Source organism: Elaeis guineensis, chromosome 9 (assembly GCF_000442705.2).
Source record: "Elaeis guineensis isolate ETL-2024a chromosome 9, EG11, whole genome shotgun sequence".
In the NCBI taxonomy this organism is placed as follows: Eukaryota; Viridiplantae; Streptophyta; class Magnoliopsida; order Arecales; family Arecaceae; genus Elaeis; species Elaeis guineensis.
In genome coordinates, this window is record NC_026001.2 from 86560386 (window position 1) to 86631910 (window position 71525).

Here is a 71525-nt window from a genome sequence, read left to right on the forward strand (position 1 = left end):
CACTTTACACAATAAGGAAGAAGCTTTTCTAATTTTTCTCAGGATTGTTGAAGACTTGAATGAGCTCTTGAGGGGTTGGTGAACTTGAAATGAAAGCTTCTTTTGCTTGAAGAAGGCTTTTTCTTTAGGACTGAAATGAATGCTTGAAAAACCTTGCTTTTTCTCTCCTTTAAGTGCCTTTATATCTTCAATAGATGGTGAAGAGTAATCTGGATAGGATTAGAGCCATTGGAGTGTATTAAATGAATATTAAATATGATCAAAATGAGTTGAAAAACTAGTCATTACAGAGATTTTTCGTCACAGGGGTCGACTCATAGGGTCGACTTCTGTGGCGTAGAACAGAAAGTCACTGTTCTGTATCTTTGACTTGTACAATAATAGAAGTCGACTCATAGGGTCATCCCCTTTGGATGTGTCAGCCAAAAATAACATGCCATTTAGCCCTTTTGACAGGGATCGACCCTAGGGGTCGATTTTTTTCTTTAAATTTGATTTTTTCTCAAAATACACATCCAAAAAATATGAAATTGTATCCAATAGATCATAAATCTTCTATTCTTGTTCTTGAGGCTTTCGAATCAGAACTTGATAAAATTATGATTTTTGCTCCTGAAATACAATAAATCTTTTTCCAAGCCAAAATCATTAGTAACCCCCTCAAATAATCATTAAAATCAATTCAAGGAGCAACACTTACATCTCATCTATATGCTATACTAATGTCTCCACACTCCTTGATTATGAGGACAACTAACCTATATGGTATACAACGACCTACACTTGATAGACGTCATAGTCTCTTAAAACTTTTTTAGTAGATTGCTCCTCCATTAAGGGTAAACACATAACCTGACATGCTCTTGCTGTTCATCATGATCTGACTGAAGATTGAAATCAGTATATCCTACAAGTTTTAAGTCAGTATCTCTATAGATAAGCTATTGGTCCTTAGTATTTTTTAAATACTTAAAGATTGTCTTTACAACCTTCCAATGATTCTCTCTCGGATCAGACTGGTACCTTTTACTATCCCTAGTGAGTGTGCTACATCTGACTCATATATGTTATGACGTACATGATAGATCCACTATCAAAATATATGAGATTCTACTAAAATGCTCTCTCTCTTGTGGAGTTGTCGGATAATCATTCTTAAAAAAATAATTCCATGACCTATCAAAAGATAGTCTTTTTTAAAATTCTCCATACTGAACAGTTTCAGCATGGTATCGATGTACGTGGATTGAGACAATCCAAGCAGTCTCTTAGATCTATCTATATAGATCTTCATCTCTAGGATAAGGATGCTTCTCTCAAATCTTTCATAACGAACTGTGAAGATAGACAAAGCTTTACACTTTATAAAGTAGGAACGTCATTCTCTATTAACATATGTCATCTACATATAGTATAAGGAAGATGACTACAGAACATTAGTCTATTTATAAATATATGATTCTTCTCCATTCCTAACGAAGCCATACGTTTTGATCATTTATCAAAATGCATATTCCAACTTCGAGATGTCAGCTTCAATTCATAAATGGATTTCTAAGTTTGTACACCTTTGATTCATCTATGGATGTGAACACTTCAGGTTGTATCATATATACCTCTTCTTCTAGCTCTTCATTAAGAAAACTAATTTTGACATCTATTTGTCAATTTCATAATCAAAGTGTGCCGCTATCATAAGCATAATCCGAATAGACTTCAGCATTACCACAGGAGAAAATATCTCATCATAGTCAATACCATAACATGGATGATATCTCTTGATAATCAAACAGACTTTATAGGTCTCCACCTTCCTATCCGTGCCTCTTTTTCTTTTGAATATTTATTTACACCTTATGGATTTAATTCCTTCAGATGGATCAACAAGTGTCCATACACTATTGATCTCTATGGACTCCAACTCGAATTTCATGGTCTCAAACCATTTTTCAGAGCCGGACTTTGCATGGCATCCATATAGGTGATCGGATCTTCGTCGTTCTCATCGAGTTCAACAGGATCATTATTTCAGATCAAAAAATCATAGTATCTATCCGACTGATGCAGTACTGTACCAAATCTCCTTAAAGATGCCTTAACAATGGGCTCTGGATTTGATTTAATCAAATCCGATTTTATATTTTATTTGTTTGTGTTGGTTCTTCTATCGATTGAACTTCATCAAGTTCAATCTTAAAGGCATTAGTTCCTTCACTAAGAATTTTTTTTAAAAAAGATTGTCTTATTGCTGACCAATAACTTTTATTCCTCAGCAAGATAAAAATAATATCCTTTATTTCTTTTAGATATCCCATAAAATAATACTTATCGGACCTAGATCTGAGCTTGTCGGTCTGTAAACATTTTGTATAAGTTGGACAACTCCAAACCCTAAGGTGAGAGAGTGTCGACCTATGTTCAGTCCATATCATATGGAGTTTTTGTGATCGATTTGCTCGAAATATTGTTAAGAATATAGCACACAGTCTCAAGTGTATAACCTCAAAAAGAGATCGAAGATTTACAAATCTCATCATAGACAAACCATATCTAATAGAGTTTGATTCTCCTTTCTGACACCCTATTATGCTGTGGTGTCTTCGGAAGGATCCATTGTGAGAGAATCTCATTCTCTCCTAAATATGTCAAAAACTCATTAGAAGATATTCACCTCCTCAGTCTAATCAAAAATTTTAATATTTTTTTAATTTATTTTTCTACCTTATTACGGAATCATTTGAACATTTCAAATGATTCGGACTGGTGTTTCATAAGGTAGACGTATCCATACCTCGATAGGTCGTCATAAATATAATGAAGAAGTAATATCCTCCTCTGACGTCTATGTTCATAGATCCACATGCATCACTATGTACTAGATCTAGAACATCACGGGCTCGTTCATCCTTTTCAGTAAAGATGACCTGATCATCTTCCTAAGAAGATAGAACTCACAGATCGATAATGATTCACAATCATTGATATTGAGGATTCTCTCTTTAGTTAACCTGTTTATCCTATTCTTATTTATATGTCCGAGCCTATAATGCCAAAGGTAGGCATCTATGATATTATCTATTTTGATCATTTGTTCGATGTGTATATCGTACTAACAGGTTGTGATAATGTGTAAATAATATTTTTAATTATCCATGCATAACTGTGACATCATTCATAATGATATCACAGTAATTTTTTTTATAAAAAAATGATAACCATCCTTGGCCAAAAGACCTATGAAAATAATATTCATAAGAAAGATGGACAATAATGACAGTCATCTAAAATAATGATATTTGAATTGAGAGCAAGCTGAATTTTTCTATAGCTAGAACTAAAATAGCTCTTCCATCTCCAACATTCAGAAATCGTTCGCTCTTTTTAAATTTTACTAACCTGAAGTCCCTACAACAATTGCAGATATGAATCGAACTTTCAATATCCAATACCCAGGTAGTAGTATCATAGATAGAGAAATTATAAGGTGTTATCATATAAGTATCTTATTCAGTAATACTTTGCTGATTTCTCTTTTAGACTTGTCCATTTCTGCTGACTCTAGTTTACCTTAGACTGCTTAGGATCAGCACGGTAATTTTGCACCTTGTATTTTTTTCCTTCTTAGAGGACTGATGCCCAGTTGAGGACAAATCTTTAAGTATACTAAAAGATTTATTCATATTTGAAGCATTTCTTCAGTTGAGCATCAACGAATTTATAACTAAACTCGTCACTCATAACAACTCTCATTATATAACGTACTGTCATACAGTCACTGAGCTACTTCTGATAAGTATCTCTAATATCGCATCAGCATTGAGAGCTGGTACTGTAGATGCTGGATTTATAATCACATATAGGATCTCTCGTGCTTGAGAACTATTTTCAACTTTCGATACCAATTATCGAAATAAGATCCTATAAACTTATCACTTTCCAACAGTGAGTGAGCGATAAACTACTAGTCATCACTAAAAAAAATAAAAGACCTATTAGGATATGAATTATTTAATCCTAAAGACTTGGAACTTTAGTCTAAAGATTCTTTCACTATTTTATACAATTGATAGCCTTTATCTCCAATTCGAAGAATTACTTTAATTCTTAGCGGGTACTAGAATCTACACAGACTGTACATGGATCCGACTATGACCGACCAACCCATGTTATTTATCGATAGATTTTTAATTAATTATTTTTTAAATAATTTTAGTAATTTTTTCTAGATTTATTTCATAGCTAGGGCCTCTATTGAAATCCTGGTTATGTCCAACCATTAACATGACATAGCTAGCCCATCTAACTAACAAATGATTGATCGACTATGGTCGGTTAACTTGACCACCCATCAGAGAGACACAACGAGCCATTATATAATAATGATAATTTTAATATCCAAATAAACACTAGGCCTATGGGTCTGCAATGCTTATCTAGATATTGGACCCATTATCATCCACTTTAATGGAAGACTATGATCTAGTTATCCCAATAACTACCTCATTTTATGGATCTAATAATTTAAAAATTTGGTTATATTATTTTGACAAGCAATTGACAGACAATTTAAATCCTCTCATTGATTTCATCAAATCATAAAGAGACTATAGACAAGCTGGTCCAACAGCACCTAACTCAGTCGATCTAATTTAATGATTTGAGAATAAGAGAAGAGATCAACTAGCAAGTTATAAATTCTCTTATGACTTCATCAAGTCATAAAGAGGACTAGAGACAAGCCTAGTCTAGAGACACCTAAATCAGTCATATTGATTTACCTTAATGGCATGGGTTAGCTAAATCATTTAGTGACCTAGTCAAAATATAATCTATCGTATTGGCAGATAAGTGAGATCGATGGGAGGATCTGTCTCAGCTTGTCTTAGACACCATCGAAATGATCAGGTAACAGACTACCAATTAAAAACCATCAATCATATTGCCAAGCAATATTGCCAAACTTACCTTAGACACCAATTGTTCAATTAGTTTTGATTTGCTCCACCAAAAGACTCAGGCTAAACCATTGAGCCATAATCAGGTCATCTGGTATGGTTAAAAATATGGACTTGATCAAGCTAAACTATTAAGTTGATCTTAAAGAAATTCTAACTAATCTAACTCAATCTTGATTAGATTTAATCAATTTCTCTAATTGATCATATTTATTTCTAACCCTAGGTCTATCCAGTTAGAAGTCCTGATTTGCTAACCTATGGCCCATCGATTTATGAGGTGTCTTAATACCTTTCAGTTCTCAAATAAGATTACTTAATTTCAAATTAAGTATGCGAAATATATTTCAGTCTGTAAAACTATTCTACTAGATTTTAAGTAAAGCAAACATCATATATCATACAATTTTTAGATCTTAAAATTAACTTTCAGATCTATGTTTAACAATTAAATATGTATAAATTTGATATAAATTACTTATGTACATTACATGCATCATAGCATAATTTAGATCTCTATCGACTAATCATATGTAACTATAATTCAGATCTTAAAATAATTTTTATATTTGAATTAATTTTATTAAAATTATAATTAATTATAAATATTTTAGATCTAATTAAATATATTCATGATAAAGTAATTTTAAATTTTTTTTTGCTATTCTTCTTATGAGACTTGATCACAGTGGCATCCCTACACGTCATAAGAGAATCCGTCGAATGAGTAAGAGAGAAACTCAATCTCTACTTCTTCTTATGATCGGACGATCTAATGATCATCTCAATTTGAGTATTAAGCTATTAAGATTTGAAATCTTATTTTAAATATTAATTGCATCTACATATGCAATAATCAAAAATTCAGGCTTGTACTAAACATGATCATTCATGCATGTTACGTATCTAATCTAATTAGATCAATAATCAGATTAATTTAAATAAATTTTATATAAATTTAGATCTAAATCTACTTTTATATAGTATATAAAATTTTAAATTAGATCTAAAATTTTATAAAAAATGATTCAAACACATATATGAATGCATAAAATTAAAATTTAGTTAGATCTGATTTTGTGTTATATAGATTTTTGCTTAAAATCAGATCTAAAAATCCATCAAAATAGATTCAATTCAATTTTATTAAATTTAACTTTTAATTCAAAATAATAATATAAAAATTTATTAAAATATATTTAAAATAAATTTTAATTTGATTATTATTTCAGTAAAAATCTGTATCAAAAAATTCTGCTATAATAGATTTATAACTAACCATCATCAACCGTTGATTAGATTCTTGAAATTGAATCAAAATCAGATCAAATGATTTTTAACTAATAGGTCTAAATCAAATGTAATGTTCTACATAAAAATCTGATCATATATCTATATAAAATATCAAAAAAAATTAACTATGCATAAATGTATCAATCCTGCTTGATACCATTTGAAGGAAAGTATCCGATCTAATCGGATCGCCAGGATGTGTTTTAATAATTTTTATATTCAAAAGCATACATAATAATTATGAATTATCTTGATTACAGTGGAATAAGGATCAAATCTCCAGAGGTGGCTTGGATCCGATGCCTTGCGAGGTCTGAAATCCAGGTCTTCTACTTTGTGCGCACGCCAAACTCCATAGGGAAGAGAGATGATCTCTTTGCATCAATTTTTAGGAGAGATATTGGAAAGGGATGAGATCTTATCTCACAACTGGGGAGCACCTTGAATGAGATTATTCATGCCAAAAATCAGTGCCTAGGATAAACCCATGCCAAGAAGAAAGCCCCTCCTAGTTTTTAGTCGCACCACCCTTCCAATCTCACGGTCACTTGAATCTTTTGTCGCACAAAATCTTTTCTTCTTATCGATGGTTATGTGGTCCCTCCCTTTTATAGTTGATGTCCCAAAAATTTATCAAATACCATATTGGTTAGGAGTCCTAACCTTATCCAAGGAGGAGACCATGTAAGGAAAGGATGCTAACCCCTTGCGCCAATTTTTAACGCACGCAAGGAATGAAGTGGAGAAGAAAAAAAAAAACACCACCCCCTCCTTCGTTGGTCATTCTTATGAGAGAGAGTCTTGCTCTTTGAGACTCTTTGGTTCTAAACCAAATATGCTCAAATTTGATTCTAATGATTCGATCCTGATTCGAACCAATTGAAGCAGTCAATCCTAATCTAATTAAGATTTTGATTCAAGTCTAACTTGAAATTTTTAATCTAATTATTTTTAATTAAATCAGATCTAATAGAAATTAATTAGAATAAATTAACTCTCTCATAATCTCTTGGATCATTGATCAGATTAATATCATCTTCAAAATTAAATCTGAATCTCATGTCTATGCTAGCTAGACATAGTCAACTTGTTTAATCCCATATGACCCTTAAGTTAATTCTCAATTAAGCTAATCTATTTGTTAATCAAGTTACATATTTCAAATTGAACTCATAGACTTAGGTCAATTTTTTTCTACATTGCTTGACTTTATGCGTGACTTCATAGGTTCGAACACTAAGCCGATAGTACAAAAATTATTTTTGTACCAATCAAATTACTATCTAGTAATGATTTTTGACATCCGGATAGATCGAATATATGCAAGGTAATATTCAAAAATCAATGCATATGGTTATCACATAATTCATCTTTTGATCCTGAATGTCAAGGATGACTTGGAATTTAACTGTCAACCTAAAGAGTCATCCATATTATATTTTAATCTTTCAAATCTATTATATGGATTATTCAGTTCAAAATTATTAAATTAAAATACAGTGATGCATTATCTTCTATAATTAGAAGGGTCAATCCCATCTTGATCCATACATGGACTTCATAAGTACTTGACTGTATCTAGTAGCTTTCCGTCACTATATTAAAAATACAGATAGTCCGATACCAAAACACAGTGAGTTGCTTGCAAGTCACTATGGTGATCTCAGATCGAAGGGATACTTATGTCTATACCTTTGTGAGCTACTCTTGATAGCAAAGCACTCCATAGGTAAGTCACTTGTTCAGTGACAATGTATCCCTACATCTCACCTGTATGCCATACAATGTCTCCACACTCTTTGGTTACGAGGACAACCAACCTATATAGCATACAACGATCTACACTTGATAGACGTCATCGTCTCTTAATGATGTATCATTTGATCACGAATATATTTAAAAATTATTCGATAAATCTCCTTTATTGATTATCATATAGTTCTAAAGACTTCATCACAGCACATAAATTTATATAAAAAGATAATACTTTATGATAAAAAATATCAAATAATTTTTATTAATTTATAATTATATATAATTAAAAGAGCAAATCATCTAAATGATTGACTTTAGAATATTTTCTAACAAAGCTAACTCCAAAAATTTATTCTCAGTTCAGATTGCAGGTTGCAACTCGTCTACATGAAGTCGAAATCAATAGTAATCACCAATCAGCCATACGACGGTGAATTCATTTTCGAGCCTTATACACACCGTCGATCACATAATAGGAGCTGGCCATGCCCTAAGTCGTTACGTTAACTGCAAGGAGAGGGATGCCGAAGGTGGGGCTAGTGATTGGAGTGAAGTCATAACAAGATAGTCGTATTGGGCTGGATCATCTTTTTTCAAGGAGAGCTAATGCTTATGCTTATTAGATATTTTGGTTTGACATTGCTTCACATCCCAAAAAGAAGCAAGCTATGTTGAGCTAAGCTTGGATATGAAAATCTTCTTTCATTTTCTATAGTGAAGTGAAGTAAGACCAAGCTCATGAGCTTATTATCCTAGGTCGGAACAAGTTAGTTGATAGGATCTCTTTTTTTATGTCCCCATGTCATCACACGGGAGGGACATGGGGGCACAAAACAAAAAGAAAAGAGAAGGATGTTGTTGCTACTCCATCACTTGTTGGAGTCGCTACATAGCACCAGTCAATACCTAGATCTGGTGAGCCAGAGCATCGAATGATGGTTGGTCTATTATGGTTGGAGATTATATTGTAGTGGATCCACAAGCAGCATTGCTCTAGTTGCGATGGACGAATTGTTGGGGGAGCTGGCGAAGTTTTGTGCTCTCATTTGCACCATATTTTTTTCTTCCAAAGAGCCTGTGGTCTTCCTCTAGTGCCAATTTATTACGCAAAACTCCAGGAGGTGTTGATGAGGCTGGAGCTAAATGCGGTTGAGATCTACAATATCGAAGGATACCTACAAAAAAGTTCGCACTCATTAGGATGTTTTGGTGGAGGACCCTTGGATACTTAAGTTAGTCGGAGTTTGGAAAAATAGAGAGAAAAGATCACAATAGTCGGAGAGTGGAGTGAGAACTCTTGAGTATTCTTGTTTGCTTACCTCTGGGTCCCCATCGTATCTCTTTTATTTAGAGGTTGAGCCCATAGGTCACTAGTCGGAATCTATGAGTTTGTTAAGTCTAGCTTTATAGGTCGTTAAGCCACTTCTGTTCTTTGTCGTAGGAGAAATATTCTCCATCTTTTCTGAATTAAGATTGTTAATTGCGGATGTCAGATGCAGGCTTCATCTATGCTGCTGATCGAATTAGTGGTCCCTAGGTTTACAACGGATGTGACTCATCACATCATCTTGGGTGCATCCCAATGGAGAATTGATCCTGATTAGTGAGCTTCTCTCACAACATATAGTGTCCTAGTATTTATATAAACTTTTCAAGTCTATCCATTCTAGATCAAGTTATGCTAAGCTGCTTCAGTTGATTTGAAGCTTGTATCAGAAATTGCATGATAAATAGAAGCATGGAGAGCAAGTGGAATATAACAAACTAGTTCAGTGACCTTTTCGAACTACTAGTTGGATGGCATGCGTATTACATGTGCCGACTGACAAAAAAATTATTAAAATTATTTATATTTTAAATTTTATAATTTTCTTATTTATTATCATATTATGTTTGATATATAAATAAATGTTATTCAAGCTATTACTTTACCAATGGATAATTAAGATTTGATGCTAATGTATAAATATTATTTTAAAAAGTAAGATTTTCAAGCTCTTCGAACCACTTGTTGATCAAAAAAGGTAAAATATTTTAATTGGTTATTGATTTATATAAGATTACTTAACTATAACATAATATTCCAGGAAACACCAATTTATATCACCCATTAATTACAATTCTTAATCCTATTTCTCTTAGACACAAAAAAGAGACAAATCTCTTTAAATTAAATTGTCTTAGAATCACATGAAAGTAGCAAATTATTGCGATCAAGGGCTTGCGGTTCGCACAATTCGATCTCTGCTCCTATATATATATATGAGATATTATTCGCTTTGATCTCGGCCGCTGTAGCATGGGGCCTCATGGTTGTGCCCTTCAAAAGATACCCATAGGGAAGAGAAGATCCTATCGTATATAAATCAGAGTCTTTCTTGACTCACAATCAATGTTGGACAAATGATATCCTCTCTCCTATATTACAATATAGCCCCCCAGTCAATGGAGACTTTGAACAAGGTTGCGGGAGGTGCACCATAGTATGTCTGAGGCATATCGGCCCCTTTCCTAGCATGCCAATATTGTGGTCAAGGGCTCACGATTCGAGTGGATCAATCTCCACCCCTGCATATGTGAGGTATTGTTTGCTTCAATCTTTAACCGTTATAGCATAGAGCCTTACTATGTTGTCCTTCAAAAGGTGCCTCATGGGGTAGAGAAGATCACATTCTATAAAAATCAGAGTCTTCCTTGACTCACAACCAATATGAGACTAATGATGTCCTCCCTCCTATACCACAATACAGACTATTTTACATTTTAGTGCTAAAAATAAAGAGATTTCTGTGCAAGCAGATGCTATCCATGAATTGCTTTGTTGTTATTATCTAATTTTTTCCCTTATAATGGCTAATGAAGGTCATTATACTCCATCTAAATGTTTAATATGGTAGAGCAATATTTTTTCTTGAGTATGGATGAAGGTACCATTTTTATATATACATTATCGATATTTTTAAGTCGTTGAAGCATTATCTTGTTGTTGCATCACCACTAAACAAGCAAATTTCATGAATTAGTTTAGGTTGCAATATCTAGCGATTGCAATCTCTTCCTCAATTGCAAAACACATAGAGGAGAAGGAAACCCATTCTCGAAGAAATAAAACACTAGTAAGATCTAAATTTAAGGAGCAATTAGCACTAGATAGGTACTTATGATTGAGAAAGGTTTAGGATTTTAATCCATATCTACATCTCATTATTCATCATATATTCTGTTTGCAATATACAGCAACCTACACAAATTTCCAATATTTATAGACATCATCCATCTTCAATAAAGAACCTTAAATAATATAGATTTGTTTGGATATTCTAGCAGCTAGTAAGAATATCTTGTAGAAACTAGATTTGCTGGCCTACTCAATTCCTTGCCTACAGTCTACAAGCCAACATGAATCAAACTCCCAATCGAATTGGACCAGAGATTTTTCTCTACCATTCTCATGAAAAATTATACTCTATACCAGATGCACCACATCAGCGGTGCATCATAGGAGTAATTCGAGATGAGGTGAGGGAGGAGACCATTTGAAATTGCTCCTATGGATAAATTATTGCCTCGACCACTTCCGAACAAATCTCAAAGCACATGCACGAAGGATAATATGCAATCAGGAATTCATGAAATACAAGGGTTAATGTAGTGTGCTATTTACCGTGGGATTTAGGTGGTCTATCTAGGTATGGTCCGAACAATAATTTTTTGTTCCTATGATTCATCTCTTCTTGGATTGTTCCCGGATGCACCGCTGATATGGTACTCTTGGTGTAGGCCTCTAGGCTGCTCGATAAATTTTATTTTATTTGAAATATGGATACGCCGTCAGAAAGCCGGGAAGCTTTTTGTCATTTGACAAGTGAGCGCGACTGATGCTCTCAAGTACCCTCTCCCGGCCATCAGTGAAACATCTCATCTCGACATGCAGAGACCCGCAAACACTCGCCCAGATCCACGCCCTCGTGATCCTCACCGGATCCCTCTCCCACCCCCAATCCCCTGGCCGCTTGATAGCAGCCTACGCCAGACTCGGCGACATTGCCGCCGCCCAGTCCGTGTTCAAAACCACCTCCTCACACAACGTCTCCACCTGGAACTCCCTTATCATCGCCCAATCCCGGTACAACTCCCCGGCTGAAGTCCTCCGCCTCTACCACCTCATGCTTTCTGATGGCCGCGTCCGGCCGGATAGCTCCACCTTCACCGTGGCCCTCAAAGCCTGTGCCCAGTTATCGGACCTCAAAACTGCCGAGGAGATTAAAACCCATGCATTTGGTTCAGGATATAAGCATGATGTGTTTGTTTGCTCCTCATTGTTGAATTTGTATGCAAAATGTGGGAAGATGGATGAGGCAATGAAGCTTTTTGATGAAATGCCAATGAAGGACCTCGTCTCGTGGACTACGATGATTATGGGTTTTGTGAATGTCGGAAGGCCATTAGAGGCAATTGGGATCTATAGAAAGATGCGGGCAGAGAGTATGGAAGGGGATGAGGTCGTGATGGTCGGCCTGATACAAGCATGTGCGGCGATGGGAGATGTGCGGATGGGTCGTTCCATTCATGGGCACATGATCAGACGTTGCATGAGGATGGATGTTGTTGCAGAGACTAGCCTTGTTGACATGTACGCCAAGAATGGGTCCTTGGAGCTCGCACATCTCGCCTTCGAGCGGATGCACTGTAAGAATGTTGTGTCTTGGAGTGCTTTGATTTCTGGATATGCTCAAAATGGGCTTGCAAGTGATGCACTACAGATGCTGGTAAGGATGCAGGAATGTGGTCTGCAGCCTGACTCGGTTGCACTTGTGAGTGCTCTTCTGGCATGTTCACAGATCGGGTTTTTGAAACTGGGCAAGACAATACATGGGTACATTGAGAAGAGGCTTGAATTTGACCAGATTTTGGGAACCGCAGTGATTGACATGTACTCCAAGTGTGGGTGCCTCTCAAGTGCTCGTTCTTTGTTTGATAGGGTTGGGTTGAGAGACTCAATATCTTGGAATGCGATGATAGCTAGCTATGGTGCCCATGGTCATGGTAAGGAAGCCCTTTCAATTTTTCTTGAAATGAGTGAAACTGGATTGGAGCCTGACCATGCCACTTTTGCTTCACTTTTGTCGGCTTTTAGTCATTCAGGTCTTGTAGAAGAAGGACGCTATTGGTTTCATCTCATGCTCCAAAAGTTTGGAATTGAACCTGCTGAGAAGCATTATGCTTGTATGGTGGATCTTTTGGCTCGTGCAGGTCATGTCAAAGAAGCCCATGAACTCATCAAGTCAATGGTTATCAAGCCAGGGATTGCAGTTTGGGTTGCTCTCCTCTCCGGTTGTCACAAACATAAAACGTTGGAGCTTGGAGAATATGTGGCAGGAAAGGTTCTTGAGTTAAATCCAGATGATTTAGGGATACATGCCTTGGTTTCTAATGTTTTTGCTGCAGGAAAAAGGTGGGATAAAGTAGGTGAGGTAAGAAAGGCAATGAAGAAGATGGGGATGAGGAAGGTTCCAGGTTATAGCTTGGTGGAAGTGAATGGGAAACTTCATGCATTCTTAGTGGAGGATAAGACTCATCCACAACATGAGAAGATCATGGAGATGTTGGAGAGATTGGATTATGAGATGAGAAAAATGGGTTACATTCCAAAGACAGAGTTTGTTTTCCATGAACTTGAGGAGGATGTCAAGGAGAGAATGCTCTGTAACCATAGTGAGAGGCTGGCCATCGCCTTTGGGCTGTTGAACACAAGCCCAGGAACAAGGATTGTGATCATAAAGAACCTAAGGGTTTGTCTGGACTGCCACGTCGCGACTAAGTACATTTCAAAAATTGTAAACCGGGAAATTGTAGTAAGGGATGTGAAACGATTCCATCATTTTAAAGATGGAGTGTGCTCTTGTGGGGATTACTGGTAAAATTCATTCCTAGGAAAGGTGGTTCTTGACGGAGAGAAAAGAACAAATACCTTAAGCTTTCAATTATATGAGCAGCCGGAAGCAGGTTCAGGAGCAACAGATATTGATCCTAAGGTAAATGTTTATATTCAATTGTTAATCATTGTTGCGTGAACAGATAATATCAAGTAATGGTAGGTGATACTGTCTCATACTACCTTGATGCTTATATGTCCACTTATAGTAAATAAGAAAAAGGATTCATCACCCTACTCATGTAGCAGTAAAGGTAAATCTTTATCGATAATTTACTGTTTTAGACCAATTTAGTGCTTTCCAAATTCTTAACTATTTCAGTTCATGTTTAATTACCTACATATGTCTTGACTCTTTTTTCAAGCCATACTTACTATTTTTTCACCATAGTTTATTTGACTTGGGGATCACTAGAGGCAATGAATTCAAAACTGGTCTCGTCATCTCTTGGCCATACGGTACTGGTTATACTAACCAGAATTACTAAGTCTTCTATTTGATGGGCTTATGTTGCATTATTAAGTGAAGATTGAATTCTATTATGTCATAAGGTGTATGTTAAGAGTTGAAGCTTTTCTCCTTAAGAGAGTATATTCCCCAATTTTTTCCATGGATGACTTTCTTCATTACTCTAGTTCTATGCTTTTTATTTTGCATTTTGTTTCATTATTCAACTGATTTTAAGACTTTGATAGCTTCATTTTGTCTTGCCATTATATTGTAGAGCACTGTGGTGCTTTGTGCAACAATGCATATATCAAGCATTAAGAACTACAGCTTCTGGAGTGCCCATCGATGTATTTTTGACTAACTAGAAGAATGATGGCTCACTGAAGTTTCTTTCTTCCACCTTCATTGTTTTTCTTAAATATATCTTTTCATCTCAGGGATTTTGTTGGGAATGAATGCTACTTAGATATCCCCTTTCCAGTTTAACAAAGCAGCATCTAGGGACATAATGCAAATTATCATGTAATAGCTTTCCTTTTAATTAATTTCCCAAGTCCAAGGTAAAATTACTTTATTTCCATTCTGCACTAAAATTTCAGATAATCAAAATAAATAAATAAAAAGAAAACATAGATATGTGGATTTTTCTCATTTTCCTATTTTATTCTACACAGATATTGATAAACTGGCAATTAAGATGCAATGTAGTTAGGGGTGTCAATGGGCCTGGTTGGGCCCATGTCCAAATAACCCGATGGTTTAAAACTCAAGTCTGAGCCAAGCCTGGCCCTAAGCAGGCCAGAAGTACCAAGCCCAGCCCAATCTCACTCTAGGTAAATTTTTAGGTTGGGCCAGCCTAAACTGTGTTGCATTCTATTTTCTATGGGCTTTCAAACTTGGACAAAAAAAAAACTATGGGTGCTTCTAGTTTTGGGCCTAATTGGGCTTCAAGGCCAAATACTGAGCCCAAGCCCAGGTTTTTGAAAATGGGTTGCTCGGGTCAGTCGGGCCAGGCTGGTGCAGGGCCAACCTTAAATGAAATCATTTTTTTATCTTCATTTTATTTACTTATTTCTCTAATACCAATGAAGTGTGCATTCTAAGTTTCCAAAGATGGATGTCATTTTTTTTCCATTATATTTTTAACTGACTGCTTTTGAGGGAATCTGCTATTAGCGGATATCAACATTATTGAAACCTTGAATGTCTCTCTGTCTTTGACCTATCAATTGTAAATTGCAGGACTTATATTCTTCAGACTTCAGAGTGATAATTGCTAACACTTTTGGTCCCTTTGCCATTCTCTGCACTTCTTCCTGCACTCATAAGTTCATATCCTTTTATCCCCTTTTAAATAGCTTGATGTGCACCCTGGTTTGAATTTCTTATCTCAAATGGTACCAATACTCTCTGATTTGTTGAGAAGTTGTCTAATGGTTAATGAGTATTTCTTTTGTTGAATGATTTTCCAAATCTTTCTCAAAAAATTGAATTAGTCACAATTTTATTTAGTATTTCATGGATTTTATATTGTAATGTAGTATAAGTTAACGATGTGATCAGTCATCTGTGGAGGTGTTGCTGCTATTATTATTGCCTCTTAATTGCTTGTGCTTATGTGCACAGAACACAACTTTACATCTTCTATTCTTTGTTTTTTTTAGCTAAAACCTTCAAAATATTAAGCAAATTCCATGCATTAGATTTCTGAATCATTGCCTTAGATGAATTATATCTGAATGTAAACTGGTAACCATGGTATCTTTTTCTTTTCCCAGAAAACCTGCTATGATGAAGGATAGGGACAGTTGCAAACTTGCAATACAGAGCAGGTATTATTTGGAAAGTAAAAGAGATCTCGTAATGTTGTTGGGTGATGATGGCAAGGAGGATATTATGTTTCCAAGCTTTGCAGACAAGCCATTCAAATTGTTGATCTACTGCTTCAAGCAGTCTGCTAGCAGGCTGCTGTGGATCCTGACTTGTGGCTCTTGTGATCTTCATTGGCATACTTTTTTGTTGGAAACCTTGACCAAGGGCATCAACTGACTGGTGCAGAGAGCATTCATGATTGATTCCGTCCTTTACTTGAAAGACATATGGCTTCTTTGCTTGATTCCATCCTTTCCTTGAAAAAAGATGTTCTGCTCCTAACGATGGCTTCTCCATTTCGAGAGAGAGAGAAGTACCTCTAAGAACAAGAGATAGAAGGAAAAATTATGCTATTGCTGGTATTAATGCAGAAAAATGAGAAATTACAACTTTAGATTCATTTTTTAAGGACCAGATACCTCTATTTATATTAGCAAAGTCTTTTGAACCTACCCATGAATGCATCTACATTCATTCCTTGCTAAAAGGATAAGAGATTTTAAATAAAGAGAAAGATTAATCCTTATAATCTGTCAGAATTTGATTATATCAGCCATCCTTCCAAATCTACTTAGATTTGATGATGTTGGTCATATTTGATCATACCTTCGAGATTTTGTAATCTGCCAAGATTTGACTATATCAGTCATCCTTCCAAATCTGCTTATATTTGATGATTTCAACCACATTTGATCATATCTTCAAGATCAACTAGTACCAGCCTTCTAAATTGGTTTAAATCAGACTGATGTCAAATCCCTATGTTTCCTTGTTCTGCCTTTGACATGTACCTAAGCTACAGGACCGTTGGGTACTATAACAGAAAGACATGTGGCTTCTCTTCAGGCTGGAAAAATGGTGATGGCAGTTGCTCCTTTTAGCAGCAAAAAATGATTTGCCATGCTGTTCTATGCGTGCTGGTGTAGAATTAAGTATGTAGTTGTTCTGCCTTTTCCACTTCCCTGTTCCAGTATTGGTCCATGTCAACTGCAGCCGTAAGAAGCTGTTGCAGTGTTCCATGTGGTTTACTTCTGTGATGAAGTTTATGACTGCCCTTTCTGGTGAATGCAAACAGGCATATTGGAATTATTACGATCGATCAGTATGTCATCAATAGAGGAAAGGGGCTGACACAGTTCCAGGTAGTCTACTTTATGGTGTTTGGCTTATCAGTCTTTTCAGGCAATGTGCTATCTGCTTCAGTGTCTGTTCGTAATGTGACTCATTGATCACAGTCTTTATAATCCAATTACTCTTGTGGCTGAATATATTTTTAGTTTGTTTTTGTTCCTTCAAGAAAAATTAAAAAGGTTAGTTCTGAACTTCAGAAACATTCTCTGCATATTTCACTCTGGTTTTTGGTTTGTTCTTTGATTAGTTGTGATATTTTATTTGCTTGCTGATAGATAACCAGCTATGTGATGTCCTTCGTATTATGAGTCTTCACTCCAGTTCTTGTTATTTTAACTTTCAGCCAGCATCATAATCTGAGGTTGCACTGTTGTTTATCCACATTCCATCAATGCTAAAATAGTTGAAAATGCTAGCGCATAATGCTGCATCAGTTACATTTTTGAGCCTTCTGGTTTTCATTGATGTTTCCCTTATCATCTCTATTAAATTTCTTAATGATCTTGGCAAAGTTAGGTGCTTTCAACTCTTTGATTTTTTTCCTCATGATTATAGTGACTTATTTTCTGTTGATTTCTACTTCTAATCTGTTTTCTTATAAGATTGTATTATAATGTTGCTACCATGCCGCTTTATCTAATGTAGCTACCTTGATCTGGTTATTTCAACTCTTAGATACATAATAATGTAGATCTTCAATCACTGTTGCTGTTCTCCTCCCCTTCTTTTACTCAACCATAAGGCCACTAACCATCTTGTCTTATTTCCATAAGCTTGGAGTTAAGGCCTCTTGGAGATATGAACCAGCCGGTCTCAACCTTTATCAGCCTTCTATCTTAAGGGGCCTTTTTTGTGGAATCATCATGTGAACTTGAACATAATCGATCATCAGATCTATCAGCATAGTTGTACTTTGTTCTAGTTACAGAACTATCTTTTGTGCCCTGGATTAGGGTGGCCTTGGTCATGGTTTTAATTCTTTCTATATTTTTGCTTATAGTTCTGTTCTTGAGGTTGAGCCTTACCGCAACGATAAGGTTGCTCTATTGTGACCTAGGTGTCACATATTCAAAACATAGAAACAACCTCTCAGCATATGGATAAGGCTGCTGACCCTCCCTAGACCCCACAAACCTCATGCACAGGCACTTTTAATTCTGTTTTTTCATGATTTCAGATTTTAATATTTTCTTTTCATCTGGGACTTACATTATAGAATTGTGTTGTCTATTTTCTTCTGCAATGTTGTTTTCATCATTATATTCTCTATAGTTTTGAAGTGTCCATGACAGGAAATTCTAAAGACCCAACAATGAATTCCAGCCTTCAATTGGCTCTTGATCTCAACCTTTCCGCGATTATAATGGGAAGTGATTGCCTCATCCTGCTGTTAATACTTAAATAGAGAGAGTTTATCCCTTTCAAGATCTATACATTGATCCAAGACTACCAACGACTTGCTGATAATTTTTTTTTTTTGATGGAAAGGGAGGAAACCCACCCTGAATAAAATTAATATATTTGAATATGTGTACAAAAATAGTGGCATTAGCTGAGATGGCTTTACCAATGATACCCTGTACTAAGACCTGATCTATTTATAGATTACAGAGCAGAAGTAAAACACAAAAGCTTTCAGATCTGTAAAGTATATAACAGATCTGACCTGACCTGGCCTGCTATCAGAGCAGTATTTACAGAGTTTTGTGTCACCTTGTCTCTTCCTTATGTGTATTCATCAATCTGTTAATTAGCTTCAAAACTCTAATGGTGTTCTGTTTCTCAGTTTCAGCGTCTGATCTTATGCATCTTCTTATCACCTTATTACCACATTAGTGCTGCCTCTACTTAATGTCTCCATAGCCGCTGACATGTTTAAAGAATCTTTTATGTCTTCTGCAAGCTTAATAGGTGCCATTGCGTCCCTTTTGAACATTCGTTGATTCCGTTTAAGCCAAATATTCCAGATTACTGTAGAAGTTAGAGTAAACCATTCTGTTCTTTGTTTCATTCCTCGTGTTCCTTACTTGTGAGGCCCCCAAATTTCTTCTATGCTGCCTATAGTAATTGGTAAGTCTGCTAAGTCACAAAATAGATTCCAAACCATCCTGGAGAAGATACATTCTACAAATATATATATATTGCCGTTTCTTCACTACATCCACAAAGAATGCACTCCGAAGGTGCCTCCCATTTTCACTTTGTTAAATTGTCTGCTGTTAATAATTTGTTTTGGAACACCAACCAATTGAAAACTTGGATGTTAAGAGGCAATGGTAGTTTCCAATTAATCTTTGCAAAATATGAAATGATCCCACCATCAGAAAAAAACCGATAAGCATTGTTCACAGAAAAGTTTCTGTTTGTAGTCCAATTCCACTCTATATTATCCCCAGTGGCATTCAGATTAATGTCCAACAAATAGCAGAGCCTACCTCGAAGAGAAACCAAGTTTCCCAAATTTCTTTCGGGATGCATGATTACTGCTTTCACTGATGCATTTGGTTTGGAACTTAAAAGGAAATCTATCAGATATACTAAACATAATGGGCTGTCTTCGTGCCAAACATCCTTCCAAAATGATATTTTCGTTCCATTGCCTAGCCTGAATCTGATGCTCTGAAAAAACCATGATTGCAACTTCATCACGTCTTGCCATGCTTGCGATGCATGTTCGGCAATGTTCTCACTATTGGGGGGGTTTAGTTTGTAGTATAAATCATATACGATCTTCCTCCATAGCCTTTGCTTCTCTGTAAGATATCGCCACCATCATTTTAGCAGTAGGCATTTGTTCATCATGCTGAGGTTGATAACCCCCAATCCTCCCTGCATACCTTTTTCCATCGGATTAAACTGTTTCCCCCATGATATGTATTGTTACCTTGCCATAGAAATTTTCTTCTTAACATATCATTTTTTTTCACTATTTGTGCTGGGAACATTCTTGCTGACATCCAGTAAGTTGGCATAGCTCCCAAAACTGCATTGACTAGAATTAATCTCCCGCCCATACTCAGCATTTTCCTCTTCCAAGAATTTAATCTCCTCTCAATTTTTTCAATTAAAAAAATTCCAATCCGATATGCGAGGCTTTTTGTAGTGCAAAGGAAGGCTGAGGTATCTTATTGGAAAGGTTGTCTGCTTACATTCCATGACTCTTGCATATTATTTCTCTTCCTCCTTACTGATCCTTATTCCTACCATTGAAGTTTTATCATAGTTTATTCTTAACCCTGTTATCATCTCAAAACAGTATAGCAAGAATTTGAGGTTCCTCACATATTCCCATTGTGCCCCACAAAAAATCAAAGTGTCATCGGCATACTGTAAACATGGTATTCTTTCGACCATTGTCTCCTCTCCAATGCCTTTAATGATGTTTTTTGATCCTGCAAGGTTCATCATTCTAGGCAAGATGTCTACCGATAGGATAAATAGCATTGGAAATAAAGGATCCCCTTGTTTCAAACCTTTATGAGTTATGAACCATGTTGATATCTCGCCATTTATGTTAACTGCCAGTTTGCTGCTTTGAATGATTTGTTTGATCCAGTAACACCACCTTGAGCTGGAGCCCCTGGCCATGAGCATGGAAAGGAGAAAGGCCCATCTAATGTTATCAAAAGCTTTCTCGTAGTCTAGCTTGTACAGTAGACCCCTGTCTCTATTCTTTTTGCATGTTGACATAATTTCTGCTGCACATAGGTAGCTATCACATATCTGTCTTCCTTTGATGAAGACTGATTATGTTTTAGATATTAAATCATCCAGTCATCTAGAGAGTCTTATACTAAGCACCTTGGAGAATATCTTCATCAGGCCATGTTCTAAACATATTGGCCTATAATCCTTTACTGATTTACTTTCCTGCTTTTTTGGTATCATGCAAATATAAGTATACTTTATTCTTAAGAGATCAGCTGTTTGTTTATATATTCCATCAAAAAATCGGCACAAATCATGCTTCAAAACTTCTCAATATTTCAGATAAAACGACATTGGGAATCCATCTGGCCCGGGGCCTTGTCCTTTGCAAGGTCATAAATGGCGTTTTTAATTTCCTCCACTGTAAACTGTGCATCTATTCCTTGTCAATCAGTTATTTGTTGGGGGTATAGCATATTCCAGTCCGCCTCCAAACCAGCTCCTTTCTCTCCTGTGAAAAATTCCGAATAATAATATCTTAATACCAATTCCGTTATTTGGTCCTGATTTTGTGCTACCTCCCCGTGCCATTCTAATGAATAAATAGAATTTTTCCTTCTTCTGGCACTAGCACAGTGATGGAAGAATTTATTATTCCTGTTACCGCACTTCAACCACTGAATTCTCGTCCTGCTATAGAGTGTGATGCAGTGATTCCTTCAGCTGTTGGCTTCCACATCGTTGCAATGCCACCTGCTGATCCCTGCGCATCGACACATGTCCAAGAATCAAATGCTTTTCCTTCGGTGGATCTGATTAGTTTTGAATTCAGCTGTTTTAATTTAGATTCCTGTAGGCAAATAATGTTTCCTTTAGAGGATTTAATTCAGGGATGAGGATTTAATTCTTCTTTTCCTCGGTTTGCCCAAATCCCTTACATTCCATGATACTATTGGCATAATGTCACAGAGAGCCGCATCCACCACCTATCCTCATCCCTGCTCTAAGTTGTTTGCATATTTTGCTCTGTTGTACTTGCTCTGCGCATCGCACAACTTTGTCGATTATAACAGCAGCTTTGTGTTCTTTCCGAATTCTTATACGAGAGATAACGCATGGAGGGGTATAATGTCGGGCGCTCTGATAGGATCCGTATCCACCAAATAAAATTTCAGAACATTAAGTCTGATATATTTCATATTCATAAAGACTGCAACATCAGATTTCCACAACGAGATCATACAAAGATGTTTTAGCATTAGTACCCCTGTTCTCGCCAACTCTGACGGTACACCCTTGCATGGCTAACAAAAACATCAACCTACTACTCAAAAGGAAAATTCTTCTTTCCCCCCACGGCTTCCTCAAAATCAGGGGGGATCTTTGTGCTTTTGTTACTGGCCCTTTTATATTTCTGACAGGGTGCACCTGCTGAGCTCCAACCCTTTTGAGTTTATGAGTGACGACCTCCTCTTTGCCGTCGAATTTAATCCCACAAAGAGAACCCAGTTGTTTTACCTCCATTGTTGGGAGGGAGTTTAAGGCAAAGGAACTAGTCTTGTTTCTTCATCACATCCTCATTCAAACCCAACTTCCTAATTCTTTTTTTTTTGCACGTATTCTGGCGCTTCGTTTACATTCCATCTTCCCTGTGCACGAATTATTTGCATTCTCCACACCCTGACTTCCACTACGTACTGCGGTGATGACCCGGGATTAGCTGATCATCAGTTGATTTTGTCCGTGGAGGTGCGAGGCAGTCAGAATTTTCCCTGCTTTTACTCTCTGTTCTGTTTTCGATCTCTTGCATCTCTGGGAGAGCCGCGCCCGATCCGAAAATTATGGCAATTTTTCGGTCAGAAAGAGTCGTACCTCTTGCTTCCTCAAGCTCTTCGCCGTACGTCCACGGCAGCATAGCTAGAGAGAGAGAGAAAGAAAGGAGGGGTTGGGGGGCTAATGGAGCTGCTGACCGGTTATATTTAAATATATATGTGTATATATACTGTGTTACATGTGCTGTACAAAATGTGGAGATGGACGACTCCAGCGCAGAGACTTATATATGTGTGCGTGCATGAATGATTATAGCATCAATGAACACATACAAATGCATAATGTGGAGATGGGCAACCCTGTGGTGGAGCCTTACAAGTGCATGTCTGTGCATGATTATAGCATGTCTTTTTTCTCATCAATTGGTTAATCTGTATATCCATGGCATGTAAGGTTTTTAGGATTTATACATATATATAATTCACTAGTCCTATTATACTAGCTTAGATTGTTAGATAATTTTAAAATAATATAAGTTTTAGTATTTTGTTGTAAATCTCAACCAACCAATCATTGTGATAGTTGGTTGGCGGGTGCCTTTCCAATATTTTTTTTTAATTTTTAAATAAATTTATTTATAATTTTTAAAATTTAAATTACTATGATATTTTTTTGTGAAAAGAAGCATGATTACCATATTTGAGAAGGGAAGGTTTTGTTGGGATTTTTGCCACGGAAAGGCACTCTTTTTTTGAAGAAAATACGTATTCCTACATTTCATCATGAAAGGAAGCGATTATCGTAAAGGATACAGATTTCTCTATAAATAGCTGATCAATCGCCCATATCACAACACAACAACAATCCCAATTTTGTTGGATCAATGTGATTCTTTAGCCATTAGTGAAGGCACATTGGTTTGATCCGTCAGCGTAAAACATGATCAAACATTGGGCTTCGTTGTATCTTAAAGGCCTATCACATATTCTACATACAGATTGGTGAAGGCGAATAAAACCTTAAGAAAAGTAGCAATGCTGCATGCCTTGAAGTCGTCGTTCTTTTCCCTTTGTTCCAACAATCTTAAGGCTTTATTTCATTCTATAACAAAAAATGTTCCCAACACTTTGAGAGATGGCTGCAAATTTTGTTAAATTAGAGTGTTTTGATGGAGAAATTTTTTTTAGATAGCAAAAGAAGATACACTTCCTCCTTACAACTCTCAAAGTTGTCTATGTCCTCTGCACAACAAGATAAAAAGAGAATGAAGATAAAACCATGGCAGAAGCCTATGCCCGACAAAAGTGGAATAATGATGACTACATATGTAAAGGACATATTCTGAATGGGATGTCAGATGCACTTTTCGATACATATCAGAATGTGGCTACTACAAAAGAGTTATGGGAGAAATTTGAAGGAAGATACATATCAGAGGATGCAATCGGTAAAAAGTTTCTTGTTAGAAGATTTAATAATTATAAGATGGTTTATGATATATTTGTTATAGAACAATTGTATGAGATAGAACGTATTCTTAATAGTTATAAGTTGTATAACGTATATATGGATGAAATTATAATTGTATCCTCTATTATTGATAAATTTCTTCCATCATGAAAAGATTTTAAAAAAAATATGAAGCATAAATAAAAAAAATATCTCTTTTGAAGATTTGGCTAACTGTCTCTATATTAAGGGGAACGTCACAAACAACATGTAAATAAAGAGCAAAATACTCATATTATCAAAGTCTATATAGCGGAGAAAAATTATTTTAGCAAACCTACAGAGAACAGAGCCTATCAATCTATCATTATTCATAGGGATAAAAAGAAGGAAGATGTATATTTTTATTATAAAAAATCTGAATACCACGAAGCAAAATACTATCTTCTTAAAAAAAAAAAAAAAGTACACTCGTAGCAAAAGAAAACTTTATTGTAGTTAGAGGTAGATACAAGGGGAGATCAGGGGGTGCCAAGGCCGCCCCAGCCCCACAAGATTGTAAAATTTTTACTAATGCATATGCAGTTTAGTGTATGGCCCCATAAAGGAATTAAAAAATTCTTATATGGCCCCATAGTCATTTGTAAAGTTACCATGTGACCCTTAAAAGTAATTTGGTTCTATGAAATTACCATATGGCCCCCACATAAATTATAAAAAAAGTAAAGAAGCTTCTGTGAGAAGCCACTTTGTCTTCCCCTCCGTATACACCATACAGAGCCTTGCTTTTTGGCTTTTCGGCTTTTCCTGGTGGTGGTACCAGACTGCAACTCTTTCTTTCTTCCATTGGGGCATCGACTTCACTTCCATTAGAATTTATTGGGAGCGTCGACTTCATTGGAGTGTCTACTTGGGGTAAATAATTTTAAAATTATTTTTTTATTATATGTTGATCCTCAATATTTTTTAGGTGCTTTATTTTTCTCACTTTTACTGGTTTTAGTTTGGCTGCTGTTACAATAGCTAGTGTGGTATTTTTTTAATTTTCCTTCTTTGTTGTCATTGATGTTTTTAGGATACATCATGCATATTTATTTATTTAAATATTTTTGATAAATGCATTTTTTTAGGTGGAAAGATGTTTAAGAATAAAACTATTGACTCATTTTTCAAGAGAAGAGAGGGAAACATTGATGAAATACAAACTAATCTGCCCATTTCAATTTCAAAAACTAATGTTGAAAATATTGTTGAGCAACCCACAATGCCTACCATGGAGCAACCTATTGAGCCACCTCCTTCCAAAGCTATGAGAACTAAACAAGGAAAAACTAGTATTGCTACTTTAATACGTAATCCTAGAAAACATCCACCAATTTGGGATTATCCTATAAATCAATAAGATGAAATTCATAGGGCATATATAAATATTAAACCGTATCAATTTATTATGGATATGTATCCACTTTCTGGTCAAGAAGATCATCCCCATCGATTTCAAGCTCATTGATTTCAAAGTTTTTCTTGATTAGAATATTCACCTGAAAAAAGATGCTACCTTTTGTCTTCCATGCTCTTTGTTTGCAAAAAAATCAAGCCAAAAGTTAGGATCAGAAACATTCACTTCAAAAGGATTCAAAAATTGGAAAAAAGTCAACAATGGAAAAGAACATGCATTTTTATCTCATGTGGGAAAAAAATCCCAATTTTGCTCATAATATTGCTGTTAGATGTTATGAAGACTTGAAGAATCAATCATATCATATTGAAAGTGTGATATAGAAACAAACTGCATAACAAATTTTGAGTAATCGGTTACATCTCAAAGCCTCTATGGACGTTGTTAGATGGTTAACATTTCAAGCTTGTACTTTTAGAGGACATGATGAAAGCTTGGAATCCAAAAATCGAGATAATTTTATTGAGATGATAAAGCTTTTGGCTTCTTATAATAAGAATAAGAAAGTGAATGAAGTTATTTTGGAGAATGCCCCTCCGAATGCAAAATAGACATCACCTACTATTCAAAAAGATATTTTACATATTTTTGCTAGAAAGGTGAAAAATGAAATCTATGATGAGATTGGTGATGCAAAATTTTGTTTAATTATTGATGAAGCTCGAGATGAATCTAAAAGAGAACAAATGGCCCTTGTCGTTAGATTTGTAGATAAATGTGGCTTTGTAAAAGAGCGGTTTTTGGATTTAGTTCATGTTAGAGACAACTGCATCAACTCTTAAACAGAAGATTTGTTCAATTTTATCTCATCATAATCTCAACATTCAAAGTATTCGGGGTCAAGGATATGATGGAGCTAGTAATATGAGTGAAGAGTGGAATGGTTTACGAGCTTTAATTCTTTAAGAATGTTCTTATGCATATTATGTACATTGCTTAGCTCATCAACTACAATGGGCTCTTATTGCTGCAGCAAGAGAAGTAGTTGATGTTCATGCATTTTTTCAAAATTTGAATTTTATTGTCAATATTGTGAGCTCTTCTTGTAAATGCAATGATTGAATTGTGTTGCTCCTAGATTGATTTTGATGATTACAAAGCAGATTGAAGGGATACAAATATTTTAAATTGAAAAAGGCTTTATGCTCTTCAAGGGCAAAATCGTAATTTTGCTAAAATCCTGATTTGATAGTATCATTTGGTAGAACAAAAGATTTGTGATCCAATGGTGAAAATTTCATTGTGTTTGGACTAATATTTTTGAAGTTATGAAGGTTTGAAGTGCATGAGTCGACTCATGAGTCAACTCATGGCACTATGAGCTGAATGGCACGCAAAAAATTCCCATGGCACACTGGATTTTTGGCTTGGCACGACCTGTGAGTCGACTCATGAGTCGACCCACAAGGCATGAGTCGACTCATGAGTCGACCCCTGCTGATTTGAGCCGAAAAATTCAGAAATCAGATCTTCTGGTCTGTTGCAACAGAAGTCGACTCATGAGTCGACTCCTGAAGCATGAGTCGACTCATGAGTCGACCCCTGCGACGGAAAATGTCAGCAACGGCTATTTTTTTGCCCATTTTAATTGCCATTTATGCTTCCTAAAAATCCTCTAACGGCTCTTTATCTGCCTAAATTGTTTTCTCTTGCTTCTAATGCTACAAAATGCTTAATTTGATGAAAGAAATTGCAGATTAAATAGCGGATCAAACGTGAAATCAAATGTGAAGAGAAAAGAGAGGAAAAAGAGAAGAACAGAAGAGAGGATCCGAAATTTGCAAGAAAAAGCCTGAGATCAACGAAATATCCATAGAGAAAAAGAGAGAGGATCCACAATATACCAGAGAGATTGTGAAAGAGAAAAGGAAGATCTTTCAAGGAGAGAATTCTTCACGCCTATCGTTTCAACCTTGATCTAGAGATCGTTCAAAGCTTTCAAGAGATCTTCAATCAACAATCAACCTCTTCTCAAGCGTTCAACCGTTCATTCATCTTGAGAAAATCTGAAAAAGGGGTTCTTCATTTGAGTAAAGCTTTTATTGTTATATTTGCTCATTTAAGGAGCTGTTATTGTATTCATCTGTGCTCTAAATATTCTTACTCTTTGTGAGTTTTTGCTCTTGTTTTTGGAGGATTTCCAAAACAAGGAAAGGTTGATCCGAACCTGAAATCGGAGTGTTTTGGGTTGGCTTGTACCCGGGAAACAAGTGTTCTAGCTTGGGATAGCTAGGGTCGGAGTTTCCGACGTCTTGTATTCTAGCTTGGGATAGCTAGTGTCGGAGTTTCCGACGTTTTGTATTCGGGTTGAATACAAAGGATAGTGGATTAAAATTCCCAAGTGGGATCTTGGGGAGTGGATGTAGGTGCAAGGTTAGCACCGAACCACTATAAATCCTTGTGTTTGTGGTGTGCTTTATCGCTTTATCTTATTTCTTTATTATATCCTTGCAATACTACTTTAGATAATTAATATTGATTTAAAGCCATTGTTTCGTTCTTCATAAGTCACTTGTTGGGTTTAAAATTTTTAGAAACCCAATTCACCCCCCCCTCTTGGGTTGCATAGCTGGGCAACAAGTGGTATCAGAGCCAGTGCTCTAGCCCTTCTTTGATCTAACAATCAAAGAGCCAAAGATCTATGGCAACCCATGTTGGAACTTCTCTAGCTGAGGGGCAATCAACAAACCGACCTCCACTTTTCAATGGGTCTAATTACACCTATTGGAAAGCTCGAATGAAGATTTTCATACAAGCACTCGACTATGATATGTGGAGTATCATAGTGAATGGTCCTCACACACCCACCAAGATTATAGATGGTGAGGAGTCAACCAAACCCGAGAAAGAATGGGATGAGGTTGACAAGAAATTGGCACAATTAAATGCCAAAGCTATGAATGTTCTTTATTGTGCACTAGATGCTAGTGAATTTAATCGCATTTCTACTTGTGCATCTGCTAAAGAAATATGGAATAGGTTAGAAGTCACCCATGAGGGAACAAATCAAGTAAAAGAGTCTAAAATAAACATGCTTGTACATAAATATGAATTGTTCAAAATAGAGCATGATGAGTCCATAACTGCTATGTTTACTCGTTTTACTGATATAATCAATGGTTTAAAGAGTCTTGGCAAATCTTATACTAACAGTGAACTTGTAAGGAAGATTCTCAGGTCACTGCCAAGAACTTGGGAAGCCAAGGTGACTGCCATCCAAGAAGCAAAGGACTTGAACACTCTACCTCTAGAAGAGCTTCTTGGATCCTTGATGACTCATGAACTTAGCATGATGCAACATCAAGAGGATGAAATCAAAAAGAAAAGAACCATTGCCCTCAAATCCACAACTTCACCTGATTATGAAACAGATGACTCTGAAGATGAAGATCAGGATGAGGAGATGGCTCTCATCACCCGGAAATTCAAGAAGTTTCTAAGAAAAAGGAAACAGGGGATGAGAAAGAAATTTACAAAAGGGGATCAAAGCATAGAAAAGGAGAAAGATCAAACCCCTATATGCTACGAGTGCAAGAAGCCAGGACATTTCAGATCCGAATGTCCTCAATTGAAGAAAGGTCCAAAGAAATTCAAAAAGAAGGCAATGATGGCGACCTGGAGTGCGAGTGATGACTCAAGCTCCGACGAGGAAACCTCAACCGAACAAGCCAATCTGTGCCTGATGGCACATGAAAATGAGGTGTGTCTAGCATCCCAAGAAGGAAACAGGAAATGGTATCTTGACAGCGGATGCTCGAGACACATGACTGGTGATGAATCACAATTCATCACGCTTGATGCTAAGGATGGAGGGATGGTCACCTTTGGAGATAATGGCAAAGGAAAGATCATCGGGATATGTAACATTGGTATCACTCCCTCCAAATACATTGAGAATGTTTTACTAGTTAAAGGTTTAAAGCATAACTTACTTAGCATCAGTCAATTTTGTGATAAAGGAAACAAAGTCATTTTTGAATCTTCATAATTAAATCAAATCCTTTTAAATCTAAAAATTAGCATGTTCTAAAATTAGAATGATTAAAAATTTACATCAAACTGATATAAGGTTGTCCTGATATAGGGTTTATCCCCTATACTGTAAAGGTTGTCCTAGTTTGATGTGAATCGATTTTTGAAAAGATATTTTTAAAATATTTTAATTATTTTTTAGATATATATTTGATATGTGTAAATTTAGTTTTAGATCTGAAATTTGATGTATATGTGATGCATTTTTATTTAGATCTGAAACTACATATATTTGATATATGAATCATCTGTTTGCATTGTGACTAGTCCTATCAACGATGGCATTAAATTTATAGGACATAGGCATGGTAATATTTATATGGAAGACTTGAATGATTTAACTAAATTAGATAATTTTTAAAGAAAACCCCCTATGAACTTTGGAAAGAAAGAAAACCAAATATTGCCTATTTTCATGTTTTTGGTTGCCGATGTTTTGTATTAAATAATGGCAAAGAAAAACTTGGTAAATTTGATGCAAAATCAGATGAAGCAATCCTTCTAGGTTACTCCTCCACTAGTAAAGCATTTAGAGTGTTCAACAAAAGAACCTTAGTAGTTGAGGAGTCCATACATGTTGTCTTTGATGAATCTAACGATCTTCCTTCAAGGAAGAATGAGGGTGTTGATGATGCAGATCCACTAATAGAAGGTATGAAGGAGATCACTCTGAAAGATTCAGCAACTTCAGAAGACAAGGATCAAGAAGATGAACAAAATGAGAAAGGTGAAGAAATTCAAGAACAACCTCAAGGTACAAATGACTTACCAAAGGAATGGAGGTATGTTCACAACCACCCTAAGGAATTAATTATCGGTGATCCTATGCATGGGGTAAAAACACGTTCTTCACTTAGAAATGTACTTAATCATTGTGCTTTTGTATCTCAACTTGAACCTAAAACTTTTGAAGAAGCTGAAAATGATCATAACTGGATTAATGCTATGCAAGAAGAACTCAGTCAATTTGAAAGAAATAATGTTTGGACCTTAGTGAAAAGACCTAAAGATTATTCAATAATTGGCACAAAATGGGTCTTTAGAAACAAATTAGATGAGCATGGAAATGTAATTAGAAATAAAGCAAGACTGGTTGCTAAGGGATATAATCAAGAAGAAGGAATTGATTTTGATGAAACCTTTGCACCTGTTGCTAGATTAGAAGCCATTAGACTTCTACTTGCTTATGCTTGCTTTATGAAATTCAAACTATTTCAAATGGATGTTAAAAGTGCATTTTTAAATGGATATATTTCTGAAGAAGTATATGTAGAACAACCCCCTGGATTTGAAAATCATGCTTTTCCCAATCATGTCTTTAGATTAAATAAAGCTTTATATGGTCTAAAACAAGCACCTAGAGCATGGTATGAAAGGCTAAGCAAATTTCTACTAAATAATGGTTTCTCAAGAGGCAATGTGGATACAACTCTATTTATTAAAAGAAACCAAAATGATATGCTAATTATACAAATTTATGTTGATGACATAATTTTTGGGTCTACTAATGAATCCCTTTGTCAAGACTTTGCTAAGCTTATGCAGGGAGAGTTCGAGATGAGCATGATGGGAGAACTCACCTTCTTCCTCGGACTCCAAATCAAACAATCAAAAGAGGGAATCTCCATCACCCAAAGCAAGTACACCAAGGAACTACTCAAAAGATTTGGAATGGAGAACTGCAAACCAATTGGCACACCAATGAGTCCCTCATGTAAGCTTGACAAGGATGATGAAGGTAAAAGCGTAGACTTAAAATACTATAGAGGTATGATTGGCTCATTATTATATTTAACTGCAAGTAGGCCTGATATCATGTTTAGTGTTTGCTTATGTGCAAGATATCAATCTAATCCTAAGGAATCTCATTTGAATGCTGTTAAAAGAATCCTTAGATACTTAAATGGTACACAAACTATAGGGTTATGGTACTCTAAGGACTCACAAATTAATTTGTTAGGATATTCTGATGCTGATTTTGCTGGATGTAAATTAGATAGAAAAAGCACAAGTGGAACTTGCCAATTTCTTGGAGTTAACCTAATCTCATGGTTTAGCAAGAAACAAAATTCGGTGGCACTGTCTACGGCTGAGGCCGAATACATTGCAGCCGGAAGTTGTTGTGCTCAAATCTTGTGGATTAAGCAACAACTCGAAGATTTTGGAATCAAACTTAATGAAACACCAATAAAATGTGATAATACAAGTGCTATAAATCTATCTAAAAATCCAATACAACACTCAAGATCTAAACATATTGAGATAAGACATCATTTCATAAGAGAACATGTTCAAAACAAAAATATAATTCTTGAATATGTTTGCACTGAAAATCAATTAGCCGATATCTTTACAAAGGCCCTTAGTGAGGATAGATTCTGTGAAATTAGGAGAAATCTAGGAATTCTAGATCCATTTGCCTAAACTTCTCTTAATTATTATCAAATATTCTTAGAGCTCAATTTCCAACAATTATCCTGGTTCCAAAAGCTCAGTTTTATCACTCTAAAAACTTATCATTGAGCAAAATTCTTTCTCCCAAAATTTTGAATTTTTCTGGAATTTATTTGCATTTTTTCTGATTTTCTGAACTTCATGAGTCGACCCCCATGAGTCGACTCAATGGCAAACTTGTAAATCCCACCAACTTCCATCGGGTTCATTGTTTTTAAAACGGGAAACCTTGTTTATGAGACGACTCATCTTCTCGTCGTCTTCCTTCCGAAAGCCGTTCTCTCCAACTCTTTTTGCTCCAAATCCAAGGATCAATTCTGAGGCAATTCTCCCTCCTCCTCTCCACCAAAAATCGCCTCCTTGAAAAGGATTTTTCTGTGCTTTCTCGCAGTGTTAGGCACGGGTGGAACGTGCCCTAGAACTTCACCGTTCATTCAAAATCCACTTCTTTTCTCCACCAAAATTCTTCTTTACTCTTTTGTGATCCCTCCTCCACTGAATTCAAGTCTTCTTGTCTGCTACCTTATTGGATATGGCTCCAAAGATGAAACTTCCCCAAAGAAGGAAATCAATCCGAGAGCCTGAGGAAATTGTCCGAAAGAAAAGGCATGCTCAGTCTTCCACTGTTCCCAATCCAGTTTCAGTACCTGCTCAAGGTCCCTCTCAACCCTCCATAAGCCCCAGTGTAAATCTTCTTTCTGATAGAAAAGTAGAAACCGGAAAAAATATAGATTTTCGGTTCTTTGAGAAAGAAGGCTTTACTTTTGCTACCAAGATCAAAAATCAAGGATGGGAACTTTATTGCTCTCTTAAGGAAGTCACCTATGTTGATCTAGTCAGAGAGTTCTACCAGAACCTAAATTATGGAAACGGATCTGTGACTTCAACTGTAAAGGGGATTGACATCTGTTTGGATTCTAGGATATTGGGAGAGATACTTCAGTTGCCTAGTGAAGGATACTCATATATGGAACTCCCAATTAAAGAAGAAGGGATCAGAATTATCTTAGGAGAAGATTTTTCAGGAAGTTTAAACAGATTGGAAGCAAAGCTACTGTCCATTGAGATGAGGGTCCTGCATCAGATTGTGACAAAACTATTCTTTCCTAGGAGTGGTAGACATGACTTACTATCTGGCAGAGATGTATGTGTCATGTTTCATATCATCACTCAGACCCCCCTAAACCTCCCTACACTTATGATAGAGGCCATGAGAGAAACTTTGAACAGATCCAAGGCACACTTGCCTTATGGTATGGCCCTTACTAGAGTATTTAGGAGGTTTGGAGTTAGCTGTGAGGGGGAGACACCTACCAAGCTCTCACATGTGGACACTTTCAACCAACACAGCCTGCACCGAATGGGAATTACAAAGACTGTTGGTGGTTGGATCAAGGGCTCTGAAGAAAGAGCTGAGGAGAGAGCTGAGGAAAGAGCTGAAGACAGAACTGAAGGCAGAGTAGAAGAAGGTCCATCTTCTCCTGTACATGATTTCAGGGCAGCTTCACCAGATACCCAGTTCATTCATGATACTGAGGCTGGCCCTTCTGAGTTTACTAGGATGCCCACACCAGTGTATCAGCCAGAGAGCAGAGCACCTCATTCAGAGTTCAGACTGGCTGACGATCAGATCGAGCATATATCTCAGCGTGTGGCTTCTTTGTTGTCTAGCCAGTGGAGTAGTACTTCTTTTGCACCTGGAGCTACTTCTTCTGATCAGACCATTACTCCCCACATCTCCACTATATTTCAGATGATTTCAGATCAGTCCGTCAGGATACAGCAGCTTGAGGATACAGTCTGGAGACTTACTGGCAGAGTTCTTGACTTGCAGGGGCAAGTCCTTGCATTGGCCCATCCCCAGCCACAGGAGTCTACCATTGAGGTCACAGACCTCACTGCAGAGGCTGGAAGGCTCAGAGGAGCACTAGAAGGTGGATATGAGCTACTGAGGAAAGAGATCAGAGGATCGAGTGAGCATGCTACCACCCAGTTCACTGCTCTACTTCAATCTGTTTCCAGAGCACTGAACGTACTTGATTCTATCAGACTCATGGTATCAGCCCTAGTATCTCAGCGTTCTCAGCCACCTAGTTCATCTCGTTCTCCTGCTCGTGCCATCACCTCCACTCGTGGCAGAGGCAGACGGGGTAGAGGACGCACTTCTGATCCATCATCTTCTCATACTATATCTGATGACTCTGATCATTGACTTATCTAGATCTTAGGAGTTAGTATCTTGTTCTAGGATCTATACCTTGGGGCCATGTATTGACATTTAGCTGGTTGAATTCTATGTATTGAAACAATTATGATTTTAATGGAATCATCTTTTACCTATATTTCTACCTCTTTGTAATGATTATATTTTGGTTATATTTCAATCTCTGATACATCTGTTGAAATATTATCTTCTCCTTATTGTTGTTTGCTATTGATAATTGCTATATTAAGGGGGAGCAAACATCTGTGAAAAACTCTAAAGAGGAAGAAATTAAAGAATATTTTCAGAAAAGGAAAAGAAAGAGTTAACTATGTTTGATGATGTCAAAAAGGGGGAGAAATTAAAATTAAACAAAAATTGAAATTAGACAAAAAGCAAAACCCTAAATTATGAGAAAAAGGGGGAGAAATTAAATTAAAACAAATATTGAAGAAATTAAACAAATATTGGAGAAATTAGACAAAAACAAGGATTGAAAGATTAAACAAAACTTTGAGAAATTTTGGTATCGAAATTTGGTATCAGACAGAGAAATTTGGTATCAGACAGAACTTTAATCCATCAAAAGCAAAATCATGAGTACAATGCAAATAAGTATTTTTTATATATATGCTCTGATATTCAAACTTGCTTTTGAAATTTTACTCACCTTGAGACATCAATAAGAAATTTGTTTTACTCTGATTCATCCTACAATTTCTTTCAACTTGATCTGATACATGATAACATTTGATCCGATACAGTGTGAAGGTTTCTCTAAAATATTATAACATTTGCTCGGATACTGTATGAAATTTTCTCTGATACATTAAAAATTTTCTTGCTCTGATACATTATAAAATCTTTTCTGATATCATTGTAAAAATTATTTTTGCTCTGATACATAGAAAAAGTTATTTATCTTCTCTTGCTCTGAAATATCTTGAATTCAAAATGATCTAATACCCTTTTCAAATCTTTAAGAAAATAGACAAACTATTTTTGCATTTATATTTCATGCCAAAAGAATCATACTCTTTTCAAGCATATACACCCATAATGGATTCTTTTGAAATTAATGCATTAACATAAATATTTTTGTTCATATGTTTTGTCATCATCAAAAAGGGGGAGATTGTTGCTCCTAGATTGATTTTGATGATTACAAAGCAGATTGAAGGGATACAAATATTTTAAATTGAAAAAGGCTTTATGCTCTTCAAGGGCAAAATCGTAATTTTGCTAAAATCCTGATTTGATAGTATCATTTGGTAGAACAAAAGATTTGTGATCCAATGGTGAAAATTTCATTGTGTTTGGACTAATATTTTTGAAGTTATGAAGGTTTGAAGTGCATGAGTCGACTCATGAGTCAACTCATGGCACTATGAGCTGAATGGCACGCAAAAAATTCCCATGGCACACTGGATTTTTGGCTTGGCACGACCTGTGAGTCGACTCATGAGTCGACCCACAAGGCATGAGTCGACTCATGAGTCGACCCCTGCTGATTTGAGCCAAAAATTCAGAAATCAGATCTTCTGGTCTGTTGCAACAGAAGTCGACTCATGAGTCGACTCATGAGTCGACCCCTGCGACGGGAAATGTCAGCAACGGCTATTTTTTTGCCCGTTTTAATTGCCATTTATGCTTCCTAAAAATCCTCTAACGGCTCTTTATCTGCCTAAATTGTTTTCTCTTGCTTCTAATGCTACAAAATGCTTAATTTGATGAAAGAAATTGCAGATTAAATAGCGGATCAAACGTGAAATCAAATGTGAAGAGAAAAGAGAGGAAAAAGAGAAGAACAGAAGAGAGGATCCGAAATTTGCAAGAAAAAGCCTGAGATCAACGAAATATCCATAGAGAAAAAGAGAGAGGATCCACAATATACCAGAGAGATTGTGAAAGAGAAAAGGAAGATCTTTCAAGGAGAGAATTCTTCACGCCTATCGTTTCAACCTTGATCTAGAGATCGTTCAAAGCTTTCAAGAGATCTTCAATCAACAATCAACCTCTTCTCAAGCGTTCAACCGTTCATTCATCTTGAGAAAATCTGAAAAAGGGGTTCTTCATTTGAATAAAGCTTTTATTGTTATATTTGCTCATTTAAGGAGCTGTTATTGTATTCATCTGTGCTCTAAATATTCTTACTCTTTGTGAGTTTTTGCTCTTGTTTTTGGAGGATTTCCAAAACAAGGAAAGGTTGATCCGAACCTGAAATCGGAGTGTTTTGGGTTGGCTTGTACCCGGGAAACAAGTGTTCTAGCTTGGGATAGCTAGGGTCGGAGTTTCCGACGTCTTGTATTCTAGCTTAGGATAGCTAGTGTCGGAGTTTCCGACGTTTTGTATTCGGGTTGAATACAAAGGATAGTGGATTAAAATTCCCAAGTGGGATCTTGGGGAGTGGATGTAGGTGCAAGGTTAGCACCGAACCACTATAAATCCTTGTGTTTGTGGTGTGCTTTATCGCTTTATCTTATTTCTTTATTATATCCTTGCAATACTACTTTAGATAATTAATATTGATTTAAAGCCATTGTTTCGTTCTTCATAAGTCACTTGTTGGGCTTAAAATTTTTAGAAACCCAATTCACCCCCCCCTCTTGGGTTGCATAGCTGGGCAACAAGTTGCAAGCTACTTATGCTACTGAAATTGTACGTTTGGTTGCAAATGATGAGATTGAAACAGATAGAGTCAATCAAATTGGCACATTATAAAGACCTGGAGATACTAGATGGAGTTCCCATTTCAATTCAGTATGCAGCCTTTTATGAATGTTTAGTGCAACTACTTCAGTTCTTGAAAATTTAGCTGTTGAAGGATCTACATACTCTCAACGAGGTGATGCTACTTCTGCTCTTAAGTCATTGATGACATTTAATTTTGTATTCATTTTACATGTGATGAAAAAATTATGGAAATCACTGGCATACTTTGTCAAGCTTTGCAACAAAAATCTCAAGATATTTTAAATGCTATGCACTTGGTATCTAGTACAAAATTATTGATTGAAAAGTTAAGAGATGATGGTTGGGATGCTCTTTTAGAGAATGTCAGTTCTTTTTGTAAAAGTTAAAATATCCAACTTCTTGATATGAGTGCTTCTTTCTCTGACATAATCCATTCTTGTCGTCAAAAGGATAATGTAACAGTTGAGCACCATTATTATGTGGATATATTTACAACTGTAATAGATTATCAATTGAAAGAATTGACTAGTAGATTCAGTGAGCAAGCTACAGAGCTTCTTATATTGAGCACAGCTTTAGACCCTAAAGATGACTGCAAGTCATTCAATATTGCTAACATATGTCATCTTGTTGAGAAATTTTATCCTTCAGATTTTTCTAAGCAAGAAAAGATCCACTTGAGATATCAATTGTAGCATTATGAGCTTGATGTACCCAAACTTCTAAAATTGCAGAATTTGTCTACTATTGCTGGCTTATGTCAAAAATTGGTGGAGATCGAAAAATCAAAAGTTAATCCTTTGATTGATAGATTACTTCGGCTTGTTTTGACTCTTCCTGTGTCAATAGCAACTACAAAAACGAGCTTTCTCGATTATGAAGATTATTAAAACAAGGCTTTGCAACAAGATGGAAAATGATTTTCTTACATATTACATGATTGTCTATATTGTAAGGAAAATTGCTGAAAAATTTACTGCAGATATGATGATTAATGACTTGTACTCCATGAAGCAACACCGAGCACAACTTAAAACGTGAAGGTATATATTTGATTTTGTTAAATATTTGATAATATTGCTACATATTTTTATATACTTGAGAAATATGCATCTTGTTTGTTAGAAAATAGAGGGTAGAGAGAGAGAGAGAGAAGAGGGAGAAAGAATTCTGGAGAATTGGACACTCTAATATGGTGATGTCCTATGATATTTATACTAATTATAGAGATTAATACATAGGCAATTTAGCCATAAATCACTCACTAGAATTTTTCATATACAAGGATTCTTGATTAAATTAGGATCCCTTAATAATAGAATTCCTAATTCAAAGATTCCTAATTAGACTAGGATTCCTTAACACTCCCCCTCAAGCTGGAACATAAATACTATAAATTTTCAGCTTGTTACAAATATATTTAACTCGAGAGCCACCCAAAGACTTAGTAAACAAATCAGCAAGCCGATCTTCAGATTTCATATGAGAGGTCTTGATAACATTTTGTAATAGCTTTTTTCTGACATAATGACAATCAACTTCAATATGCTTGGTCTGCTCATGAAATATTGGATTGGAAGCAATGTGAATTGTTGCTTGATTATCACAAACTAACTCTATAGGCTCTGAATGTGAGAACCCAAGCTCCTCTAAAAGATACTTTAACCAAATCAACTCACAAGTGGTATAGGCCATTACTCTGTACTCAGATTCTACACTAAACTTTGCTACTGTGGTTTGCTTCTTGCTTTTCCAAGACACCAAATTTTCTCCTAAAAGGACACAATAGCCAGTAGTGGATCTTCTATCATATGGAGATCCAGCCCAATCAGCATCTGTATATCCCTTAACTAGGGTATGCCCATTATTCTGATAAAGCAACCCTTTTTTTAGTGCACCTTTGAGGTATCTCAAACTTCTCATTTTAGCATCCCAGTGACTCGTTCGTGGAGAATCCATGAATTGACTCACTATACTTGAAGCAAAAGAGATATCCGGTTGAGTCACTGTTAGATAGTTTAATTTTCCAATCAATTTCCTGTATTGACCAGAATCATCTAATAACTCTCCTTGATCTGTAAGAAGCTTACTATTAGTCTCCATAGGACTGTCAACAGGTTTAGAGTCCAACATCCCAGACTCACACAACAAGTCTAGGGCATATTTTTTTTAAGAGAGAAAGATGCCAGAGCAGGAATAGGCAACTTCAATGCCCAAGAAGTATTTTAGTAGACCCAAGTCCTTAGTTTGAAATTTGGACTGTAGAAAGACCTTGAGGTTTTGTATTTCCTTGTTGTCATCATCAGTAATGACAATGTCATCAACATATACAATTAATAAAATTCTTTTAGTACTAGAATACTGATAGAAAACAGAATGATCAACTCCACACCTTTTAAGTTCAAACTTCATAACCACGTCACTAAAACACCCAAACCAGGCCCTTAGAGATTGCTTGAGACCATACAAGGACTTCTTTAGTCTACAAACTAATCCTGACTTCTCTTGAGCAACAAATCTAGGAGGTTGCTCCATATACACCTCCTCTTAAAGATCGTCATGAAAAAGGCATTTTTGATATCTAATTGATGTGAAGGCCAATGAAACATAGCAGTAAGAGAAATAAAAACTCGAACAAAGGTAATCTTGACAACAGGAGAGAAAGTCTCAGAATGTCCTGACCATACATCTGTGTGTATCTTTTTGCCACTAACTGAGCTTTCAGTCTATCAGTAGAACCATCAAGATGCACTTTCACTGTGTAAACCCATCGGCACCCAACAGCAGACTTATTTAGAGGCAACTATATAAGCTCCTAAGTACCATTTTCCTGCAAAGCATGTATCTCTTCCTTCATAGCACTTCTCCAACCAGGATGAGAAGGGGCTTTTGAAACAAACTTAGGAAGAGACACAGTAGATAGAGAAGAAACGAATGCAAAATAGGAAGGGGATAAATGGTCATAGGAAATAAACCGAGAGATAGGATGCATAGTACAATTCCTTTTACCTTTGCGATGAGCAATAGGTAAATCCAAGTCATAAGGAGTAGAGGAACTAGGTGACGGATCTGAAGATTATGGAGAGGTGGTTGATAGAGCATCTGAATCAGAGGGTTGATGAACCACTTGACAGGACCCACGAGTATAAACCTGCAAGTCAGGACAAGACAAAATACTCAAAGAACTCAAAGGCAAGGAGTTAGATGAAATAACATGACTAGGTGATGGTAAACACAATGTCAAATATGAAGGCTTATGTTTTTCTGTATATATGGAGTAGACTCGAATGTGACATCAGCACTAACAAAGAAATGATTTGCAGAGGGACAATAACACCGATACCCTTTATGAGTGTGAGAATAATCAGAAAAAATACATTTGAATGATCTAGGATCCAATTTATCGTGACTTAGACTATGGTTATGAACAAAGGCTATACAACCAAAAATCTTAGGAGGCAAAGAGAAAAGGGGTCGAGAAGGAAAAAGAACGTTATAAGGTACCTTGCCATTGAGAACAGGGGATGGCATACGATTGATAAGATGGCAAGCAGTAAGAACTGCATCACCCCAAAATGGTTTAGAAATGTTCATTTGAAGCATCAATGTATGGACAGTTTCTATTATGTGTCTATTGTTCTTTTCGGCCACACTATTTTGTTGTGGTGCACTGGTACATGAAGATTCATAGATCATTTCAGATTCTCACATGAATATTTTATATTCATCAGAAAAATACTCCAGTGCATTATCACTTCGAAGAAGATTAACAGAAGTATTAAATTGAGTATGAATTTCAGCATAAAAAATCATGAAATATGAAAAATAACTCAGAGCATTTCTTCATTAGATAAATCCAAGTCATTCGAAAATAGTCATCAACGAAGGTTACAAAATAATGAAATCCTAACTTAGAAGTAATACAATTTGGACCTCAGATGTCTGAATGCACTAACAAAAAAGGATGATTAACACACTTTTCTATTCTGGGAGCATAAGAAATATAGTGATGCTTTCCAAGTTGATATGACTGACATTCTAAAATGGATAAATGACTCAAGTATGGAATTAACTGTTTCAACTTCTGCAAAGAAGGATGACCCAAACAGCAATGGATTTCAAAAGGAGTAGCTATGGTTGAACAAGCAACACTGGATGGTAGTGGTTGAAAGTAATAAAGCCCCCCTGATTCATATCCTCTGCCAATCATCTTCCTTGTCTTCAAATCCTGAATCACAATAGAGTTAGAAAGAAAGAGAACCGAGCAATTCAAGTGTTTGGTTAATTTACTAACGGACATCAAGTTGAATGGAGAATTAGGGATATATAAAGCAAATGATAAGAAAAAGGAGTGACTAGGACTAACTGTGCCAATCCCACTCACAGCTACAGTGGATCCATTAGCGAGAGTAACATGATGAGAGTTATTTATGGAACGGAAGGAAGTAAAAAAATTAGATGTACCTGTGATATGATCAGTGGCTGCATAGTCTATTAACCAAGGAGTGGGAGCAGAGGATTGAGAAGTAAAGCAAGCAGTGGATTTACCTAACTGAGCAAAGAAAGTAGTTGGTTCTGATGCAAGAGGAATAGATGCATGCCAAGCATTCTGATATTGAAGAAACTTAGCGTAATCTTTTCGAGATACTGTCACCATTTTCTGAGCACTAGAAACTAAAATTGAGTTAGTAGCAATAGCTACAGAGGAGTCAGCTGCTGCTATGTTTGCCACTCTTGGCCTCAGTTGAGGATTCAACTTATAACACTGATCCCTTATATGACCGCATCTATCACAGTAATTACACTTGAGGGTTCCCTTTCCTCCTTTTCCACTCTTATTCCCCTTAAAATCAATCGTAGAAACAAGAGTTGATCGATCAGAGACTGGGTCACTGATCATATTTTTCCTGAAAGATGCACATTAGAACTCTTGAATAGGCCTCGGCAAAGGATGGAAGTTCAGATCCTCCCAATATTTATGCCTTTACAGGTTCAAACTTTGATGGTAAGCCTGCTAAAAATTGAAGGACTATCATTTGTTCTCTCTGCTTTTGCATCTTCTGGACATCTGTTGAAATGGGTTGAATCACATTCAACTCTTCATAGATCCGCTTCAACTTAGTAAAGTATTCAGTGATTGTCTTATCTCCTTTCTATAGCTCAAAATACTCTATTGACAAATCATACATTCGGATCAAATCACTAGCATATAATAATTTAACATAATCCCAAATCTCCTTACAAGTGTCTAAATGTGTACATATATCAGCAACATTCGGTTCCATTGAATTAAATAAAAGAGATACCAGTTGAGCATCTTTTTGAACCCACATATCAAGTTTAGTCTGATTAGTAGGAGGATGTTCGGTCAAATGTTTGTGCTTACCTTGATCGATTAGATAAACCTTAACTGCCTTTGCCCGCTAAAGATAATTCTAACCATTCAACTTTCAAGTTGTGATTTGAGATGGTAGCATGGTCGAAATCACCAGCTTATTGTCTGTAGGATCTCCCATAGATGATAAGTTTTAGGTATAAGAATAGAGATTTCACACACCGATTTGGGTCTGAATACAAGCAAAAATCAGATCCTAGCAACACCTCTAGAATCTTGGTTGTTAAATCAGATCCCAGCAACACTTCTAGGTTGCATTTGATGCATCGCCAAGCAATCTTGGAAGATAATCAGGATTGCCTTCAAGAAAGATTGCCACCATTAAATTGCCAGTAATGTTGATTACTATGTTTGGTATATGTAGGTAATATTGCAGTAAAATTATTGAAAATCTTGATTGACATGTTTGGTATGACAATCAGATTACCGGTAACATGAAATTAAATTTCTAAAATACCCCCTTAACCTTAAATAATAATATAATATTATATTATTATATAATGATATTTATATAATTATCATAATATCATATATTATATTATAATATAATACATTATAATATTATATTATGATATTATAATAAACTATTATAATATAACATATTATACTATATTATTATATATAATAATATTATATTATATATTATGTTATATTAATAAAAGATATTATTATAATATATTATAATGTTAATATGTTAATATATTACAATATATTATAATATAATAGTAAAAAAATATAATTAATATATTTTTATATAGAATAATATTTATATAATATATATTACAATATATTAACATAATACATAATATTATATGATAATATAATAATAAATTATTATAATATAATATAATATACTATTATATATAATATTATTATATTATATACTATACTATCATATAATATAATTATATATACTATATTATATAAAATAATATAATTATATATTATATTATATTATATAATTATATTATATATTATATACTATAATACAATATAATATAATATTACAATATATATTATAAGATATTAATATAATATAATATATAATAAAATATTATAATAATAATATAATAATATATATTCATATAATATTAATGATATTTATATAATATAATATAATATATTTTAATATAGTATATTATAATATTATATTATGATAATTTAATATAATATTTTGATAATATAATAATATACTATGTTATACTATATTATTATATATAATAATAATATATTATATATTATGGTATATTAATAAAAGATATTATTGTAATATATTATAATATAATAATATAATAATATAATTAATATATTGTTATAAAGAATAATATTTATATAATATATATTACAATATATTAATATAATATATAATATTATATGATAATATAATAATAAATTATTATAATATAATACACTATATTATTATATATAATAATATTATATTATATACTATATTATATTAATATAAGATATTAATATAATATAATATATATTATTATATTATAATATTATTATAATAACATATAGTAATATAATATTCAAATAATATAATATAATAATATTATATAATATAATTTATTGTTATATATAATATGATTTATATAATATATATTATCATATACTATATTATTGTAATATAATATAGTTACTATAAAAATATAATAATAATATATTATATTATAATATATGTTATCATATTATTATATATAATAAGGGGAGGGTGAGAGCTGTTGGGGGAGGGGGTAGAGGGATGGATTTTGTATGATTTTTTTTTTGAGAGATAATTTTGTCCAAATTTTTTTTGCAATATTGCCAAATAAGTGGTAATCTGGATTGCAATCTCTTTTCAAGACAATCTAGAGAGATAATCTGGATTGCCAACCAAAGGCATACCAAACACAGTAATATGGTGGGTTCATTTTAAATTGCTAACAATCTGGATAGATTATCAGTTATCAAATGCAACCCTAGAGTCCTGGCGTCGTGGATGAACAGCACCTCGAACACTGTAGATGGGAAAAACAAACACCCCTAGATGGACACCTCCTGATGGTAGGAACACCGACAGCTTAACAGAGTTTCTGTTAGGGTTTGAAAAATCGCTCTGATGCCATATTAGAAAATAGAGGGTAGAGAGAGACAAGAGGGAGAAAGAATGCTGGAGAATTGGATACTCCAATGTGGTGTCCTATGATATTTATACTACTTGTAGAGATTAATATATGGGCAATTTAGCCGTAAATCCCTCCACAAATCACTCACTAGGATTTTCCATACACAAGGATTCCTAATTAAATTAGGATCCCTTAACAATAGAATTCCTAATACAAGGATTCCTAATTAGACTAGGACTCCTTAACAATAGAATTTCTAATAATTAGAAAACTTTCCATACACAAGGATTTCTAATTAGACTAGGATTCCTTAACAATGTTGATTATGATTTAATTTTGTTTCATATATATAGTATGTATGTTAGTTAGAATTTATTGTTTTCAAGTCTAATTATATTTGGTTCTTGGCCCCTCTAAGATAGATTTTCTAGCTCCACCCCTAATTGTAATGATATTGGAAATTAATGTTCTTGAAGGCGATGGAGCTTGGTGGATTGATTTTGGTGCAACCAGACATGTGTGCAAGGAAAAGAATCTGTTCTAGAAGTATAAATTAATAGAAGATGGAAGTGTCCTCTACATGAGAAACTTGTTTACTACACAAGTTAAGGAGAAAGAACCCGTACAACTTGAATTTACTTCTGCAAAAACGTACTCTTAATGATGTATATTATATACTAGCATTTAGAAAAATTATTGTGTTTGGTAGTCTCCTTAACAAGTTTGGGTTCAAATTAATGTTTGAGACAGATAAATTTGTTATGTCTAATGGTGGAATCTTTGTGGGAAAATGTTATATATATATAAGGGCGTGTTCAGGTTTAATATTAATAAAAATAATGTTTCTTATGCTTATATTGTCAATTCTCCTTATTTATGGCATAATCATTTAGGTCATGTAAATCTTAGAAGAATACATGAAATGGCTAAACTAGACTTAATTCCATATTTTAATGAAAATATTGACAAATGTAAAACATGCATGCTTACTAAGATTACTAGAAGTCTTTTTTCTGAAGTAGAAAGACATACAAAATTGCTTGAATTAGTACATAGTGATGTGTGTGATTTGCATCATGCACCAACCATAAGAGGAAAGAAATATTTTATAACTTTTATAAATGATTATTCTAGATATTGTTATGTTTATTTGTGGCATTCTAAAAATAAAGTATTAGAAAAGTTAAAAATATATAAGTTTGAAGTAGAATTACATAGTGAAACTTTCATTAAAAATTTTAGAACTGATAGAGGAGGTGAATACTATAATTCTAGTTATTTTGAATCTATTGGATTTATTCATGAAACTTCTGCACCTTATACACTATAACAGAATGGTGTGACAAAATGGAAAAATAGGGTGCTTATGGAAATGGTTAATGCAATATTTTTTGATTCTGATTTAAGTCAAGATTTTTGGGATGAAGCTTTATTTATAGCTTATCATATATTAAATAAAGTTTCTAATAAAAGGAGCAATACAACCCCAAATGAACTCTAAAAGAAAAGAAAGCCTAACCTAAACTGCTTAAGAGTTTGGGGATGTAGGGCAATTGTAAGGGTTCCTAAAGCAAAAAAAGGAAAGTCAGGTGAAAGAGAAATTGTATGCATATTTCTAGGGTATGCACAAAATAATAAGGTATATGGGTTCATGGTAATAGAATCTAATGACTCATTAGCAATCAATATTGTGATTGAATCAAGAGATGCCATATTTGATGAAAATTGATTTAATTCAATTCCTAGACCTAAAGAACATGTTCATTTTTCCGAAGAGAATGACAGAAGAAAACCTTGAACCTGGGAGAACTAAAAGAGTTAGAAAAGCAAAAACCTTTGCATTAGAATTCTTTATGTTCCTAGTGAAAGAGACTAAAGAATCCTTTAGTAAGCATATGCCATATTGTTTTAATGTAGAAGCAAACCCTACAACTTATGAAGAGGCAATGAAATCCATGCCGTCTTTTGAAAAGAAGCTATTAATGAAGAAATGGATTCTATTATGGGTAATAATACATAAAAATTAGTTAACCTGCCACCAGGTTCTAAGCCAATTGATTGTAAATAGATTTTTAAAAAGAAAATAAAAATAGATGGAACTATTGATAAATTCAAAGCTGGGTTGGTGGTCAAAGGCTTTATACAAAAGTAGGTAGGATTACAACTATTAGCTTACTAATTTCACTTGCATCTATTTATAAGTTGGTTATTCTTCAAATGGATATAAAAACTATAATTTTAAATGGTGAATTAGGTGAAGAAGTAAATATGAAACAATCCGAGAGATTTGTTGTTTCAGGACAAGAACATAAAGTATGTAAACTTATTAAGTCTTTATATAGATTAAAACAAGCCCCTAAGAAATGGCATTAGAAATTTGATCAAATTGTGCTTGCTAATGGCTATAAAATAAATGACTCTGATAGATTTGTATATACTAAATTTAGTAATGGAAAAAGGTGTTATTATTTGTTTGTATGTAGATGATATGTTAATTTTTGGTATTGATTTAGAATAAGTTAAGATTACTATAGGATTTTTATCTTATAATTTTGCTATGAAAGATATTGGTGTAGCTGATGTTATTTTAGAGATAACGACCATTTAATTTTAACATAGTCTCATTACATAGAAAAAGTACTGAAAAAATTGAATTATTTAGATTGTGCTCCTGCATCTACACCTTTTGATTCTAATATTAAATTAGTTTTAAATACTGGTAAGCATATTGCATAATTAGAATATGAAAAAGTTATTGGATGCTTAATGTATGCTATGACTTGTACTAGGTCTGACATTATTTTTGCTGTTGGAAAGTTAAGTAGATTTATAAGTAATCCAAGTAATTTACATTGGCATCCTATATGTAGAGTTTTAAAATATTTAAAGAAAATGATGAACCATAGCATTAATTATAATGGATATCCTTTAGTTTTAGAAGGATATATGGATGCCACTTGGATTACAAATAAAAAAGATTATACTTCAACAAATGGATGGATCTTTACGCTTGGTGGAGGTGTAATTTCTTGAGGATCCAAGATAGCAGACTTCAACATGGCAGCAGAGTTTATTACTCCAGCTTTAGTGAGCAAAGAAGCTGAATGGTTAAGAGATCTCTCACATGAGATTCCTTTATGGCTTAAACCATTGCCACCTATATTTATACATTATGATAGTGAGGCCACATTATCAAGAGCATAAAATGAAGTATATAATGGAAAGTCTAGACATATTGGACTAAGGCATAGCAAAGTAAGACAATTCATTACAAATGGAGTGATCATTGTTGACTTTGTAAGATCGAGTCAAAATTTGGTAGATCCATTAATAAAGGAACTTAGTAGGGATTTGGTGTTTAGAGCATCAAAAGGGATGGGACTCACTCAAGCCCATGTTTTAAGATCATCAACCATGGAATCTCAACTCAACGCTTGATACAACATCAAGTTTTGAGTTTAATGAGACAAAGTATATTATAAGAGTGATTACAAGCACTATAATTTTAATACTATTCCAAGGTGAAAGTGCTTGGTACCCATAATGTACAAAGGGAAGGATGGGCTAAATGCTTTTAGTAGACCTATAATAGAATTCTATTGAAGTGCTTTAGTTATGGGGGCACTTGTGATCAAGTCTCCTATGTGAGTGTGAAGTGAGGCCACTTCTCAAAGCTAAGGCTTGGCTCTTAAAGCATGCATAAAAAGGATACAGACACAAGTATAAAATTGTCAACTTATATCGAGTATTTATCGGTATAAGAATTTTTTGTATGAGGATACGTTTAGCTAGTCAAACCAGAACTTCTAGTTTGAAAACTAGTTTACCATTCCATTCTAACTACTTTTAACCTATCCTCACTAAGTGAAGATTCGAATTGTAAGATATCTTCATTTATGTATAAGATTCCAAAATTATTGTTGATTTGATAAAATTCACTTATTTTGAAAATGGTGGGTGATTGTTAGATATTTTCAAAATAATCTCGTGTTTTATTTTAAATCTCAACCAGCCAACTGTTATGGTGGTTGGTTGGTGGGTGGCTTTCCTAAGGGTCGTGAGTTAAAACCCCATTTGAATGGATTTTGAATTTCGAATCTTATTTCAATGGTGTTCTCAATTTTCAAAAGGAGTTTTTGAAAAAATTTACTAAATCTATTTATTATTTTTAAAATTCAAAATGTCCGATTTAGGGATGGTAAGGGGTCGGGTATGGGTATGATCTGCCAATTCCTATACCTACCTCGCAAGTAAAAATCCCATACCCATCCTGTACCCGCCTTGAATCGGGTCAAGTAGAAATATATAAGAGAGGTCGGTCGGGTACATGCAAACAATAGAAAATCATTATAATTTTGAAAGGGGAATACATATATTAAGATTATATCAGGTCGGGTTCAGATCAGGATATACCATTATCCGTATCTGACCTTAACCCACTTCGGATATTTTTTTTCTAGAACCCATACCCACGCCGGATTTCAATCGGATCGGATAAACTTTGCCTCATTCAGATCGGATCGGATACATAGCGGGTTGGTTAAAATTGCCACCCCTAGTTCGATTGCTGTATTTGAGAAAGGAAGTATCCGTTAGGATCTTTTCCACGGATTGATGCTCTTATTTGAGAAAAAAAGTATATGTTAGGATCTTTTCTACGAATTGATGCTCTTTTGTGAAGAAAACACAGTATTCCTACGACTCTCATGAAAGGAAGCAACTAACCCAAAGGATGTGGATTTCGCTATAAATAGCTGATCGATTTGCCTGTATCACAATACAATGACAACCCCAACTCTATCAGATCAACGTGATTCTGTAGACATCGGTGAACGCTCATTGGTTTGACCCATAAGTGCAAATCGTGATCAAACGTTGGGCATCACTGTATCCTAAAGACTTATTGGATATTCTCCTTGTATACCAGATTGATAGGGGCGAATAAAGCCTTAAAGAGAGTGGCAGTGCTGTAGGCCTTGAAGCCATCCTTCTTTTAAACTTTCCATCTTTCTTCCCCCTTTACTCCAACATAGATATCATAATGTATTTTTCTGCATTGAGATTTGCTTGTGTTGTTTTGCCATGAAGATTTCATGATGATATGATTGTTTGCGACTCTTTGATACTGCTGAACTGATTCCAATGTGGTTAATGATAGGTTTCAACTCATGAAAGATGAGTGTAGAAGAACTTAGAGGAACTTGCCTTCAAAGAGAAATGAATTACATTTTAATTTATTTTATTTCGCAAATGACATTTGGATAATACCGACTCACAAGTCTCTTAATACTTTGGAAAAAAATGCTTATGAAAAAAAATAAAAATAAGATTAAATCCAGGTAGACCTTAAATGCTTGTGAGCACTTTCCATTCTAGCAGCTGTAAAGATGTAGAGTAGAAAATGATGCTGTATTACCTTGCATTCCATCAAGACAATAAGATCTGATAATGTCTCAAGGCTACCTAGTACCTACATTCTCTCGTTTGCGACTGAGAAATACACAAATCAAGGAGAACGAAGAAAACAACACATATACTTCAGAGAATACTCATGTCATGGTCAATCACATTCCAGAAGCCTTGGATGCTTCTTTAAGTGCCTTCATGATCTCCTCTGATTTTATTCCATTGCTGGTATAGACAATGAGGGGGCTCTCCCCAGGGACAGTGTCTTCTCTCTGGTAATTCCCTGCTGTTCTGAGAAGTTCCTCCGAACCTTTTTCCACAATGCCTTTCATGATCACAGTCTTGTGGGAACCTGATAAGAGCTCTTCATGATCTGTATCTCCTTTTGCTCCAGCAATGACATACATATTTGCAATATTCAGACCCCAACGGACGAAAAGATACCTCAATTCAATAAAAAGAGACCATCAGTCATATGCCATATACATCCTTGAGTTAAAGCAGTTCACGAACCAACTTGTCGAGGAAGAAAGAACAATATTTATAACTTCTGATTATGTAAGTTAAGTTCAGGACTGTTTGGATGCTTGTTTGTTTTACATAATTGTAAAAAATGATTTTTGTAAAACAAGTCTTATGAAAAGCACATATTTTTGGGTAAAAACATTTCTCAGGTTTTATGACATCAATTTTGGCAAGACAGGTTTTAAGGAAAACAACAAAATAATCATTTTTGTAAATCCATTTATTTTATATTTTCTGTAAAGCTGTTTTACTAGAACTTGTGAACCAAACAGCCCGGTGTTGATGGACTTTAACATGGGAAACAATAAGCTAATATTCATTAAGTCACATGAGAACTTGATCAAATTAAATTTGTAAAATTGTTTTTGTGTGTCACAAAATCTAGTTGAAACTGCCAAGAAACGTAATGGTGTGGACAAAAAATCTTTAGGTTTACATATGAAATAACTGAACAGTTAGTCTAAAATGAAAATTCTAGAGAAGCGGTAGCATTAACTTTGATATTTGTGCATGAATAAGCTTAGAACCCATTTGAAAATAAATCTAGAAAAATATTTAGTAATAGAATTCAGTTGGTGTTACAGAACTTCTCCATGCCTTCATCTCGCCTTTCTAAATTATTGTCATTGACGCTAATCTGTCAGAGTTCTTTATTCCTGAGGTGAATTAAAAAACTACTTAATACCACAATTTGCCATAAGAATTATTGTGAAGCTTTGTAGGATTTTCCTTACAGCAAGCAAACTTAGGACCATGAACAAGTACTCAAGACCAAGACTTATGTAACAGAATTATTTATAATTCTCAATTGACAAAAAATATACTGCAATCTACCCACAGGATTTGCTTTCACTTAAAGCTGACTGAGCTACATACCTGAGTGCCTGAGACCGAGATGCTAAAAGAGGAATAACCTGCAGCCTTTTTGAGTTGCTGCAATACATGAGATGGCAACGGAGTCCTCGCATCCTCAGTTTTTGCCGCAGATCATCCACATGCTTAGCCTGAAGCAGGATGTTGCCGCGTTGACAATTAGATATATGTAACTTATTAAACAAGAGCTTTATTTCCAGAAATTCTTCTGACACTACATTTGCATACCTTTGTTGGATTCTTGATAAGGAATGAAACACAGTGATCATTAGTTGATCGCGAATCCAATTCAACTACTCTTGATGAATCCTCTGATCTATTATCACCTTGACCATCCGAGAGTTCATTAATTTTTCTATCGTCGTTTTCACACCTTCATGACCCCATCGGTACTCGATATGCTTGGCAAAGTCAGGGTCTGCACAGAACTTGCCATCCTCTTCTGAACACTGCTGAAAGCCTGGATAATACATTTCACTTCCACTGCTGCAGATCAGAGCATCAAAATCTTTAGCCTGGATATTCCCTGATTTCATTAATTCTAGTGTCTCAGAGATGGACATAGCGGTTGAGAAAGCAAATCCTGAGTTCTTTGACATCTCAGAGTCTGATCTCACAGCCTTGAAGATCTCCTGGATCACCTCCAGCACCCTTTTATCAGGGCCTCCCTGATCATTGTAGCAATCAATAGCTATCACAAAGAGTTTCTGCCGCTTTCTGATAAGAGGGTACTTGTTAACTGAATTCGCCGAGTTATCAGGCTGTTTTTCACTGTTGTCTGCACCCTTTGCTTCAGGCATCTGTCTCTTTATCTTGTTTAGAATGTGTTTCACTTGATCTTGTACCTCAGGGTCACCCTTTTCTGTTTCTTTATCTCGCAAACTGCTAATGGAATATTTCTCTCCATCGATAGATAGCATGAGAGATGATTCTTGCACATCCTTCAGTGAGTCTCCGAGCGACTCCTCGATGGCCATGTTACCTGTTGGAGTGTCCATCTGCCATTGTGGGTGCCTTATCCTGCAAGCAGCCACTCTTGTGAGATATGTCCTGCAATGCTCAGGCCATGAGAATAAATGAATATTTCGCCATCCATTTTTCCTGCATTCATGCCACAGGTTTTTATCTGCAAGTAGCTTCAGCAAAGCATCAGCTATGGCTTTTTGGTCATGTGGGTCTACAAGCAGCCCATTGTTCAGTGCCTGAAGTATATGACCAGAAGGAAAAAAAATTATCATAGTATCAAGTGACAGCATCAGAGGAATATCAGCGACTATACCAAAATGAAGATATTTGATTATCAGAGAAAAGAGTAATATTATTTACCTGATGAATGTCGACTGGACCTCCATTTTTCGTAGCAACCATTGGGAGTCCATGTGCAGCTGCCTACATGTTTTTTTTAGCTCTTGTATCAGTAACTTGATGTTCCACTTTGGTAATAGGTGTCTGAATTGAGTTTGCTCATCATCATACTAACCTCAATCAAGGTAAGACCAAATGGCTCAACCAAAGCTGGATTTATGAAGACTCCCTGCGAATAGAATGGATCTTGCTTAACTAAGTGACCATGCCAAGGACTCAAGATACAGTCTGAGAGAAGTTTATCCAAACCTTTGTTTTTGCTGCAAGCCTGTAGATTTCTGGAACATCAGACTGCTTATGATGCTTTGGGTAGGCCACAAGTCCGTACAGATCATACTTGTCAATCAGCTTCAAAACTGTTGTGAGGACACTAGCATTACCAGACGACATCTCATCGATATTGTCTCTATTTCCCATTATCAGCGTCTAATGACAGCGCGTGTTAAGCAAGTAGGATATTTTTCTAGAATAAGCAGCCTAAATGAGTGAAGAATCAGTCCTTACAAGGTTTGCAAGCTCTCTCAATGGACGGGATTCTCCAAAAGCTCTCACAAGAGTGGTGATGTTCTTTTTCGGGTCAGGTCTTGATAAGGCCAGGATCATTGGCTTGTGAGGATTTGTAAAAAAGCGCATCACCTGCGACGGTAGTTCTTCATGTCAGAGGGAGCAATAGCTATATTAATGGGAGAAAAAAACAGTTGTTGCAGGAGTGACTTACATCAGAAACTATGGGAGGCATTGCCATTTGTTCTCCATCTACTTGATCTCCATCTGCTTCAGCTGTATCTTCCTGGTCTATGACATTGCTGAAATCCATACCGGGAGGAATGACCTGCAAATTTTATGACTTGTATTAAGATGTATGCTGAAAGTTTCAGATCACTGACATGCTTATGTAAGAAGTTGACTTTTTTAAGAATAGCTCACCGTTTCAAATATACTCTTAAAGAAAAATAAAATTCATTGTTTGTTAGGTAAAATTGTGATTTGCATCAGTATTTATTTATGTCAAGTAATATTCTCAAATCCTATGTAGGTACTAACTAAGTTTGAATGATATGTTTGATATCAAAGTTTGACGCAGAGCACAAAGCAAGATAAATAGCTTTGATTGGCTTGGTGTTATCCTATCAACATAATTCTTATCATCTCGGTACTGGATCCGTACCGGTGCTATCTTATTATTATATTAGTATGCCGATAATGGGGATCAATTTGGTATACCGAGTGTCGGTAGGTCACTTTTTCATATACGAGTATTAAAAAGTGACATATTATGGTACAACTCTCATCATCAGTTTGGTATGATACGGTGTGCTGCAGTTCTTATCATGTACATGTTCTTGATGATTTTAAAATGCCAAAAAAAAAAAAAAATGAAGTGACTATCATCGCAATTCATAATAAATACTAGCTAGCTACACTAACCACCATCCTCGGCATATAATGTCCATGACAATTGACACCCTTTCTATTTCGAGCACGCAAAACCTTCTCGACCTTCACATTAAAGCCATCATACAGACCCCACTGTTCTTCAATCTCCTGTTTTGTGCTTGTGATGACAAGCTCTGCAGCATCCAAAGACAGCTCTTCTGCTTCTATACGCCTCATTATCTTATAAGTAGCATTTATATCCTCCTTAGACTGGCGCCCTTGCTTGATAAGCTGTTCCAATTTATTTCTTCCTAGAGAGTGGCCTGTAAGGACCATGGGAACATTCAGAGCACCAGAAAGAAGAGCAGCACAATCTCCAGCATCAGCATAATGCCCATGGATCACATAAGGCCAAACAGGACACCCCCACCAATCTGTTCTCCTAACACAGTTGACATATTAAGAATGTGAGCTAGAGCTCCATCAACAAACTCTGGAATGTGTGGCCACAGCAGCTCCTTTCGAAGATACTTATTTCTTGGACCGCAAGGTATGCGTATGATGTAAGCTCCTGCACTCTCTCCGGTTCCATCTGCTTCATATGAGCCTGATGTTAACATCTCTGTGGGCTCTCCATAGCTCCAGTCTACTTCAGGGGATGATATTTGTCGAGTGAAAAGATCTACTCTATACACCCCTGGCATCATGGAAAGTGCACGAGCGAGTTCGACAACGTATTTCACCTGAAGATTTGATGCGAATAGCATGATATCAACCATATCATAAATCATTTTCTTGGATTAGAGATCGAACTTAGCAACATGGTAATCACCTGACCACCGTATCTGAATCACGGCCGAGCTCCATGTTTTCCCCGCGGACAAGACCATGCAGACTGGACAAGAAAGAACAGAGAGCAACTGAATTTCCAAAAGAGATTGCATTTGGACTAATGGGACCATAGACAGAACAAAGATTTATGTTGGACTAGAGCATGCAAACTGGACAAGAAGAAATAAAGGAGAGAAACATAATTTACCACCAAAGAAGTGAAATTTTGATGAACTGTCATATTCAATGCTTAGCCACAAGGTCTGAGCTTTTCTTGGTGGATACATAACATAATCACATCAGAAAGAAAAGAGGAGAAAAAACATTAAGATCTGATGAAAGGCACTTCACTGCAGAATCCTCCCCACAACAACACCACATGCATCGAATAAATAGAGATAATAAGGAACAATTTGGCGATTCATAAAGTAGACAATATAGGTAACTGGTAGACACGTGAAGCATGCTATGAGAAATGGTATATGTAACAGGAATGGGCATAGAAGGATATGAGAGAAATATACCAAGTTGCCTTTAAAGTGAGATGTAAGTTCAGAAATCAGTCGAAGAACAGACTTTCTTCGAAATGCTCAACTCTTCATTATTTTCCTAGTATGAATTCCAAGTGATGCAGGATTTTGGAAGCTGATACTTTAAGGTCATTTTGAGAGATATCTAGATGTGTTTCAGCTACTAGATACCTGAGGCAGAAAATGGTCTGAAGTGGGTACAGCTCCTTATAATTGTGGATTCCATCTAAACATGAAAAAACTGAGAGCTGAGTCTGCAAAAATGACATGATTTACAACTGCAATAAAATTGTGCATTACTTCTGAAGCTATCTATCTATTTGGAGGATGGAATTTAAATTTAACTAGTTACCTAACATTCATTGATATAGAACTACATATGAATTCATGAGACAGTAAAAAAATGCAAAATGTTGAATACTAAAGAGAAATCCAAACTTCATGCCAAAAAAGACTAAAAGTCAAGCTAAGAGATGCCCATCTTTCCTTCAAAAAGCAGTTACTCATCTGAAAAATGCAATTAAAGTATGTACTTAAATGAATATATAAGAAAAAAAATCATGGTAATAAATAGTAAAAAATGCTTACATAATTTATCCTCCAACTGATAGCTAAGAATGGAAGCGTCATCCAAAGTTTTATCTTTTGGCTGAAACCAAACCATTTCAGCCGAAATTAATTGGTTGTGGCTGAAGATGAACAAAACTAAATGAAGTTTCATGTTCTGGTCAGCTCATACTGAAAATGGCCAAAACTAGTTATCAGCATCCTTCTCAAAGTGTATTTTGTTGTTTTTTCATCATAATGTAATTATTTTGTATTTATTTAATCACAGGCTATACCAATTTTTGCTGGCTTTTCTTTCTTTCTATCTTTTTTGCTCAAATTAAAAGAGAGGATACATAACAAAAGTCTCCTTGACAATTTCAGGTATCTGTAATGGTTCCTATTATAGTATTGCATAAATATTATTATACATAACAAAATACAATACATGTCCCAAAATAGTATCTTATATTCATATTAAATATAACATTCCACAACTATATGCATTTGACTAAACAACCTCTACCTCAAATATATGAAAAGAAATGCCTAAATTCAACATACTTGTGAGTGCTACTAAAAATTAAAAAAATTGAAATTGGCACCAAAAGGATTCATAATTATTATATATAACGAATTTTTGAATAATTTAGTATTAAGTAATATATGTTTATAGTATCATGTCGTAATATATTTGATTATTTCATTTATATGCAGCATTATATTCGGCCACCAGTTATCACTTAAAAACCTATATAATATGAAATACTCTAAAGATAGGTGTAATGACTTTTCTTGACTTTTTATTTTCCTCTATATTTTAATTTTTTAATTTTCTTGATTTTTGATTGGAACCATAAAGCTTGGAGCAAATTTTTTTGAAAGTGTCAAAACTATCAAAAATTGAAATTCCATAAAAGCCAACCAAAACTAAAATTGATTTTGGTTGCATCTAAAGGTCCTTTAACAAAATAGATGAGCAACTTAGTAAACTAGAATATATTTGGTAAATCTTACTTGAAGCTACATGGTTAGCATGCAAAGGATATTAGGTTTTGATTTCTATATATTAAATTAATTAACCAAATACTTTGCTTGGTTTCAAATGGTATTAAAGCGGACCTAGCCCATAACTTATGTATGGTTAGGGGACATTGTAGCACAGGCCCTTTTAGAGCTAAATATGGGCCAATCATGGTGTGAGAGCCCATGTTAGCATATTTAGTCTCATATTGGTTGTATACTGGAGAGATATTTGGCACTTATATTAGTCAAAGAGTTAAAATAGTATATTCCAACTAGCTTTTTTCCTTGAGATCCTGGGTAGTTAAGAATTTTTCTAAAATTTTTATTTCGGGGGAAAATAACAATACTTATGAGAAGAAGTGTACCTAATGAGGACAATGTAGAGTCTCTTCCCCTTGTTCTCATCTGACCAAACTTGGAGCTTATCAGAGAAGTTTCTTTGAAGTTTTAGCCATGGTGTCTCGCATTGCACCATCTCTCCTATTGTGTCCCCCTTCTCCCCCTCAGACAAGTCTTCTGGCAAATCTTCTGTGGCATCCTTACGCCCCTGTTCTTGCTCCCACCTATGCTTTGCTTTTCTCTGAAAATCTTCCCATTCCATCTACTCATTTATGCATACATACAATTTTCAGAATGCAACTAAGCCAATTTAACAAAAACTAAAAAAAATCTTGATATTTATCTAAATTGCAATCTCTTGATATTAATTTATCTTATAGGGGAAAATTATAAATAACCCTTTTGTCAGGAAAAAACAAAATAAATTGACAAGATAACATGTATTTTTTCAGCAGATAATGAAGTATGAACCTTTTTAAACTCTTCATGTTTTAAAGATTTTCTTACCTGAATTATCCACCACATTCTCAAGAATAAAATGCCTAAATTTATATAATAAATTGCGGACACAATCAGTACACCTTCCTTTAAGGAACCATATAGTTCTAGTGACACCAATACTATTTTCCTTGAGATCTTATTATTAATGCAACATTTCTTGAGTAAGTCATGGATAGTTCACTAATTTCAAATTGATTACAAGTTTTACCCTGCAAGAGGACTAATCCATTTCTTCTATGGTAGTAAATTCATACTTATAAAATCTTTGTATGTCATGTTTAAATTATCTTAGTGAAAACAAAATTCTCTCAATTTTTTTAAAACAACTTCTTGAAATAGTTGATTAGATTTGCTTCCAAACTATTAATTTAAGTGACTTTTTCTAGTGCCAATAAAATAGAAATTAGAAATTCAATGAATCAAATAACTCTTTATTGCTAAAACTTTTAAAAGATTAAAACCAACCAAATTTCAGTACCCGCTTACTTCAGTCAAACTATTTTTCCTTGCTAATAGTTTCACATTCTATAATCAAATACATAGATGAAAATCAAATATCCATAAACATAACACCATTAAGCCTGGTCCCAAAATATGGTATCAGTTTTATGAATACTCAGTTGCTTTAGGACTATCTATGAAAATACCGAAATCTAAGATATCGAAATCATCAAGGACTAATTTTCAATGAAGCAAGTAGTCCACAGATAAAAAAAATTATGAAAATCTTAATATATGTGAGTCAAATGTTATCATGTGGTAAGCTTAAAACCAAATATGTTAGATGCTAAAGGAATAAGAAGAGACAGAGGATATAAAACATGAATTTCTATACTTTTCCCTCCTAATGTAAATAGAAATGGATCCATAACTTCTACAAGCGCTATATAGTTATTTTCCACTTTCGTCACATATTATGCAAACAAGAAAAATATTGAAGATACACAATGAACCTTGAGTGAAAGCATTAATTAATAGGCAATAGTAAAACAAAAAGGCAAAAGCCAATTATGAAATAATATTAGTGCAGAAGATAAATTTATGAAATTCATCTTAAAACACTTGTCTTAAAATTCAAAATCATTCTCCAAATTTAATCTCACAAAGTATCTCCTTTGACCTTCTATCACATGCATTCCTGCTAGAGAATGCAATGCCACATTGACAAGACACCTAAAATTTGTTATATTTTCAATTCATCATATATTGCATATATCTATCCTGTTGTCAAAATGGAACTTTAGAGATGCAAAACGAAAATCCAATCAGAAAACATGCGAATGATGATGGGCTACAATAACAACACACATTTCAAGGAACAAGGAATCCAAGTAACAAGAATATAAAGGATGAAATATTGAAATGGAGATTTGGCAACCAAACCCAATTTGCACTGCAACAACATGCTTATGATAGCAACATATATAGGACATACATATGTTACATCCAATTAATATAATATTAAAAGAAAATGAACAACATGGGTCTACAATCAAAACAAACAAGATTAAGCAATGACATAGGATTATGTATGCATGAATGACAAGATATTGGGAAACAATTCCACTACTTCCATTCGGTGTATCTTGCACATATCATACTAATGGAAGGCGACATTGAACATCCATGAGGACAACAAAATCCAGAAGACATGCAATACATGGGAAACATGAGTAAAAATATATATTAACATAAAGCATGATCTTGAACAAAAACTTAGGACAGGTATCAATTTCCTGTTACAGTCAGGCTTTTCAACCTATCATATAATGGAATACAAAGACAAAATCAAATAACTATAAATAAGACCCAACAAATGAAAAAAGCTGGACCCAAAGAACCAGGAACACAGAACATCTGGCTGTGATGCGAAAAAAATAGTATCTTATAACTGAGACTTAGAACCAGAACTCGTATGCACCTTATCATCCAAAAGAAAAGGAAAAATTTAACATCTTTGAAGGAAAAAAAAAAAATTCCAAGATTTTTGTGGACAATAATGAACGTAAGCAATGACAAATGAAACAAATTTACGTTATAAAACACAAGAATACAAAACAATTAGCCATAAAAAATGGGAGACAAAAAGAGGCTTAAACCCAGAATCCAAATGCACCTTGTCATCCGGGGAGGGAAAAGCAAAATTTTGACATCTTTAAAGAAGAAAAAATTTTACAAGATTCAGGAAAAAAAAAAAAAAAAACGAATCCATATTGTAAAATCAAGAGAAAAACATGATATTGGACAACAAGATCAGGATAAAGATTCGATTTTGAAACAAATCCACATTATTATTAAAACATATCAAGAAGGCAATGAGATGATTGAGTTCTTGACCTGTTTCTTCTTGCGGGCGAGGTGCCAAATCCTCCAGCACATGTTCTCAAGGCGGGCAGAGCGCTCGAGGGAGTCGCGGGTGGCGACGACTTTGATCCACGTGCGGTGGAGGTCGTGCTCGTCGACGCCGGAGACCACCTCCTCCACGAAGTACTTGGTCGGGTTGAAATGGCCCGGGTCGAAGTGGTGGCCGCAGCGCTCCTTCTTCGGGCTCGCCGCCGGCCGGTGGTGCTGGTGGTCCTCGGAGACCGTCGCCGCCCCGCTGTCCAAGATCGCCTCCAGGTATCCATTGATCCACTCGTTCCCCACCATCGTTGCCACCGCGAACGATCAACCATGCAAAATGGGATCAAAACTGTAGGGATTTTTGCATGAAAAGAAGCACAGAAGAATGACTGAAAAACAGAGAAGACGAAGCAACATAAGACAAATAGAAAGACGTAGAATATATCCGTTAATCTATGTCCGATTTTCCTTCCTATATTTCGGTCCATACCGTTGAGATTTGATTTCTTTAATAATAATAATAATAATAATAATAATAATAATAATAATAATAATAATAATAATAATAATAATAATAATGTTACATCAATCTACTCGGTTTTGAAACACCGAAGATTCACAACCGTCACCCACGTATAGATGATAGTCTAATGGGGAACAAGATGGCTAAATATAGATGATAGTCTAATGGGGAACAAAATGGCTAAATAGTAAGTTTTAATGCACCTCCAGAGGTATTTGGCGCATTGCATAGATAATATTGTTATAATAATATAATTACAGGAGGAATATGATTATCTGATAAAATTATAAAAAAATTTATATTACAATATTTGATATGTGTAATAATGTTGTTATAAAATTATAAAGAATTCTACGTTGTGGTGTTTGGTATATAATTTAGATTATATGAAATATAAACTAATTTTTTCAAAGTACCTCCATTTTTGCTAGATTATTGTCTATTTTATAGAAGGACAACTTAATTTCGGGACCAACTATTTTTCGTGACATTACCTATTATGTTTTTTTTTTTTTTTTACCAATTGGGACTATCCATAATTTATTTTGATTTATTTTAATGAGAATATTTTGATCCTAAAGTTATCTTGTTACAAAATTGCAGAATTGTAAGATTACATGTAATCATATAGCAATCTTCCTCTAGACAATCAGTTATCTCTTTTTGAGATAATGTTGCGTTACATGTAATGCAGCATTATCTGTGAAAGCAACGAAACAAACAGCGTAATCTAATTATCTGTTGCAAAATTACATGTAATCTTATGAGGATTACATGCTACCAAACATCTCCTCAATTATTATCCTATGCGGGTCAAAATGTTTAGTTTACATTCTATCTGGAGTTGATCATGGGTCGAACCTCAAATCTAAATTCTATTCATTTTTTTAGTTAGGCTTCGAGTTGAATTTATTTAAAATTTGATATATTTTCTATCCAAGTTCGTCCCGTAATCAGCTCCATGCTTTTATCAACACATATATAAGAACTACGACAAAGCATGGCTACTTATATGTTAAGGAAAAGAAGCAACAAAGATTCAAGATTAAAAGTATAGATTGGGGCATGATCTTTGTTGTTATGAGCTCCATTGACCCACTTCATGAAGAAATGGATTAGATTGCATGATTGCATCATATGCATCATGACTTGTCCCTATACATCACCCACCGACATCCACAACCTAATGTGATGAGAGTAGCATAAGTATTCTCAATTGGTTAGACTAGTGCGAGAGGCAAATTTATTGAAGTCTTGATCATTGGTTAGGATTTTGATTGAGTGAAACTTGATTGAGCTCTAATCACTGCAATAGAGTAAGGTATTAACAATGAAAAAAATTCATCACTTATAATCAATTTTTGTTGCTAATATTTAGTCACAAATAATGACATCATTGATAATTTTTATGATGAAAAATTTTTTTTATCACTAATAATCGATATTATCGATCAAAAATTTTTATCATTAAAAAAATATTTTTTAAAAATAATTTACGATAAAAAATTTTAGTCGTAAAAAAATAATTTACGATGAAATATTATGTTGCTAATAAAAAATAATTTTTTACAATGAATCATATTTGTTGCTATTAATTTAATTAAAAATTTTTATGAAAATCAAAAAAATATTAGCGACATAAATTTTTCATCGCAACTATGATAATTTCTGACGTAAATTTTTATTGCTAATAAATTATCAATTACTCATGATAAAAATATTTTCATCGCTATTAATTTAATTACATTTTTTTAAAAAAAATAAATTTAAAAAAATATTAGCGACGTAAATTTTTTATCATAAATATGATAATTTTTGATGCACCTTTTCATCGCTAATAAATTATCAATTATTTACGATGAAAATATTTTCATCACTATTAATTTAAGTAATAATTTTTATAAAAATTAAATTTAAAAAAATATTAGCGATGTACATTTTATGTTGCAAATATTATAATTTTCGACATAAATTTTTATCGCTAATAAATTTTTAATTATTTGCTACGATAATATTTTCGTTGCTATTAATTTATTATAAAATTTTGATATTTTTAAATTTATTAAATATTTATGACTAATTTTTCATCGCTAATATATTTTTTTACGACCAATATTTCATCAAAAATAATTTCATTGCTAATAATTTATATATTTTTTAAAAAATAATTTATGAATATATATATTTAATTTATATTTATAATATTTTTTATAAATTATAAATTATAAATTATAAATTAAAAATTTATACAATAAATCTATAAATAAATTTTATCATTTTATTATATTATATTAAAATTATAAGAGATCTAAAATAAAAATAAAAAGCTACATAAATAAGTCATCAAGTGTCGGCATCTGCAGAAGGAGAACGGGCTGGGGAAGGAGAGTGCTCGGAAGAGCTTGGATCGGTCTGCTGCTGCCTCATCAGCTGTATCATTTGCTCCATCTGTACTATCCACTCCATCATTTGGATCTGGAGCTGTTGGTACTCATCGATGCATGCAGTCAACTCATCAGCTCGCTGCTCAGTCTGTCTCTGCACCTCCACCAGTCGAGCATCGCAGGCAGCATGGATATCAGCTCTGAATGAGTGTAAAGATGAGGGAGCACTGATCCCATATCCTAGACCCCTAACATAACAGGATCTCATACCAAATACTTGATCACAGATCTCATCATCTATAGGTGGGTCGAGCCCTCAAAGGTAGGTTGGGATTTAATATCTATCATACAGTCCTGAAAATTAAAGTTATAGCTATTTTAATTTCATACTGAAAAATAAACTATGAATAAAAAAAATAATTAAAAAAACTTATAAAAAACTTCTGGCTCTCCATCATCCACTCCCTTGACCATCGCTAGTGGGTCCACTGATAGATATCAATCATACCAGAAAGCTCACCACTCTCTGCATCTCTCTATAATTTGAGAATAATTAATTAAAAAATTTTAAATAATTAGAGAGTTAAAATATATTAATTAAAAATTACTTATCATCTGCTCTATGCGACGAATGAATGACCTCGAACCCCCATAATGTGATATGATCTGTCTCGTCCGATTCATGACGCTCTGGGTACATCATCTCTGTACAGTTAGCAGTCAAATTAGTAGATAACAAACTGAATTTAAGAATAAATGATTCAATCATTAAACTCTAAAAAAAAAAAGTTTAGATGTGTAACCTGATATACCGAATCCTCGTAATGCCAGCATATGAGAGCCCAATCATCCATAGTGATGTTGTCATAGGGCCGTTGCTGTGCTGCTTCCACCCCATGATCCTGCATCACATAGTATCAATGTTGATGGATGCGGTGGCGATACTCCTTGAAACGCAAAGATAAATGAGCGTCCACAGCTTGCCACACATGATCTTCCTCAAAATCAAAAATATCAAATATATCCTACCAATAATAAATATTAAAAGAATATCGTATTAATTAAATATTCATAGTATAATTTATTTTACTTGTAACTGGGTGTAGAAAACCTCACTACAACAAAACAGGTTATTAGCGATGAAAATTTTTTATCGCTAATAATCAATTTTCATCGGTAATAATTATTAACGATGAAATTTTCATCGCTAATTATTCATCGCAAATAATTGCATTGTTGATAATATTTTATGATGAAAAAAATATTTCATTGCTAATAAATGATATTTACGATAAATAATTTTCATCGTTAAACTATTTTCATCAAAAAATTTTAATCATAAAAAAAATATTTGCGATGAATTATAACGTAGCTAAAAATAAAATATTAATGGCGATGAAGATTTTTTTATCGCTATTAATTTAATTAAAATATTTTTTGAAATAAATTTTTAAAATTTTTAATGATAAAATATTTTTATCATAAAAATAAATATTTTTTATAACAAAAATTTTTCATCGCTATTAATTTAATAAAAAAAATTTAAAAAATAAAATTAAATAAGATTAGCGACAAAATTCTTACATCGTAGATAAGATAATTTTTGATAAAAATTTACATCGCTAATAATTATTTATGATGAATAATTTTTTATCATTATTAATTATATTTAAAATTTTAATAATTTTATATTTATTAAAAAAATTAAATTATCATACTAAAATATTTTTGGTGATCAATATTTTATCAAAAATAGTTTCATCACTAATAATTTAATCATATTTTTTTAAAAAATAATATATGAATATATTTTTTTAATTTATATATATAATATTTTTTATAAATAAAAAAATAAAAAAATAAAATTTATATAATAAATAAATAAATAAATTTTATTATTTTATTATATTAAATTAAAATTATAAGATATTTCAAATAAAAATAAAAAAATACATGAAGAAGCTGTCAAGTGTCGGCATCTGGAGATCGAGCTGGAAAAAAAGAGTGCTCGAAAGAACTCGGACCGACCTGTTGTTGCCTCATTAGCTGTATCGTTTGCTCTGTCTACACCATCCATTCCATCATCTGGATCTGGAGCTGTTGGTACTCGTCGACGTATGCAGCTAACTCCTGAGCTCGCTGCTCAGCCTGGCTCTATACCTCCATCAGTCGAGCCTCGCATGAAGAATGAATGTCAACCCTAGATGAGTGTGACGATGAGGGAGCAGTGATCCCATACCCTAGACCCCTACCATAATAGAGTCTTGTACCAAACATCTGATCACAGATCTCATCATCTGTGGGTGCGGTCGAGCCCTCAAAGATAAGCTGGGATCTCATGTCTGTCATACGGTCTTGAAAATTAAAATTATAGCTATTTTAATTTTATAATAAAAATTAAACTGTGAATGAAAAAATAATTAAAAAAACTTAAAAAGAGCTCCTGGCTCCTCGTCATCCACTCTTCTGACCGTCAATGGTGGGTCCGCTGGTAGATATCGATCCTACTAGGAAGCTCGCCACTCTCAGCATCTCTCTATAATTTGAGAATTAATTAAAAAAAATTTAAATAACTATAAAATTATATGCTAATTAAAAATTTAAAATTACCTATCATGTGCTCTATGTTACGAGCGAACAACCTCGAATCCCCACAATACGGTACGGTTAGTCTCGTTCGATTCACGATATTCTGAGCACATCTTCTCTGTACAGTTACCAGTCAAATTAGTAGATAATAAATTTAATTTAAGAATAAATAATTCAATCATTAAACTCTAAAAAAAGAAGAAATTTGGATGTGTAACTTGATATGCCAGATCCTCGTAATGCCGGCATATGACAGTCCAGTCATCCATAGTGATGCTGTCATAGGACTGTTATCGCGCTGCCTCTTCCTCATGATTCTGCACCACATGGTACCAATGCTGATGCATATGATGGCGATAATCCCTGAAACGTAACGATAAATGAGTATCCATGGCTCGCCTCACACGATCCTCCTCAAAATCAATGATGTCAAATACATCCAGTCAATAACAAATATTAGAAGAATACTATGCAAATTAAATATTCATAATATAATTTATTTTATTTGTCAGTGGGTATAGAAAATCTCTCTCTGAGTCGGTAGAATGTGACGCCAATCGAAGAGCGTCACGGGGGCATAACTGCGGTATATAATGCCCAGCTCAGTCTGTCATGGCTCGCCCCATCCCCTAATGGGTCAAGTGTAGCCAGCTGGTATCTCGATCCGAAGATGCTATCTCGGGTGTTCGCATCTCCAATACTCTAGAGTGAGGTTCTTCGATGGATCTCACTCACTAGGACTCACCTCACTGGGATCCACCTCACTGAAACCTGCTAGTGCAGGACTCTCTAACAGTGGAGCCGGTGTGGCAATGGAGATCGGTGAAGGTGCCTCAACCTTCGAGGTAGACTGTGAATGCGAATATCGTCGTCTGTCTCTTGATGCCATATCTGTAATAATTGAGATATAAATAAATATAATATTGAATAATAATAATAAAAATCAAATAATATTCTAATTAATAAATTATATCGCATACTATTATTGCAAGAGAAGATTGAACGAAGAATATAGATCTACTCATCAATATTTATTTTTTCCTCGATGTGTAGATCCTCCGCCGAATTACAGTAATCGATATATGTATCATTTTCTATCTCATCGTCATTTATGAATTGATCGTTACTCTTCGACTCATCAAGATTAAATACAAAATCAGCTTCAATTTTATTAGACGGTAGATCAGCCCTATTCAAAGGTGTCATTACAAGTTCTTAATCAACTAAAAGCTTGGCTAATATTTGTTCTTCTTGCTGAAAAGCTTCACCTTCATGTAAATTCAAATTTTCATTCATCTCTAATCGGGTTGGTATGTCATATACATCTTTAGGTGTTATTTTTTGTATAACATGTCAATTACCTCGATACTTTAGATCCTTCAAATATATTACTTGTTTCACTTGAGTTGCTAATATATACGGCTCATTTTGGTACCATGTTCGTGCAAGATTTATACTGATAAATTATGAATCGATATGAATATTGATCTTTTTATTACTAATATCTCACTATAATATCGATAAATTATGAATCGTCATGAATCACTTTCGGATCTGGAATCAACAGTGACATAAAAATAAATGGTTCTTTCATGCACTTCCAAGGTGACATATTATATACAACTAGCATCACAGATCACATGCTGTAAGAGGTACTCAGATTGCCAAAGAGATTAAATCCATCTGTCACTAGACCAAGCCGGATATTGCGCGGGTTACTGACAAAGTGCAAATGCTTTGCATCGAAGTCTTTCCATACTAAAGAGTCGATCGGGTGGCTAAGTATATTCTCCTTAGGAACCCACTGCTCATAATGCCATCTTATTTCTTCAGCTGTCTTTGTAGATATATACAACCTTTGAAGTCTTGGAATCAATAAAAAATATCCCAAAATCTTTTGAGGTATCTTCTTTGCTTTTCCTATTATCGATTTTGTATCTAGGCTCACCGTAATTCGAACATTCAGTTGCTTGTTTGTTATCCTTATAAAATAATAAGCAGTCATTTTTGCAGGCATGTATAGGAGTATAGCCAAGTCCCATTTTTCACATGTATATTTTTGCTTCAAAATATGATTTCGGAAGTCTCTCTCCATCGGACAGAGCTGCTTTAATCAATGTTAAAATTTGGTCAAATGACTTCTGATTCTATCGATTCACCATTTTAACATGAAGTAATTTTATCAAAAATTCTAACTTGAAAAATTTTATATAATTTGGATAGAGTGGCTCTCGTGCATCCCTTCAAGCTTTGCAAACTGTTCAGAAGTTCCTTCTACCTCAAGCCAGATATTATGTTCATGATCACAATTGCTTTTAGACACAGCAGTATTCATGCGTACATTTAAACAAGCATCTTGATATAAATCATCTAACAATTCTTCTATACCACTATGTTCGACAGGTCCATTAGCATCACTATCATCTTCAGTATCGTCATCATTGCACATCACTTCATTCGGATCATCCTCCCCATGCCATGTCCAACAAGTATACTTTTTATCCATACCATATTGTAGTAAATACTCCTCAACAAGTGTTATGTGACGATATACGATATTGACACATCTCTTACATGGATGCTTTATCTGCCTAGCATTGTCAGCCTTATGCCGTGCAAAGTCAATGAAATCTCGAACTTCTTTTCGATATTCAGACAAAAAAATACCTCTAGCATTCATCCAACTTTTGTTGATATTCATCTAACAATAAACACAAAATCATTAAGAACCAAAAAAAATTCAGTGGTATTCTGGATCTTGATCCAAATTTTGGATTGAATCGCATTCCAAATTCTAGCCAAAATCTTGATCCGAATTTAGATCCAGATCACTTCATACAAAATAATACATATTAAAAAAATACATGCAGACTGAACATTAACACAGAAAATATTTTACATCAACTTAATGAAGTAAAAATGCATAATTCTATCCATTTCAAATTATTACTAACAAGTGTGGCCCTATCTCTTTCAGAAAAATAATAATCTTATTATTATTATTAATAGATATTTTATCTTATTTTTATAAAAATTTTGGCTGTATCTCCCCATGGTTCTCCAAGTATACGATGTGGATATGGTGCCTACGTATCCTATCCACCATATACTCGGAGAACAACGGACAGATAATTACTGAATACCATATAATGAAATGAAATATCAACTAATAATAATAATATTATTTTTTAAAAAGCTCAAATACGGGATATCCAAGTTTCGATCTCGATGAAGATTGAAACTTGAACAGGAATCTACGACTCAATGTAATTTAAGTACCATCTTTGAATATGCATTCGAAGATGAATTTTTAATTTATCAAAAAAGAATAACTTCGTATTCAAATTTTTTCATCAAAAATTTCAATAGAATTTTCTCTAAAATAAAAATATTTTTTATATTTATAATTTCAGCAGCATACAAAATAGCACATAAAATAATTAAATTATAACAAGTAACAGCAATGTGCATTATGTTAGTAAAAAAATAATTAGTTAAATAATTAAATAATTTTAACAGTAATACTAAAAAATAATATGCAATAATTATAATTAATCAAATAATTTCAACCCGACCTGGCCTAGCCCGACCCAACTCTGAAACCGACCTGGCTCGAACCCTACCCGACTCGACCTGCCCCATCCCAGCCCGACCCCACCCAACCCACCCCGCCCCGCCCTGACCTGGTTCAGACCCGACCCGGCCCATCCCCACCCAACCTGCTGGACCATCCCGATCCTGTCCCCAGACCCATCCCCGAAGGCCCCGATCCGATCCAAAACCGATCCAGTCCGGATCCTACCCGACCCGACCCGCGCAACCCGACCCGACCCGGCCCGACCAGCACCAACCCGGCCCGACCCAGCCCGACCCAAAAATGACTAGGCCTGGCCCGACCCGACAGGCCCCAGCCTGCTGGCCCCGAATCGCCGTCCTCATCCCTAGCCCGGCCCGACCCGACAAGCCCAGCAGGCCCCGCAGGCTGCCATCCCCATCCCCAGCCCACCATTTCTGTCCCCGACCTTAGCCCATTGAACCCGGCTCGCAGGCCCCATGGTCGAAATGCCCGCCGTCCCCGACCCCGGCCCGCCATCCCTGTCCCAAGCCCCGACCCGCAGGCCCCGCGACCCCAATCGGTAGGCCTCACGGCCCCCGCCCGCCGTCCCAGTCCCCTTCCCTGGGTCACCATCTCCGTCCCCGGCCCGAACCCCCTCCCAAAAAAAAAAAACCAAACTCACCTCGACGGTGGCTCGAGAACAAATGGCGATGGCTACGACTCTGGGGACGACGACGGTGACGGCGGCCGGTGAGAGGGAGAGACGCGGACGCATGGGGGAGCGCGAGAGAAGCTGTCAAGCCGGAGTGAGGGGGGGCACTCGGAAGAAAATGGGTTTCTGATGGAATGTGATGGGACGTGTGGTATTAGCGATGAAATTTTTCATCGCTAATAATAAATTTTTATCGCTAATAATTTAAACAAAAAATAAATTTATGATAAAATAAAATTTTTTCATCACTAATAAAATTATTAGCGATGTAGAAAGTTTTCGTCAAAAAAAAATCCTGCTGAAAACATTTTTCTCCCAAAAATATTATTTACGATGAAAAATTATCAATTTTTAACAATAAAAATTTTTGTTGCTACTAGTTTCTGTTAAAAATTTCTCAGTAAAAAAGTTATTTACGATGATAATTTTCATCGTTAAATACTTATTAGCGACGAAAATTGTGTTCCATCGCTAATAATTAGTAAAAAAGTATTTCTCATTTTTTAAAAAAATTTATGTTAAATTTTTTATTTTTAAAAAAATTAACATAAATTATTAATATCCACCTAGACCAAAGAAATAAAGTTCTAATTTGGTTTCAAATTTTCAAAATTTTAAAAATTAAAAATAAAGAAATGAAGTTCTAATTTAAAAGTCTTTTTGAAAGGAGAATGGTGAGGCCGACTTGAAATGGGCTAGGAGTACAACAAATAATGTGCCTTTTAATTGCATGCTTGGTTGATAGAAGCAGGCAGCCTAGCTCGCCTTATCCTCTTCTCAATCTCAGTAACTCAAAAATATACTCCTAAAGAATTTAGTTTTCGTTAACTAAGACCGACTAATTATAAATTATGATACATAAATAGTGCTCTCCAGGAGGCACCTCCTCTTGGTGCTAAAGTTCTAAGTTTGATCATAGAGTATGACCACTCTATCTCAAATAAATAAATAAATAGATATAATATTAATTTTTGGGATCGGAAATATGATTTATTGCTCATAATTTTTATTCAAAGCTTTATAATCTTAATTTTCAATAGCCATTAGATTTTTAGATGATTAATGATATTTTATTTTTAATTGATTATTATCATTATTATAAATTTAAGTTGTTGGTACAAATAGTATAATAACAATGTCACCACTAAGGTTTAAATTATGGGCCTTCCTTGGGTGGAGAGATACTAAGCAAATGTACTAAAATTGATAAACAATAAGAGTTTATATATACTTATTAGACCTCATAAATAATGGTAAAATCATGTTAATATGTACCATACATGAGAGATAATAATTTAAATTCATCTATCAGTTAGACAATGGATGAAAAATAAATATACAGATGACAAATTAAGGAGAGAAACAAAACCCTCCCTATTGTTCATTTGTTGTCCATTTTATGCAATTCAATTCGAGAGTTTTAACCAACTTATGCACTCTTTGTCTACCTTATCACTATTGGCTTTATTAGTGGTACTTCGAAAACTAT

At 34.7% G+C, this 71525-nt stretch overlaps 2 protein-coding genes and 1 pseudogene across 2 annotated transcripts; 2 read left to right on the forward strand and 1 right to left on the reverse strand.

The window, feature by feature from the left end:
* Nucleotides 1-11570: 11570 nt before the first annotated feature.
* LOC105051140 (putative pentatricopeptide repeat-containing protein At3g25060, mitochondrial) lies at nt 11571-16655 on the forward strand. The gene is made up of 2 exons (XM_010931442.4): nt 11571-14038; nt 16168-16655. The coding sequence occupies exon 1, from the start codon at nt 11882-11884 to the stop codon at nt 13922-13924; it is 2043 nt and encodes a 680-aa protein (XP_010929744.1). The 5' UTR covers nt 11571-11881; the 3' UTR covers nt 13925-14038; nt 16168-16655.
* Nucleotides 16656-26169: 9514 nt separating this feature from the next.
* Nucleotides 26170-52466, forward strand: LOC109506241 (uncharacterized; annotated as a pseudogene).
* LOC105051141 (probable sucrose-phosphate synthase 2) lies at nt 47037-60578 on the reverse strand. The gene is given in 14 exon segments (XM_010931443.4): nt 47037-50460; nt 51418-51545; nt 51643-51743; nt 51746-52616; nt 52741-52803; nt 52895-52948; nt 53029-53205; nt 53284-53415; nt 53498-53611; nt 54208-54578; nt 54581-54899; nt 54997-55051; nt 57455-57690; nt 60267-60578. Coding segments are annotated over 14 exon segments (3219 nt in total). The 3' UTR covers nt 47037-50174.
* Nucleotides 60579-71525: the final 10947 nt, after the last annotated feature.

Excerpts from the sequence above, each read along its gene's own strand:
- LOC105051140 (XM_010931442.4), top strand. The coding sequence starts at position 11,882 with ATGCTCTCAAGTACCCTCTCCCGGCCATCAGTGAAACATCTCATCTCG.